This window comes from Poecilia mexicana, unplaced genomic scaffold (genome assembly GCF_051168715.1).
Source record: "Poecilia mexicana isolate PSO_F unplaced genomic scaffold, ASM5116871v1 scaffold_7, whole genome shotgun sequence".
In the NCBI taxonomy this organism is placed as follows: domain Eukaryota; kingdom Metazoa; phylum Chordata; class Actinopteri; order Cyprinodontiformes; family Poeciliidae; genus Poecilia; species Poecilia mexicana.
Genome location: NW_028263376.1, coordinates 8252495 through 8322942, shown reverse-complemented (window position 1 = coordinate 8322942; position 70448 = coordinate 8252495). Strand labels below are relative to the sequence as shown.

The window sequence follows — 70448 nt, the reverse complement described above, 5'->3', positions numbered from 1 at the left end:
TAAAGATGATCTGATTATCTTTGTCATTGTTCCTACATTCTTCTAAAGAGAACTGGGACAATGGTAAAAAAAAATAAATAAAACTAAAAATAAAAAGCAAGCAGCTCCACCATCAATAAAATCCTCAGAGTTCGGCACGGTCAACTTTCTGGCTGTGAACCATCATGGTAGATGAAATCCACTTTCTGAACAGCTGTGTGTGGTGATAATCTTCCTGGTGACGGTGGTCATGTGTCGAGGAGTCATCAGCGTCATGATGTACCAGAGCGGGAGCCCTGTGCTGCGTACAGAGGTACGTCAGATCCACGCAGAACATGTCAGATTCATCTGTTTGATTTAAAATATGTTGCAAACACTAGCGCCAATGTCATTTCCTCCTCAGGCTGGAACCATAGCTAACATCTGCAGCAGCATTGTGAACCTGGGCTTCATTCTGGTAATGGGTCAGGTTTATACGGCCTTAGCGGAGCAGCTCACCAAATGGGGTAAGAGTCGACGCAGAATTAGAAAACACCTGAGCTGTGAAGGCTCGACATTGCATTTGTCTGCAAGGAAATGTAAGCTGAAAGTTTTCAAAAAAGAAAAGTTAACATTCTGTTTGTTTTTTTTTTGTTTGATTTTTTTTTTTCACTAAATGATGAAAACACCAAAGTCATTCTTTTAAAGGCCGGCTTTTGTTAGAGTGAAATCTGCTAGATGCCTTGTTCAGATGCAGTATTCAGCAATTCCCCTTAAACCTTTTTACATTTCTTCGACTTCATCACTGCATTCGTCTGTGCTCACATTGCAGAGATGCACAGAACCCAAACCCAGCATGACAACGCTTTCACCCTCAAAGTGTTCATCTTCCAGTTTGTCAACTTCTACTCGTCTCCCTTCTACGTGGCTTTCTTTAAGGGAAGGTAAGACAAGGGCCCAGTCACGTGAAATGCTTGATAAAATGTTCATTCCTCTAGAAATATAAGCGGTTCTCTTTTTGTCTCTGTGTGTTCAGGTTTGTGGGTTACCCTACAAACTATGGAACCTTGTTTGGGATGAGAAACGAAGATGTTGGTGCTTTTTTTAAATATGAATTCTTGGAGTGCGTCGCACTGTCTTCCTGTGTCGCTGCATTGAGCTGTTTCTGTGCACCTTGTGATTTCAGTGTGGCCCTGGCGGTTGCCTCATTGAGCTGGCTGAACAACTCTTCATCATAATGGTGGGGAAGCAGCTGATCAACAACATCCAGGAGTTCATCATACCGTATGTTAGATTAAGCTGAATTCATATCCGTGTGATTTCTAAAAAACATTATCTTGTTCGTTTACACTGACATTGCTTTTCTTTACATCCAGTCCAAATGATAAATGATTGCTTACATGTTAACCCATCTATTATTCCTTGTATGCAGCAAAGTAAAAGCCTGGCGGCAGAAAAGAACCTTGGCCAGCGTGTTGGGAGATGATGAGCAGGACGAGCCTCGACGCTGGGAGGAAGACTACAAGCTGGTGCCGTGTGGGGGCCTGTTTGAGGAATATCTGGAAATGGGTAATTAGATAAGAACTGGTTCTCTTTTGGATCAATTCCCCGATCAATAAAGATGTTATTAATACAAAGCCCTTCTCACTTATCGGCACAGCTGGTCAATATGAGAGGAAATGGGTTACAGGTATAGAACAATTTCCAGAGTTTTTAAATGTGAGTTTATAAGGAGAGTAGCTCATAATCTAAAGGACCTGAAGGTCATCTGGGGTACAAATAAGAACCTGCTTTTTCATGTAGTTTACATGTTGAATGAGGGTTAATACTGATTAAAAGATGAATATCATGAGTTCCCAGAGACAATAAAAGGCCCTGTGGCTTTATTCTGTGTTTAACAGTAACTGGCTCTTGTGATTAAGATTTGCCAGGAAAAGTATATTTTTAAAGATAAGTGAATGACAGACCATTCTGTCATTCATGTGCAAGAAATGCTTGTCTTACCTCACAGAATCGGAAACGGAGCCAAAGGGTTTATGTTCATGGCAAAATCCCATGGTAAAAAATAGTTTGGAATGTTTTTCTTAGGACTCACTGATAGTAGATAGTAATGTAGTTGATTAGGTTGTTTAAAAAAGAATCGATATATAACCCATGACTGTCTGTTTCTCTTGGCCGTAATCATTATGTGACACAGAGGCCTCTTTTTTCATACCAAGCCATTAAAAATAGGAAAGACAGGAAGTTATGTGTTGATCCTCATAATTTATTAAACTTCTGCAAGAAGACAGACAATCTCCTAAATTTCACCAGATCTACAGTTGGCAGGTCAACAAGCCTCTTTATTTTAAGGTCTTTGAACTCATCTTCACCAGCAGGGTCCATAATCCTGGAGGGCATTAGTTGTAATTTTATGTTTGGCTGCTCAGTGTAAATAAAACTGTCTCCCTGTCCTCCAGTCCTCCAGTTTGGGTTCATCACAATCTTCGTAGCAGCGTTCCCCCTGGCGCCGCTCTTCGCCCTCCTGAACAACTGGGTGGAGATCCGCCTTGACGCCCACAAGTTTGTGTGCGAGTACCGCCGACCGGTGGCCGAGCGGGCTCAAAACATTGGAGTTTGGTTCAACATCTTAGAAGCCTTGTCCCATCTGTCTGTCATTGCCAACGTCAGTAGATCTGTAGTTATGCTTTTACAAGCCGTCGCATGGTTATCACTAAAATTAATATGTGTTTGACGAAATGGTGATGCTTTTATTTTCTCAGGCCTTTCTGATCGCCTTCACGTCAGATTTTTTACCACGCCTGCTCTACCAGTACAAGTTCAGTAATGATCTCAATGGATATGTTAACTTCACCTTGGCCTACGCACCACTCAACTACACTGACTACCCTCGGTGCAGGTATGGTGGCAACACTGGATTTATACGTCAAAGCTTCTCAAAAACAGTGCAAATAAATTAATTCAGAAAGTTTTCTGCATTTTGGTGTGTTTTAGAGAAGTGTATAAGCAGTTCCAGCGTTATTTTTCTCATTTATTTATTTTAGCTGAGGTAAACACTGAGGTGAGTCTGAATGCCTTGCCGTGCCAGTGGCAATTACTCTTTACAAAAGCTGGAGGGAAGTAACATATACTTTCTGTGGCATTTTAACTTTGCGGTTTTCATTGGTAATTTTTATTCGATTTATTAACTCAAGATTTATTTATTAAAACCTGAATGAAGACGCTCACTCAAGAATGTAATTTTTCTTTCATAACCACCGTAGTAACATTTATTCAAAGTATTTGGTTTTAGCACTTAACTTGATTTGATTTTTGGAGATTATCCGAAGAACCCCGTGTTGGTATTTTATGACACAGATTACGGGCCCGTCGACTTAATCTGATTGATTTGAATGTGAATAAATCATTAAACAACTAATAATTTTTTGTTGTTGTTGAGAACAAATATTGTTGAGGTCATTTGAATGTAAATGTTTAACTGAATCAGGATTATGTGTTTAATTATATGTCTGTTTGTTGCAAAAGTTGCTTTTTTTTCTTTTGCTTTTTTGAAATCCTAGATTTGACCAGTAGAGGGCAGTGTAGGTCGCGTTCCAAATTGAATCTGTCATGACTTCTTGTTCTGCTGCTGTTCATGCTCTGCGTTGTCTGTGCTTTATTTATTTCCAGATATAAAGCATTCAGAGACAATGATGGAATGTATACGCTCTTCTACTGGGAACTCCTCGCTGTGCGACTTGGTTTTATCATTGCATTTGAGGTTTGAATGAAGACACTTGAAATCCACTAATGTTTAGCTTAAAACTCTGGGTTTCTTCAGTTGCATCATGTTGTTCCTGTATGTTTGTATTCTAGTTAAAACAGATAATTTCCAGTAGTCAGTTCAGAGGTTAGAAATGATTTAATTCTTCCTCAGTGGAAAGGGAACCATCTTGTTGTCTTCTTTCTTTTTTCCTTCAACACAGCATGTGGTATTTTTTGTTCTGCGAGCCATTGACTGGATCGTACCCGACGTCCCAGAGTCCTTGGAGCTGAAGATCAAGCGAGAGCGCTACCTGGCCAAGCAAGCGCTGGCTGAAAACCAGGAGGCGCTGTTGGTAAGTTGAGGTCAACAGGAAACCCAACACTGTTCAGCCAGCTCCAACTCAGGTCACTGAGACAGGGGAGGCACACAAAGTTTTATATATTAATAATAACACATTCATATATTACCTAATAAACAATAAAGACTAAAATCCATCAGCTGAATGTTTTATGGACAAATGTTAAACCTGTGTTTTTGAGAACATGTCAAGAAATTTGCTGCTGTGTTTATGTTCTAACATATGAGGAGCTGCAGTAGTTGTAAGTCACAAAACACTAGGATTTGCTAATTGTTGTTGTGCTAACTACTGTTAGCATTACAAGCCAAAGCCATATAATTCTCTTCAATCTTTCAATTTAAACACAACATAAGTATCTTGCAAATAGACATTTTCTATAACTGAGTATGCCACTGGCCCAAGGAGGCTCCAGCTGCCAGAGGTCCCAGTAAACAGGTCCGTTACGTTGTAAGTGCATGTCAGTCAAACTGGATGCTAAACTCCTGGATGCTCGGAGAGTTGGGATTCTGTCTACAAAGGCTGCTCTTGTTTTATTTCCAAATGGGAATTTGGAAAATCCCACTTCTGAGCACAAAGAGTTAGTTCATCACATCAGTTGTGTGATCAACCAATAAAGCCTTGTGTTTATTTTAGCACTTATTAGCTACACCTTCAACAGAGTAATGAACAGAATCCAGAAAAACGTACTGTATTTTCAGTTCAATTTCAACTTGGTTTATTTCACAAGACACAGTAATGCTATCTGAGACACAATATATATCAGTAATACAGACCCCAATTAAGCACAAGTTATGTCTGGTGATTTCTTGCAGAGCAGTTCAAACACAAAGCCAGATTCAGATATACTGTCTAGTTTAACTAATTCTCATACAACAGCCACACATTGAATATGTAGTTGCTAAAGCATTATCAAGGGAAAGCCATCTGAATCATTGACTTTGCAGCAATCTTTCATTCCCTGCAAGGATGCAGCAACTGTAGGGAAGAAGAACTTCTCCATTATTTATATCTAATTCTGAATTTGAATCAGAGTCTGCGCCGTCTCTTTATAGAACCTGTTAAATACCAAGTCACTTATATCATAAAAGTAAAGAGTTGACAGTGTGTGTACTTTGACTTCAGAGTAACTGCAGATTACACAGTAGCATTCAGGTGTAGCTTTATGAAGCTATAAAGCAAAAGAGTAAAATCAATATGCATTTAGCTTGGGTACACACACAAACACAAACACAGGTAAGTGTAAGATATTTACAGGAACCTGGTTTCAGTGATTGCATGGACAGAATGTTTAGTAAGCCATAACATAAACTATCTATATGAATAAAAACCAGCTTTGTAATTTATCCCAAGCAGAGTATACATACGCTCAAACACACACACCCACAACCACACCTGATTAGGAAACAAAACCGTGTGTTTTTTGTCATCATCAACAAACTGTAGCATAATTCTTTCTGACTGGATACTTCACCTCTCTTATCAGAAGTAGAAGAGTAAATTCAAATTGGTTGGCGTCCTCGAATGAACTTGAGTTTTAACAAGGTTGACGTCAGGGCTTTGGTAATTCATTCCCGAATGTTAAAGTCGGCTGGCTTCATTCGTTCTAAAACCAGTTTTATTGGTGTTTGGACTCACTTTCCTAGTGGAAAACCTGTTTATGTTCAAGTTTCAATTATCTAGCAGTTTTTTTTTTTTTGCAGGAAAACTGGAGACATTTTGAAACAGACTCTCTGTATTACTTGTTTAATTTACCAGTACCTGTGGCATCAAAACCGTCCAACAGCATGATGTTACCATCACCATGCTTAAACAGTCTGTACAGTTGGGGTTAGTCTTGGGTTTGAAAAGCATCACCATGACTGCATACAACATATTTACCATCCAGTGATGAAACTTGAAGGTTTTCGGCTTGTCTCTGTGAAGCTGTGAAGGTAAGTCCAGCTTGAAAATGTTGGTTTTGCAACATAAGCTTCTGACTTGATCTCAATCTTCTTGATTCATGAGAATATAAAACTGGTTTTGATATAGAGACAGACAGTAGCACAGAGTTGTACAAGTTTGCAGTTCTTGCCTTGCTTGATGCTATTTGCCATCATCCTCACTATTTTCCTTTCTTCGCAGATTTCTTCAGACCTTGCCAAAGTGCTGACGCACTAAGAAAGTGCTTGCTTACCTGTTATTTCAAACTGATGAACGTCTACAGTTATTGGTGCCTGAAATAGCAATGTAGTAGTCCTCGTGCTAATACTAGCATTTTAGCTACTTTTTATATCTTACTACCTTACTGAATGAAGTAAGTCAGTGTTAGTGAACATGCCAGTGATAGCCCACATGCCATTGACAGAATTTTAGATAATCTCAGTATTTGAGCTAATTTTAGCAGATGTGCTGCTGTTTACACAGTAGACAAAGTAAATCAATGTTAGTCGGTATGCTAGTGATAGCCCACATGCTACAGATAGCCTTTTAGTTAACCATTGCATTGTGGCTAATTCTATAAATGTAACAAAGAATGACATAAACAATCTGTTTTGCAAATCATTTTATGCTTTAATGGTCACACTTCAGGCCTGCTAGACCTGACTTTTCATCACAGCCTAACATTTGGGTCAGAAAACCACACACACTTTGGCAGGCCCCTTTTAAATTTTTCAGAAATTTTCTAGTTTAGGAAATGTCCCCTAAACACTCCTTGAACTTCCCTCCCTGGTTTTTAGTAATGATTGAATTTTGTCAAGCAAATACTTTTTTATGCTGCCATGAGCTGCAGTGACACATTGACATCTCTGAGCTTTCATCACCTCTTATTAGAAGATATTTGTGAACAAATTTATATATTTTAGCCTTTATGTATAATTCGGATCCTTTAAGACTTTCAGTAAAGTCCAAGTACATTTAAATACTGGTGGGTGGGTGGATTTATTTATTTATTTATTTATTTATTTATTAAAGGTGCCAACAGCTGAAAATTACAGCATAATAGCAGAATCAGCCTGTGCCAGCACTGTTCAGCCTCCATACAGCAGCCAATGTGACAAAACTAACTCTCTCATCTCTCTTCCTTCTTCTTATGTCTAAATCTAATTGCACCGCCCCACTTGAAGCAAGCGACACGTCCTTTGGATTGATGAATCGGGACTGGAATGGAATGCTGGGAGGAAACATTCGAGGAAGACGCTCCTTTGAATTTAGGAAGATAATTTTTTTCATCATTTGAAAGTCAAAAAGCCAGCTCCAGATGAGATTGTTGATGCTGCTGCATGCAGACTGAGGCAGAGGAAACTAAGGTCACTGGTTGGCTCTTTCACCAGGAGGATTCTAACTTCAGTTGTTGGATGTTTGAGCTATAATTTAAGCTGGGCTTTCCTTTTCGGAGCAAGGCGTAATTCATCAAGCATGAGGAATAATGACGCCGCTTCTCTGCAGATTAACTTGATTTATGACTACCAGCAGCTACAGCATGCATTGTTGATCCAGATGTGTACAGAAACGTATTCACAGCCCCTTTATCTTTTTATTTTAGTTTTTTACATTTTGTCACATTGCAACCACAAACGTTGCTGTGTTTTACTGGGATTTTATCTGTCAGAAAAAACACTTGTAAAGTGGAAGTTATATTCAAAGTTATGTAGTTTATCATATTTTTGGTCTTAAAAATAAAAATCTGAAGAGTGTGGCCTGCATTTCTTGTCACCCCTTTTACTCCAACTCCCCTGAAGATGCAGTTTATGAGAAGAAAATAAATCTTTTCGACCTAAAGGCAGAACACTGTCCACCCTGAACACACCACACAACTCCACCTCTTTCTAAAGTCTGGACATCCGTTGACATTTTTGTTAGCCGAGATTAGTTGGCTAATCTTTATTTAGCCCAGAAAAGCCACATATCTGGTCCAGATTTAGCGCAACCAAAGGCTTCATTAGCTCAGCTATGTTTTTAGTCTTAACCACAGTTCAACGTTGTTTTGGTGAAACTGTCTTCATAGCAAAATTCATTTTTTGTTTTAGGGATATCAGTGGCAACATGTCTTGAAATGTTTTGAAAAGTCCCAGTCAAAAGTCAGGATAATCTAATCTGATCCAATGCTACTCTGATGCAATCTAATTTAATCTAATCAGTGGTAAAACAATTATGTTTATAGACGTTCTGCGGAAGGTTTGAGCTACAGAATGAGCAAAAACGTCTTTAGATGAAATGTGGTAGAGACATAGCCTCAACAACAGGTATCAGAGTACAGGGGTCTCAATATCTTTGTTGATGAAGCTTTTGGTGATTGTCTATCACATAAAATACCAGTAAAATACTTTGAAGTTTGTGGTCTAATGTGACAAAATGTTCATTATGAAAACATTCTTGTGGAACTCCATGTTACCTTTAATTAAAAGTGGTAGTTTGTGTCAAACAAAAGTATTTTTCACTTGGAGGAGAATTTATTTATTTTTCTGAAGGATCTGTTGGGTGAAAACCTGACTCAACCTCAGTCTGAGATGTCAGCTCTCTGTTAATCATTTGTATGCTTTAACCTCAGACAGTGATAACCCCAATTTTTCTCGCACTTGAATTTGCCTCTGCAGAGACATGAAAGACAATAAACATCCGACTTCATGGACTCGGTCGGGTTTCCCACTGCTTGAAAACCAACCGCAATCTATAAATCGGAGCTTTTGCTCTGACCTCAGCCTTGAGGTCAAAGTTTGCCTTCTGTTTTATTGCTGGCTGATACTGTAAGGCTGCACAGAGCACAAGCTTTTCTTTACTCTCCTCGTTAACTTTCAGAGGGTTGTAAAATTTGTTTTGCTTTCCTTCATAAGCATGTCGGGGGGGGGGGTTCTACTTGAATGAACTGCACAGTATTTGTATGAAATATTTTGGAGTATTAATGTACCGTAATGTTGAACAAGGAAGTTTTTCATTTCAGAGTTGCTTTTTTTTTTTTTTTTCTTTTTGCATTTTAGACCAGAATAAAGCTAGTTTATTGAACGCAGCACACTGCTGCACGGTAATCGTCTTTGCTGAGCCATGAAATCCTGCAGGGACAAACTTTCATTAATCATCCCCGAACCAGTCTCCTTCTTTTGTTTCTCCTTTTTCTCTGTCTTGCATCTTTCTGTGCTCTGCAGAGACGTATGAAGAAGACCCTGATTTATGAGCAGACAGCAACAGACAGGCGTTCGTTAATGATTTCTCTCTTCCTCTCACACTATCCACCAATGGCTCCGACCCTTGGGCAATTTCTGACTTTTGTTTGATCTCTTCTCCGCCTCACATTTTTCTTCACTCGTCTCTCCTCTTCCCTCTTAGAATTCTTTCTTCTTCTGCTTATTTAATTCCTACCATCATCTCTCTTTAATGCCCCCTCCCTCCTCTCTGCCTGTCCCCCCTCTTTGCCACGTACATCTTTTGAATTGTTGTGATTGCTGCGCGTTCCTCTGCCATGGCCTGCAGGAAGAGTGAGTTAGTACATGTCAGTGAGCACAGGTATGCGCTGTGGACACTGGCTGGATTGCTACACCGCCTACGAGGGCGAGGAAGCCAACGCTCGCATGCAGGAGCTGCAGAAAGAGAGCTGCAAATCAATTGCCTGGGGGGTAAAGATGCAGCAAAGCAAACAAAGTATAAACCACCAGCCAAAACTCTGCTCTGTTGCATTTTTGCTAATTTGAAACACACTGTAGAAGCTAAGAAATGACTGGCATCGACGCCGTGTCTGTTGCTGGTATGTTGTTGTGCAGACTTTTTTTTCCTTCCTTCTTTTTTTTTGTGCTCCAGCAAATACACAAAACAACCAGAGCATCCAGCGCTGCAGAGTAAACTGCTGTCCTGAGTTAACCTGCCACCCTCTTCACGTTATCTTTAATAAGTGAACACAGCTGACGCAGCAGCGAGCCGAAATAGACGAGAGCTGAAGACAGCTCCTTCCTATCGCAGCATGACGTTTGGATTGGGAGCAGGGGTTTTTTGGGGGGGAGGGTGATGGGGGACTTGCTTCCAGTGCATAAAAGCGCAAAGACATGCAAATTATTTTTCTGCAAAGTTTTTACGTGTTGAATCTGTTTGTGTAGATGTGCTTGCAGTCAGATAGCACAAAACCGTCCCTCCTTGAATGTATGAACTTTGCAATTTTAATATGTTTTGATTTCATGCAGACTAATATAAATGAGTAGCATAATAACAGAGTGGATTGAAGAGACAAATAAAAATCTATAATGTGTGGTGTGGATTTGCATTCTGCAGCACCACCGTACTCCAGTATTAATAAATCAAATCCAGACATTGAGACCAATTGTTAATTTTTTTGGCGAAGATGCAAAACGAAATGTGTGACAGAAGGCTGACGTCACACATCACCCTAACACAAGTCACCGTCATAACACACAGCAGTGGCAGTGTCATGCTGTGGGGGTGCTTGTCTTCAGTAGGAACAATGGGAAGGTGGATGAAGATAAATACAGCATGATCCTGGAATAAATATATCTTATGTCCTGTATTTAGCATTATTGGGGTTGTGTAGTATGTGTACGACCAGCACAATGTGCAATTAACATACAGAAGGATATATTCTGTATTTAAAAATTCACAGATTTTCAATTTAGGTATTAATATACGATTGTTTGTATTCTCTAGATATTTTCATATTCAATGAGGTGCATTTTGTTACTGTGCTGTTCTAACAATATAATATATAACCGCACATAATCCAGGTCCGAAATTTCAGCTTTGTCCCGGCTCAAATCCTGTCCTTTAAGTACTGTTTTAAAAGAGCAATGAAAATGTTCATCATGATTCTTTTCCTCAACATTTAAGTCTTAAAAGAGAGCAACATGGAAACACCACAAAAAACACAGAAAGGAACAGAGGAGAGAGAAGGAAAGAAGCAAGAACATGAGAAAGAAACAAGGGAGGAAGAACAAGAAGATGGTAGAGGGTGAAAGGACAGAAACAATCGAAGAGAGAACAACAAAAGATGAAGAGTATAAAAAGAAGGATAAACAAAATGTGGAGCAAATGAAAGAAGTGAAAGAAGGGAGGACGAAAAGTAGGTATGAAAGAAAAAGTAAAACGAGATGTAAAGACACAAGGAAGGAAACAAATCTTAGAGAATGAGAATAAATCCTATAAATGTAAATAACTTTCAAAACTTATCCAGACCTGGAAAATCCTGAAATCAAACCTGAGAGTTTTCCAGCCTGCATAGGACTCTGAAGACTGAGGTATGCATTTATTTAGCTCCCCTTTAATCTGACGCATCAAAATAAAATGAAGGTCTGGCCTTGTGCAAAAATGGCAGTTTCAGGTTAAACAGTGCAGATACATTCACGGAGTATGAATCCTTTCTCAAGGCACTGCATACAGTTTGGCATCGGAGGGTCATTGTTTTCATCCCTCTCCCTTTCTCCTCTTTCTGTGTCAGGGCAGGTGCTGAAATGAGACACTAAATAACTATTAGAGGAAGGGCAAGAGAAAGGGAGGAGAATACGAGAGAAAAAAGGAGAGCTCTTCCCCAACAGTAGCAAAGAGAGAGAGAAGGGAGAGAGACAAGGAGGGTGGGAGGGTAAAGAGGCAGAGAAGCTCAGAGAGACTGGATCTGCATTATAAGTAGCTATGAGAGCAGCAAGTGTCGGGTGTTTTCAACCTGTTTTTTTAAAAATGCTCTAACGCGAGGAAAAGAGCGAGCGGAGCAAAAAGAGGAGAAACCAAGAAGTGGGACATCAGTTCTGAAAAGTCTGCTGTGATTAGGAAGAAAGCCAAGTGCAAAGAAGGGAGGAGGGGAAGCCGAGAGGAACACAAGGCAGCAATGGATTGCAGAATGGCTCGGCCTGACCCCGGGACGGCCTGCTGGATTCACACACTGCCGCTGGACGCCGTCCAGCACACGCGCTAGGCTGCGAACGCCGGAGAGGTACGGGACCGGTCATCCCTCAAAAGAACAAACTGAGCACATAAAATCAACATTTTAGCACCTTCAAAACACATGTCATCTGAGCACTTTGTTGCAGCAGGGAGTGAAAGGTGAGCTGTGCTGTTTGGGACAGAGGCTGTGCTTCCTGTTGTGTACTTGGTGAAAGCGAAGCTGTGGAGCTCATCCAGGTGACCCACAGGCTGAGGAGGAAAAATTTAGGATTTGTATTTTGGGGGGGGGGGGGGAAGAAAAAAAAAACCTAAATTAAAGTCCCTCTTGGATGGAGAATGTAAACTTATCCAGCTCAAGCAGATGAATGTTTGGTACATGAGAGATTATTAGCCTTCCCTATGCATTTGATTCCCTTTGAAGACGCTGTTGCTTCTTGCATCGGTAATGTTTCCAGCAGCTCCTTAGGCAGTGAGGCTTTAAATGTGATGGCTGCAGCGCAGCAGTGAGCCGCTGCAGAGCGAGGCAGGTAAGTGCATGCCTGGAATATGTTAGATGAAAGCTTGCTGGGGGAACTGTACGTGGCTAAAAGTTGGCGCTCGCCTCCCTTCTGTGGAATAGATCAAGGTAAGGCTGAAACGTGCACACTTACCTGTGGGCACTGCCAGGCAGAGCACTTTACTTTACTCACCCGTGTGTGTGTGTGTGTGTGCGTGCGTGTGCGTGTGTTTTGAAATGTGAGTTCGTGTGTCAGGTCATATCTTCGCTCAAGTTCTCGTCCGGTTGTCGTGTGCATCGTCCGGAAATGCCCTGGTTGTTCAAACTTTGTCAGAGAGAAGGTGAGCTGAGGTGAGACCGTCTGCCCACCTGATGACTAAGTGCTTTGTCATGTGAGGCGTCTGCAGCCGTGCCTGTATAAAATAGTCTGGTGGTAAATAGGCTGGTGCGCAATATGGTGGTGTAAATGGTCGGATTTACTACCTTAGGTGCAGAGATGTGCACAGTGCCCAAAAATTAGAGTGAAGTAAGAGTAGTACTACTTTTATATATTTATATATATATATATATATATATATATATATATATATATATATATATATATATATATATATATATATATATATATATATATATAAGTATAAAAGTAGCTGTCCAAAAAAATACTCAAATAAGAGTTAAAAAGTATTTGGTATAAAGAACATTCAAGTACCGAGTAACAGATCATAACATAAAGCATTAAATAATTAAAAATTACATCATCAGAGGAATCAAAATATAAAGTCATGTGGATAATGTTGGTATTTCAAGGACCAAAATGAAAATAATTCCTATAAATAATTATAAAATAACACAATCAGGCAAATTTAATTATTTTTATTTTCAAATTAATTTGTTTCTATATAAAACTTTAACAGAAACTGAAGATGTGTGTGTGTGTGTGTGTGTGTGTGTTTGTGTCTGGTAATTTTTTTGATTAAGCAACCTTAGTGAAATTACGCAGAGTGGATAGAGTAAATAGAATTTTGTTACTCAAGTAAGATCAACAATATTTTATAAAGTTACTTAAATAAACGTGTAGGAAAAATACTCTTTAAAGTCATTTTTTCCCCCAAAAAGTTACTCAAGCACATGTAACCAGATACTACCTAAACAGGGCTACGGCTGACCTGAATGCACCGCCTGCATGTTGGGTAAATGTGTAGCAGCACACCGTATAAATCTGGACCTTGAACCATTTAACTGCCGTTTATCACAGCCAGGTGGTCCTCTGCATGATCACTGACCGCTTGATAACCCTTTGCTTTGAAATCCTCTCTTTGTGAGAAAGAGATCACAACCAGGCCAAAAAGCTGGGAATAAATTTCTCCCTCATAGGCTGCTTTAGATTTGATTTCTTTATGCATGTCTGCTCACATAACACTCAGATGTAAAATATGGCCGCCCTCCCACTTCCTTCTTCCCCCGCAAGTGTCTGGAGAGCACCTGCCCCCATCACCTGCCAGTCAGACGGCGGCTGTCTGAGCATGTGTGTGTGAGTCTGCGTGTGCACCATATAGGAAAGCAGGCGGGATACACACATCCACTCAGTTACATCATTTAACTAAAGCTGCACTCAAATACTCCCTCTGCTGCACCTTCGGTTCGTACAACGCTTTGTGGCAGTGTCACATGTTTAGGATGTTTGCACTAGAAGCTAGATCAAAAATACTTAGAAAGATTTTGTGTTTTTTGCTGGATGTACATCCGTTTTCAAGTCCTACCTTAAATTCTCACTTGGATTTACGTCTGAACTTTGACTAGATCGTCCAATCATATAAATATGCTTCAATTTGGACCATTCCCTTGTGGCTCTGGCTACATCTTTTTTTTACTGGAAGTCAAATCAAGGCGAGTTTATTTGTGTAGCACATTTCAGCAACATAGCAGTTCAAAGTGTTGTACATCATAAAAAGATAATGCAGTAACCAGCTATGAAACAGGCCGTAAACAATGTCTCCTCTAATTGCATCATCAAAATCATAAAGCAAATAAATCGGATATGATGATCAATGTTCCAGTTATTATGAATCAAAGGCAGCTGTAAGCAGGTGGACTTTCATTTGTGCTAGATTTTAGAACTAGGAGTCAAAGTAAAGGAGTCTTTTATGCTTTTCTGACTTTTGTTTCTAAAATGTTTAAAAAAAAACCCATTTAGTTTTCATTCCATATCAAAGCGTTCCACTATTATTCCCACCTCACAGTTTTCCAAGTTCACCGACTTAAAGAAAACAGCCGTTTAAAACACGGGCGCTGGAGATATTTTAAACAAACTCGGTCACTTTCTTTGGCTCGCAGCCCAGATGCCAGCAGCTTTAATAGTCCATAATAGCAGCTCTTGCTCCTGCGTGTGCATAGTTTCGGTGTTTTCTTGCCTCCTGTCTCAGCCTAGAGTTCAGTTTCAGAAGAGTGAGCATGCCAAGTCATTCGGGGAATGTGGAAAAGAGTCTCAGTGTGTCAGAGAGTCTCATCTGGGACGGTAGCTGGACATGCCCTTGTCATGACGCCAAGACTGTAAAGCAGACCACCTACTGAGTTAAGAACCTCATGCATTCAGGTAGTCATTATTAAACCGTGTAGCAGATGTAGAAAGGTTTGCTCTTATCTTCCAGAAAGCAGGAGCTTTGACACATTCTAGGCAGCAGTTCTCCTTCTGCTCCTCTCAGGATTATTTTGTCCATGCGTGAAGGCTGCATCAGTCAGAATCTAGACATTGGAGCCTCCGGCCGTGTACGCTGCGGACAGACCTGCACACCTGTCTGGCTCTGCAGCCCTCAGGTTATTTCACATTCAGCCTCGGCCAATTTAATGCAGTGTGTGCTGCACTGTTTTTTTTTTTTTTTGTTTTTTTTTACTCAAATGATTTGCTTTTGGAGGTTGACTAACTCTTCTTCAGGGGAATAGTTTTTTTGGGTTTTTTTCTGTGTGTCTTTGCTTCTCGGAGAAAAACAAAAACTCCAAACGAGTTGCTACCGTCACATCAAAACACCTCTGGCTTCTCTTTTCCTTATTCTTTCAGTTTAAAGCTGATCAGCACCCATAGCTGCGAGGTTGCCAGTTGTATGTGTTAGGTGTTCATATTTACCCAGTCGCTTTCAAATAAACAACACATGACTTTTCCATCCATGTCCAGATAAGAAAAGTTGGGAAAAGGGAGTTGCTGATAACGCTGGAGCGAAAAGGAGCTGGAAAACAAGAACGAATAGCCAGAGTGAAAACTTGAGCAGATAAATGCAGGGGGAGCATCAGAAAAGTAGGTCAGGCTTTTGGAAGCATCTGCTGCACAGGATCAGATTTGAACCAGGATGCTGTGACTGACAGCTTGAGCCCAACAAGCTCAGTCTCCTCGTTTTTTGACAGATCAGGACTGAAATAAGGTGCATCAGAGTCTAACAAGCATACAGCTTGAGAAAAATAAGAGATCAGATTTTAGAGTCCCCATTTTTTTTTCCACAAAGAAAAGCTTTTACAGAAAGCAAACTGTATTTTAAGACACTTATAACTAATGGAAAATGATCAATTGCTGGTGCCATTAGTGCATACTTTGCAGTTATAAATTGAAGTTGCTCATAATGCCAAAAAAGGATGTAAATCACCTGCTTATTGTTTTAGCAAAAAGAAATGTTTAACATATGTCAAGGTATTTCTAGCTAATCTCTATTCAACACAGAACCTGTCTAGATCAAATCAATGCAGATCACACTGGAGAAACTGAACTAGCCCTGTTTTTTTTTTTTTTTTACAATTAATAGAAAGTTTGAATTAGTGTCTATAAAGAGTAGATTTTTGTTTGCAAAGCAAGAAAGATAAATAAAAAATGTAACAAAAACGATTCAAAATTAGAAAAACAAATAAAAAGCTAAAGTTGTGAAGCAGTAGTTTGGAATCCCTCTCACCCACCAACAATGTGTTTCCGTTTTTCAGGTCAGCAGACGTGATTTTAAGTGAGACCAAGAGATAACCTGAAGAAACAGAAAAATGTTCTGACTTTTCAAATGGTGGAAATTAAGAGATAGAAAGCTAACCAAGCCAACTCTGCCACATTGTGCAAAGTAATTTTCTCCTAAAGTCTAATAACAGCTTCTGTCGTTCTAGCAACTACCACCAGCATCACAAGTTTGTGATGACAGGCAGTGAGTTTATTACACCGTCACTCCGACTCCTCGTTGCAGAATTGACTTCAAGCACGAACACACTGTTCACTGTCTTCATCTCATATCAATCATACTTTTTCAGAAATTTACTAGATCTGTTTTCTTTCTGTTTTTTTTTTTTTTTCGTTTCGTTTTGGGAGCCAATACGGTGGCACAGTTGGTTTGGTTCTCAGTCTGGAGTCTTTTTGTATAGAGTTTTCTCTCTATGTATGCATTGATTCTTACTGGGTACTCCAGCTTTCCCCCACACCCCAAAACCATTAATTGGTTCCTCTAAATCGCCCCTTGGCATAACCGTGTGTGTGTGTGTGTGTGTGTGTGTGTGTGTGTGTGTGTGTGCGTGTGTGTGTGTGTGTGTGTGTGTGTGTGTGTGTGTGTGTGTGTGTGTGTGCGTTTGTTTGTAATACCTTGTGGGGACGATTTTCCTGACATATGCTACGTTGTGGGGACCAATCGCTCCTCGTGGGGACCTGAGCCTGGTCCCCACGAGGGGAAACCCTGTTTTTGGGTCAGGGGTCAGAGTTAGGGCTAAGTTATGAATTGAGTTTTGGTTAGGGTTAGGTATGTGATGGTTAGGGTTAGGAAAAGGGTAAAGGTAAGGTTTAGGCTGTAGAAATGAGTAGAAATGAATGGAAGTCAATGGAAAGTCCCCACAAAGATAGCAAAACAAACGTGTGTGTGTGCGTGTGTGTGTGTGTGTGTGTGTGTGTGTGTGTGTGTGTGTGTGTGTGTGTGTTTGTCCTGTGTCTCTCTATGATGCACTGTAATGGACCGGCAACTTGTCCAGGGTTTTTCCCCCAGACTCTCGTTCAGTTACCACTGGAGAAAGTCCCTGGCAGCTCTGTGAAATAAGTGGGTACAGATGACGGATGAGTAGATGTTTTTTTTTTTTCTAATCACTAAGTTGCGTGTTTACTGGTGTGTTTCAGACGGTCCTCTGTAACCCCGGTGTGTTTGACCTGAAGGTCACAAACAGATTCTCCTTCCAGATTTGCTGCTAAAGAACAGAATTCAATACTGTGTTAATTACGGTGGAGCGTTTAGTTCTTGAAGACGCTAAGAATCCCCAGTCATCACTCCACCATCCCAATGTAAGCCAGAGGGTATGAAATATTTCTCTGAAACGTTGTTAGTTTTACACCTGATGTGTCTTGAAACCGCAGCTTCTTCTGTCTGCTCAGTCCGCTGCACGTCTTTTCAAAAGTCTAAAAGGATCATCAACATGTTTGGAATGTGAGCGGGGCCTGTGTCTGCGTATTGGTCACCATTTAGTGTGATTGTTTCTTATTGTTGTGTTGTGAACTTTGACCTTAGCTGACACGATTAGGTCTGCAGCATTTTCTCCTGGATGAATTGTTGATGTGGTCGTTGAGTTCATTTTGGCCATCCTCACCTGGGGAGATCCTACAAAGGTCCATGTTTTCATGTGTCTCTGCTGTTTACTGGTGACCAAACACCTTAGAAACGGCTCTGTGGTCCTGATGAAGGTCATAAGCCAAAACGTGTCAGTCTGCTAATTACCTTGTTTCCTTGTACTTCTGGAGTCTTCACCAGATTTTTCACCCTCTCCATCATGCAGTGAAGAAACTTTTGGCTCTCTTGTGAAACTAAACACAAGTTTCTAAAAACAATTAGTGAATTTATGATTTAACAAGATGTGCAATTACGTTCTATTCGTGCAGGGACAAGTTGGTTTGAAAAGCATGTTTCCCCTCAGTACATGAAAATATTGTCTGAACTCTGTTATATAAACACACTTCATTTTTGAATGATATTATATTTTGGGGGGGGCGGGGGGGGATCAGAAACGCTTGTCTCAAAAAAAAGTAAAACAATGAAATTATTTTTCAAAGCACTGCGTTTTTTTCTTCAAAATAAGGGCTCCATGCCACGCATAACAGCAAAGCACTCAGCAATCCAAAAACATGCAGGATCTAATTATACCTCTATAGTTGTTGATGATTCTGTAATTTCTAAGCAAACGTCATGAAAACAAACAAAAAGCCAGCCATTAGGCATTAGTGATTATACCGTCCCAAAGCTTCCTGGTGCCCGACAGAAACTTCAACCTTTGAAAAATGGATCATAAAAAGCAGTTAAATCATCCACTAGAACAGCAAAGCCATTCATGGCTTGAGCAAACATTAATTTAAAATAAGTAAACAAGGCATATATTAGACTCCATTTTTAGCAGTGGGGTAAAACAGTGTTTGGTATTCTACTACTTGTGCTGATATGTGCACTCAAGAAACAGCAAACAATGGAAACGTTGAGATTCAGGAGGGGTTTTTTTGTACGTTTTCAGCGCATAGTGTGTATAAATGTCAGCTGTTGTTGACACACGTTAGAAACTCCAAAGGCACAGGGGACGTTTCTGCTGACATTTTATTTCTTATTTCACCCAAGAATGAGATAAAACTGACAGAACAGGAGTTAACCAAACATTGGGTCCGAATTGTAACTCGAGACGGTTCAGCGCAACAACCTGGTCAGACTTCACTGGAACTCTTTCACAGGATAAAATAGAAAATTGTAAAAACTATGTGGTATAATGACGCTAATACCAGTTGTTTGTCTTGATGTCTTGATATTTTGCTATAAATATATCTGTATTAACTTATTTTTTTACAATGTGAAACCATTATTGTGGTTGAATTAAAACAATCCTGCGAAGAAGAGTGAAAGAGATGTAAAAGACCGGTTGCTAAGCCTGTCACAATAAGCGATTAATTAATGATTAATAGAAATTAATTTGATCATGTCTGTTCTAATCTCTTTTTTTTTCAAGGGAAATACAGTGACAACATAACTTATTCTTTTGTTTCTGTGGTGTGTGTGTATTTTTTTCAGTTTTATTTATTGTTTTTGATTGTCGTGTTTTACTTTGGACATCACCGCCTTCCTAAAATAATAGCCTTTTTTTTTTTTTTTGCCAAAAGTGATTTAGGTGAAATGATATTTAAAATGTCTTCCATTTCCACTGCTGAGTGTTCATTACAACATTACGGGTTATTGGTTTTTGAGAGGGTGAAATTGCATTATTATTATTATTCCATTATCAACATACCACTTGAAAAATATTTCAAAACAACAATATTATGTTTATTCCTGAAACTAAATCTGATTTATTCTGGCAACCTCTCTATAAATTGAACTTGCCCGAGATAAGGATTTCTGGCTAAGCAAACGAGGAAATCTTAGAGCATTACTTTTGATGCGAGGATTTGAATGATATTTTTTTGAACTCGGACATCTTATTCAAATAAACCAGGTCTCTAATGCCAAAAAAAACATCTTCTTCCTTTGAATCTCATTGCTTAGACACCCTGAGTCTGTCTAAAGCTACTGATTATGAGATTTTCTGGCTTTACTACTTGTTGAGCTCGTTATTAACATGGTAGCTTTTGTGACTTATGACAAAGCGCCATAATTGGACCAGGTTGTTCCAACAAGTTTTGTCAATGGCTCCTTTGTGTCGTTCCTAGCCACGACGTGCATCGTCTGAAAACCTGGCTGCTGCAGTGGAAACCTGAATTTGCAGGGAGTCGGGGTTAAAGGTCCCGAAGCTCTTGCGTTTACGTGTGAGATGGTCACCATTTTTCCAAGTCTGGAAGCGAACTGTTGCTGTTTGTCTGGCACTGTAAGCGGGAATCCCCTGGGTGGGTCAGGGTCAGCTTGTTGCTTTCAGTCAGAAGCTGATGGATGCTCATGCTCATCGTCACTCAGGTGGACCTTGCATTGCAGCGTTCTGTGGGTGTGTCAGCAGGTATCATCATCAGGTACCTTCATCAGGCACCATCCCAGAAGGTTTTGACTACATAGTGTAAGGTCTTGGAGGAGGATTAGGACAACCAGCAGTATGTGTAAGCATTTGGGTAACCCTCTCTTTGCCCTCCTCCGCAGCCTGAGGGTTGCTCGCCTGTCTCTGTAGGCGAAAGCTGGAAGACAAATGAAGACTTCCATGACCCGGCATAAAAGAGGATGTCCAACTTCAGGCGAAACAAGTGGACACCACCTTGACATCAGGTGTGACTTCTCTGATTGCGATTTTGGAAGAGTTTGTTTTGGCAAGAAATAAAGAAACTCATTAGTTCTCCATGAAAGTTTCTGTTGGTTTTCACTGATCCATTTAAGCCAACTCGTATCTACGAAGCTTTGCATGAGTTAGCATTCTCATGAAGTTCAAGTAAACTGACAAAGATAAGTTTATATTTCAGAGGACACAGGTTGAGTCACATTATTAATTAATCACTCAACCATACACGCCAACAAAAGGCGAGATTCAGATTCATGAGGTGGTGGAAAGTTACCAGAACGTCACTGCTTATCGCCCATTGATGAGAGCAAAATGAATCACAAACTCGTCTGTGTTAACGGAGTTCTTTTTCCTACAAGTGAGGCTACATATGACATCATGTCTTGTCTCCGCAGACAGAGCTGGGCTCCTTAAATCCACATCTTGGCAATTAGTGGTCTAACGTGACCAAGTAAAACTGCGATTTTGCACATGCACGCCAGCAGGTCGCACCACACTGTGAGGACACTCGGCTTTGTCTGACCAAACACGCTCAGCCTGAGCTCATGGAGAAACTCGTGTGCCAGCAAAGGAAAAAACTGAGATTTTTTTTTTAAAGGATTTCTTTTACTGTTTGAGTGATAGGATTTGATTATTTCCACTTGTACATTGTAAACTCGTGTCAGTCGTATCAATTCAGGTTCAAAGTGCTAGAAATATGTCGTTCTCTAACGTTATCTTTGCTCACATAAACTTGTGAATATTGTAATGTCTTTGTTAGAAAACAAATTATCGTGAGCATATTAACTGAACTGCATGTAGTTTTCACGTACTGAGCATTTACGTTTGGTGACCTGTCAGTTCCAGTCTAAAGTCTTCTGCATCCCTTTATCAATGCATTACAACTCTACTGACTTTATGAGCTTTATGTAATTTTTTTTTTTCCTGCAGTTTTACATTTGTGACTATATTCTTCCTTGGAATCTTCAGTCATTTCATCTTCACAGTTTTATCAAGAGTGTACATTTCTCCTTTCATCTTCTTCTTCACTAGTAGGAAGTCTGCCAGTGCGCTTCAAGGCAGCCCACCTGCAAGCTTGTCCTTTGGTTTGGTGTTTCTGGGGTAAAGTGCAGAGCCACTCTTCCTTCAAACACGGTGTGTGCATTGACGTCCAAAGCTTTCAGTTTTGGTTTCATCTGAGCAGTCCAGGTTTCCCCAGTTTTTCACTGGTTTGTCCAAGTCTTCTGCAGCTGATTATAAAGAAGGTTCTGCATCCTTTCTTTTCAAAAGTGTGTGTAGAGGTCGTTGCAGTTTAGTTATTTCTTTGTTTACTGGAGGAAAAATAGGGCTGCAATTTCACTGACTTTCTTATAGTCTACAAGTTCTTTGGTTTTTCTTTTGACTGCCAGAAAGTTTTTAAGAGGAGGATTTAGTGAAATGATGATCTTTCCCCTTCCTGATTGAGACTTAAACTGTTCAGATATTTTAAAGATGTTTGGATTTTCATATCATTCAGAGCAATATTTTAGGCTATCAGATAATATTTATCCAGCTGGTACTGATTTGCACATAGCAGCAGGAATGTTTTCTAAAAATAACTGTAAAATTATGTTTTTCCCAAATCAAGCCTCTCCTACAGTGAGAGTTGTTGCAAACTGAGTACAGAATATATTTTTTGGAAGTTTTTAAAAATTTACTTCAGAATAAGAGGCTATTTACCGTAGAATCATGGATGATGGAATTACCTTGTTAATGGTGCCTTTATTCACAGTTGGATTAATCTATTGTCTGTTTGTAATACCTTGTGGGGATGATTTTCCTGACATATACTACGTTGTGGGGACCAATTGCTCCTCGTGGGGACTGGAGCCTGGTCCCCACGAGGGGAAACCCTGTTTTTGGGTCAGGGGTCAGAGTTAGGACTAAGGTATGAATTGAGTTTTGGTTAGGGTTAGGGTTAGGTATGTGATGGATAGGGTTAGGAAAAGGGTAAAGGTAAGGTTCAGGCTGTAGAAATGAATGGGAGTCAATGGAAAGTCCCCACAAAGATAGCAAAGCAAACATGTGTGTGTGTGTGCGCGTGTGTGTGTGCGTGTGGGTGTGTGTGCGTGTGTGTGTGTGTGTGTGTGTGTGTGTGTGTGTTTTAAACGAAACACAGCCTTTGATCCGAATAGTGAGAGAAAAAAATATAGCCTAGAGTCAAGCTAGGAAGTGTTTTGTGGCGCATGAACAGAATATGAATTAGAATTTGAGCTAAAAATAAAAGTCTGCAGGTAAGTTGTGAAATGCCATTGACAACCAAATATATAAGGATTTTTTTAAGCAGGGGTTTCTTTTTATCTTGGAATGACACTATAGAGTCTGGTCGTCAGACATAAGCAAACACATTGTAATCCGTTTGAACTATGCAGAGGATTAACATGATCATTTTCCACTTACATGTTGCCTCTTTAAAACGCTGTTAGCGTAATTCTCCCAAACGTTTGCAAAGTAAACGGAGCGGACCTTTACATCCTCATAAAGCGCATTATCTCCTGCATTGCATCCGTTTGCTTTAACATCCTCCGCTCTGCCCCGGAAACCGTGAAACGCACTTTAATTATGTGATTACGTAACATTTTGCTGCGTCAAGGAGCTGAATCAGCAGCGGGTTTGGGCTCCCTCATGTGAGCCGCTTCTTCATAGGATTATTCGAGATGAAAATGGCAAAAAAAAAAATTGAAAAGTGCTCCTCGTGTGACTGATGGCATCAGAAGGCCGTTCGTTAACTTCCCTACGCCAGACATGGCGTCTTGGATCAGCCTGGTGAAATTACAGGGGATGAAACTATGGCAGCAAAGTCCATAACAGTCACAAATAACAGCCTGGTGTGACAAGCGAAATTACACGTCTTTGGAGTAAAATTTTAATGGCGTGATATAATTGTATCAATGCGAGGAATGTGCAGTTTAGCGCGATGCTTTCATGTCTTGGTGGTGAAGCTTACTGTGAATTTTTTTTGTGATCTTTTGAGGCTTTTGATCAAATAAGAAAAAATGGCTAATTCTGTCTTTAAGATGGGGTTGGTTTATGATGGACTTAGAGCTAGTGCAGGATTGAGAGAGGACTCGTTCACTTAGATTGCGGCATATAAATCTTTTTGGTCTGGATAATATATTGCACATAACTCAGCTTTGATCTCCAGGTTACAGACGGTAGCTGCAGTTAAGCAAAGTTTGGATAATGCTGAAAACAGAGCAGGATTACAGCGTAAGCAGCGGCTGATCACCTGCAGACACCATTAAGGTTGGGTCATTATGCAGCCGTGGTATGGATGTATTTATGTGGCTCAGTGGCTGCACTATATGAGTGGATGACTGGAAGTAGTTCCCACACCCTCTCAGGTGTCCTGTGCTCAGGGCGGCCTGGCACAGGTATTCACATAAAGGTTTTCTTTGTGTGCAGCCAGGAACAGGTAACCATTTGTGCCAGCCCTGCAATGTACATCTGTGTGTGTGCGTAGGTGTGTGTGTGTGTCTTTCTGAAACAAAGACGGATAGGATTTTCTGGCCGGCCTACCCCCACAAGAGCAGGTGTGGCTTTTCAGTGGCTTCGTATTCGCCGAATGTGGCACAAGTGTGCTCGGTAAACAGAAAGATAAACTGTGATTTCCACCCTGCGATTCTCAACACAGCCAGCAGCAGCATACGTAGGCAGACGTCCTTGGAGAAACAAACGTTTAAGCTCGCTTTTGTGTTCTTCAGAAACACTATGCGAGTGTATCTCGCAAGTGCAAAAGAGATTTAATATAATACTAATAAAGGCAAAAGAAAAGGAAACAGTCACAGTTTGCTAATATTTGCGGCCTTTGAACATGAATATGAACGGCAAATGATAAATGACTTCTATGGTTTAATAGCTTTCCAGTGCTGGCAGGAGTAAATAGTGGAAAGATAAAAAGTTAAAAATTAACATTCGGTCGACCTTTTTACTGCAAAGTGAAATTAAAAGGAACATTTGCTTTTATTTCTTCTGTGTAGCTCTTTTGAAATTACAGGTTTACTAAGGAATACATTGTAAAATCAGTAGATTGAACTACATGAAGCTTTATGAAAGATATCTGGCTTTGTTGTGTTGCGCAAGTTCGATTCACAAAGGACGAAGTTGGTTTACGTCATATTCAGGGTCCTCTGCATATTGTAAACTAAACTAAACATGGACCAGTTTCCTTTCCTTCATCAGTTTATGTTTAGTGTTTGTAGCCTGACCTCTTCCAGCTGTTCAAATCTCTTCTGTACACTTTGCTGTTAATAAACCTTAATTTATCCAAACTGTCACTAAAGCAGTTATTTATTGTTATTTGTAGCTATTTTTATCAGAACACGAATCCAGAGAAAGCCCTACCAGTTTACAGATTACAGATGACTTATTCTTATTAAACACGAGGAACCAATATGTAGTTTTATACTTTTACCTTTTCGTCTTTCTTTCAGTGTGTTGTTTTGTTTTTATTTCCTTGTAATTCATGTAAAGCACTTTGAACTGCAATTTTATTGCTTTGTAAGGCAATAAAAGTGCCTTACCGTAATTGCTTCATTACTTTAGTTGTAAAAAAAACAAAATGAGTCTGGAAAGTTGGCTGATAATTTCTTCGATTGGAACTAGAGCCACGAATGTGACCAAATGTTCCTCTAATAATAGCTGCTTAAAAATGGAAGAATTAGGTTCTCTCACTTTAATAATTTAACAACAGCAGCCAATCAGAAGACAAGAATCTCTGCCTTCTCCTGTGCATACGAGCCTGTATGGTGATGTACGTCAGAGTTCCTGTAACAGGTGTTTAAAAGCAGGTCTTGAGGATTAGCTGCTCAGGAAGCAGCGGGGCAAAATGCAACAGAGCTGCCCTGGTGTGTGTTCAAAGACTCCGTCATGTCATTTTCCTCCATAACCAATTTCTGGCTTTTAATAGAAGTTCACAGCAAGTATCCAGTCGAGCAGCGATACCGGTCATCAAAGACACTGACAGCCTTTGTGATTGCTTGGTGCAGGCGAGAGTGTGGAGGATGTGCCGTCTTCCTCTGTCTGTGCTGCTGTTGTGGGGTTCTGTCTGGGGCTGCCGTGTCGCTGTGTTTGTAGATGTTAAGTACAGGGGCTGGATGCCATGTGGAGAAGTCTTTAATTAGAGCAGGAAGACGTTGCTCAGGAGACACACCAGACCAGACGTCAGTGTGTGTGTGTGTGTGTGTGTGTGTGTGTGTGTGCGTGTGTTTGTGAGTGCGTCTATCTGTGAGGACTGGGCCTGGCTGTTAAACATCCTGCACATCTCAATAGTTGTTGTTTTTTTAACCTATGAGTCTTTCTATAATTTGTGTGTTTTAATGCTTTCAAAAATACACCAGGGTGTGCTACACTCCTAATCAACATCTACAGTCTGGGAAAAAGTTAGAGGTATTCACATTTAACACTAATGGATCATAACCAATAAGGAGTTTTAGGCTGGAACAGGCCTAAAAGTCCTGTTCAAAACACCTGGTCAGAACTTTGAGACCGTTTGTGCAGAATCTGACTTGTTTAGGTTAAAACTAGATCATGTAACTTTTATTTCAAATCTTTTACATATTTATTAAAACAGTCACTATGTTCTGACACTATGATATATGACAGATAATCAGTGAAAAAAATCAAGCTCCTCTTCCTCAATGAACTACTATTGCGCTTTGAAGAAATGCACCGCTCCCTTTTAAAAACAACCAATCAGAGCGAGGAGGAAGGTCTTAGCACTGCTGATCAACCTCAGGTGCACAATGCACATTGTGTTAACGGCGGAGCAGCAAAACTGTTTATCCTCTGTCACTTCTGACCATGCTAACTAGCGAGAGCAATGACAAGGAGAGGTTGTAGCATGTCAGACAGGCTTAGACCCTCCTCCTGTCTCTGATTGGGTGTTTCTGACTGAGCTGTCTATTTCTACAGGTAGCACTGGGAGAAATGATACCTGTCTTGAGGAGCTTGATTTTTTTCACAGGTTATCTGTCTCGTACTGTCCCGACATAGTGACAGTTTCAACAAATATGTCAAAAACATATTTTTTATAAAAGCTACATACAATACCTTTACAGTAATCGCATGTTTTATCACAGCAGCACAATATCACACTGATTCCATTTGAGATCTTTCACACTTGCATGCAAATTAATTCCATTTTCATTTTATATCTGTGTCGCTGCAGCTCCTATGTGGCTGTCTAGCCATGCTCCCTGGGTATGGATTCTCACCTTTTCCTGATTTCCATCCCCACCTTCACGCTTTTCGCTGCCGAGGAGAGAGCCCCAGCATGTGGATTCCTGGCTCTGGAGAGTCCCACAATCCGAGCGAGTCCAAGGAGGGTCGGCCTCTCCTCCATCCCATCCATCCCAACCACGTGGCGGTGTGCCAGCAGGAAACGCTGGCGTTTATTGAGCTCCAGCAACCAGCACCTTCTAAGTTAAATGGTCTTGGCTCTCAGCGGCAGAGCAGTGATTCAGATGCACACTCTCAACCCCTAAATGGTTTACGACAAACTCTTAACGAACTGAATGACATGCAAAGAGGCAAACACAGGACACACACTGATCATGGAATGAATGTAAACACTCCGTCACACGCTGTGGATGACGCTGAGGTTGTTCAGCAGAACAGCACCAGGACTTCTTGGCAGGACCAAAACGAGAAGCCTCGGACAGTAACGACAGTTTGCCGCCCACTCCACACAGCTCTCAGCCTCCCTCTGTCCTTTCCTCTGTCCTCTTTGTACACAAACAGGGACTCCTGGGAATCTCAGGTACCTTACTCCTCATCCTCACCAGAATGTCCAGAGTTTCCGGGCCCACACGCCAGCCAGCCTCAGAGGAGAACATCACAGGCATCTCTGAAGGAGAAGGCTATTCGTGAGTTGACGAAGCAAATCAGATTTTAGAAGCTTTTAACTCGTTTTTGTTTAAGGTAAAATGGTTCTGTTCTTGTCCTCAGGGCGAAAGGTGCAGGTTTATTCTCCAGACAGCCCAAGCGATGAATCGCTCAGCAGTCCAATCCTGGAGGCAGACTACATCTTCCCCGGACCTTTTGCCTCTTTCCTGGAGGAAGACCTCTGTGGATTATCTTCTCTGGATGCAGCTTCGACTCCCTTGTCCACAGATGGCACTCCAGATCTCCCAAGCATCGGCCACGGAGATATTTTCAGTGTTCAGTCAGAACCCTTGCAGATAATAGAGGACTCAGAATCCGGAGCGGAGGAGGAGGAGGGCGGCGGCATCATAGAGACGTCGCTTCACCCAGGAGTGAGCTTCTTGCCACGCAGTCGACAAACTGACCAAGAGCGCCGGCGTTTCTCGGCTTCAGAGCTAATATCAAGACTGCAACTCTCCCAGAGGAAGAACTCGTTCACCTTAAGGCTGGGCAAGTCACTGTCTGCTCGGGCGGCCTCCAGAGACAAGCAGAGCTCCAACAGCCTGAGCCCCAACCCGGACTGTGAGTGAATGGATGGATGGATGGATGGATGGATGGATGGATGGATGGATGGATGGATGGATGGATGGATGGATGGATGGATGGATGGATGGATGGATGGATGGATGGATGGATGGATGGATGGATGGATGTTATGATACGTTATGACATCTCACAGTTGTTGCAGAGGTTTTGGATGTAAAATCTCCCTTTCCAACACAACTCAAAAGTGTTGTGTTGCATTGAGAACATGTGACTGAGGAGGTGCAGTGAACTCAATGTCATGTTAAAATAGCTTGGGAAGAGTTCAGCTGTATCCTGGAAGAAGGCATCAGAAGATGGGTACAGTGCCAGAAAGGGATCAGGATGGTCAGCAACAATGCTCTGCTGAGATGTGGGGTCAAAACAAGGCTCAGTTTGTATAATAAAACGTTTTTTTTTTTTTTTTTTTTATAAAAGTTACATACAATACCTTTACAGTAATTATATGTTTTATCACATCAGCTCAATTTGTATAATTTGGTCCAATGCCAAGAAAATTTCACCGCCACCACCGCTCTGAACCATTCCTTGGAATCAATCCTTTCATGAGGATTTAGCACTGTCCTTTCTTCTTGAACCAGGCAAAGTTTTGGGCAGTCCGTTACCATCTAATGTTGGCGAACTTTTGTGAATTGTTGTCCATTTGTTGCTGACAAGAGTGCCACAAAGTTTATCTAAGTAGAGCTTAATCTATTTGCATTGAATCATTCAGACTCAAGTTTGATACGTTTCTTCACATGTTCAACGTTTTGTCTTTATTCGCTGTAGATAAGTATAACTCTAGACATCGCAGCTCAGGAGGCTCCAGTGACAGCGGCACCTACAGTCCTGTTGGAACCGGGCTTCCGCTGCCCAGTGGCGACAATGGGATGTCTTCTCATCGGTGGAGCGCTAAACTTGGGTAACGAAAATCCAATGTGAGAAAACGCTTTTTCAGTATATATGTGGAGTTTAAATAAAATCTGTTGGTGTGGTTTCACAGAATGCGAAAGAAATCCATAGAGGAAGACTCGAGCATACCTTCATCATTTCCCACTTCAAATCGCCTGTCACGTTTTTTGCCAAGCTGTAAGTTTGCCTAAGTTTGCCTGTCTTACTATCTGTTATTCCTGTAACAAAAAAACTTCTCCTGTCACCATTTTTGACTTTGCAGCGATCCTCTACCAGGAGTACAGCGATGTGGCAATCAACCGAGAGATCCAGAGGCAGCAAGGGAAGGATCCAGGAACAGAGGAGGAGGGACTCAGAGATGAAGGCTCAGACGGGACTCCGTCTCCGTCAAATCTTTCTCCATCCAGCTCGTTTCGCTCTTCCCGAGGCTCTGCATTTGCACTGTGGCAGGATATACCTGATGTGCGAATGAGCGGTCAGTTGGACACCTTCAGCAACGAGGAGAGGAAACTACAGGAGGTGACAAAGCATCAAGCTCGCCTTTCCTTTTGGGGTTTCTCTCATCCCTTCCTTGACTTCTTCAATTCTTTGTGTTTTTCCCCCTTCAGGCAAAGTTTGAGCTGGTAACTTCTGAGGCGTCATACATTCGTAGCCTGACGATTGCTGTGGACCATTTCATGTTGTCTCAGGAGCTCACCGAGTGTCTTGGGGCTCAGGAGAAGCAGTGGCTCTTTTCCAAGCTGCCTGAAGTCAAAGATGTCAGTGAGAGGTGAAGAGATCTGCAGCTGATTGCCTCCCCTGCACTCAGAGTCTATGTTTTAACACTTTCAGCTGTCATTCCTCACTCCCTGAGCACGTTCTCTTACTCCATCGCTGTCTGCAGGTTCCTTCAGGACCTGGAGCACAGGCTGGAGAAAGACATTCTCCGTTTTGATGTGTGTGACATAGTCCTGGATCACTGCCCGGCTCTGCGAAGGGTCTATTTGCCTTACGTAACCAACCAGGCTTATCAGGAGCAGACATACCAGCGGTTGCTGTGAGTAATTGTTTTTGGTTTATGTTCAGTCTATCTGTTTCAGATCTGAGTACGCACTCTTGGTGCGGTCTGTGCTTCTTGGTTGCTTTTGTGCAGAAGCTCTAAGCCGAACCTTCAGCTATCCAAACACAATAACAGAGAGGCTTGCAAGAGTATTCGCCACTCTTGAATTTCTTCGTTTTTCTCACCGTTATGACCACAAACATCAATGACTTTATTGAGATTTCACACGCTAGATCACTAGAAACTAGTGCATGACTGTAAAGACTGAGGAAATAAATGCATATTTTTCAAACCTAAAATGAATTCATATCTAACATCACCCATAAACTCTGACCAACTTTCCTCTCTCTGTAAAGAAATGTATCCTCACATCATAATGCTGCATCACCCACGATTCGTGGTGGGGATGGTGTGCCACATAACTTTTATTATATCTTAACAAAAAGTGGAGCTTTGGTCTCATGTGGCCAGAGTTCCTCCTTCTCCATGTTTGCTTATGTGGCTTGTGGCAAACTCCATGCAGAACTTTGTCATGGTTTTCCTTTGTCAACGGTTTTGCCTTGTAATTCCTCTGAAAACATGCATATTTAGTTTTCTCTTATAGTTGTAGGAATGGGAACGTCACAGCGTTCTGGCTGCCATCTTGTGGCAACTTGCTAAAACTTTTGTGTGTCTTAGGGGCTTTAATGTGTTGTTCTCAAGCTTTCAGATTCATAACAACATAATAATTGTGACAGAGACTTGTGGTTCAAACTGTTTGAACCAATCAAATGAAACAACTCAGCCCTGTTTATCCCTGATTACTGTGCACATGCAATTAGAAACCTGAAGACGCCTCAGGACCCCCATACGTTGAGAATGAGTGCATTAATGTCCTCTGGTGTTGCAAAGTCCAACTTTATCCTGCTTCTATTCAGGTGTTATTTTTCACCTGCATGACTTAACTTGCAGGCGGCTTTTCTTGGCTGAGTTAAACTTTTTTTTTTCTCTCAGGAGTAAAATCAGCTGGAGTTTTGATTCACCAAAAATGTCATTCAGGGTTTCATTTGTCAATGCCCTCTCAGGCAGGAAAACCCTCGCTTCCCTGGCATCCTGGCTCGCCTGGAGGAGGACCCCATCTGCCAAAGGCTGCCCCTTACCTCCTTTTTGATCCTCCCATTTCAGAGGATCACACGACTCAAAATGTTGGTGGAGGTACGACTCTGAACTCTCACAGTAGGGTTTCTGTTCACCCTCCAAATATTCAGACTGATATTTTAGTGGAAACCATGTTCTTTCCGTCAAACTTTGTGAAGCAGAAATCCAGTTTACCGCAGGGCTTGCCATCTTTACTTTTCAGAACATCTTAAAGAGGACAACACCAGGCTCCAGAGATGAGGACACGGCCACAAAGGCTTTCAACGAGCTAAAAAAGGTGGCGACCGTCAGCTCTAACGACCAGAAGACCGGTATTGTCACAGATGAGGCGTAACAGTAATAACAGTGTCGGTGTGTGCCTCCTTAGATCATCAAAGAGTGTAATTCCAGCGTGCAGTCTATGAAGAGGATGGAGGAACTCATCCACCTCAACAAGAAAATCAACTTTGAGGGCAAAGTAAGTTACTTTTGTGGATTTTTCTTGTTGTTTTTAGCAGCTTTGGCTCGATTTACCCCACTAGCCGACCCATTCTGAGACTGGTTTCCTTCCTCTGCAGATCTTTCCTCTCATCTCCCAGTCCCGCTGGTTGGTGAAGCACGGTGAACTCCTGGAAGTGGACACCCAGATGATGAGCATTTCAGGATCAAAACTCAAGCTGCCCACCAAGCCAGTGTACCTCCACTTGTTTAACGACTGCCTGCTGCTGTCCAGGAGGAAGGAGTAAGTGGCGTCGTGTGGCATTAAACTTTAATCTGACGGCCTTGTTTAGTGCGGAGATCATACCCCATGTTTCTTCAAAACATGTTGCTTTTATAGTTTTTATCTAATGTATAACAGCAAGGATTTGTTTGTTACATTTCCCAAAGGATGCAAATTTCTGCTGTGCCCTAAATTCATAAATACAAAGAAGGGAGGCTGCCGGTGGTTTAACTTATCATGTATCTCGTGGTTTCATGTTTATTTTCTCGGGATTTGTGTTTCAGAAATACATATGCATACATATTTTTATATGTATACATTTGTACTTTATGCTTGTTTTATTTGAAATCTGAGACTTTTTCAACTAAATCTAATAATTTTCCCTAGAAAAAAAAGAAAAACCAATAGGGTTTATTTGCAGTCATTCTAGCAAAATGTTACTTAAAAGATCCTACAGCAGGGGAGTCAAACTCATTTTCATTCCAGGCCACATCAAAATCACCAATTTCCTCAAACACTCTACAGCAGAATGTATAAATAAAAGTCATTTTTAATTAACTGTTTTTTTAGTTTACTGAACTGGAATTATAATTACACACAAAGGAAAAAAAGTCATTTGTATTAACGTGAAACATTAGGCTTAGATATCAATTGCAAAACCTCATCTGTTTTTGTTACAGTACGTGGAAGTTCATGGTATTTGTGCACGCTAAGATTGGAGAGCTGAAAGTGAAGGATCTCAGCCAGAAGCTGCAAGGAATCTCAGGCTTCATCTTCCACCTGCAGCTGTGCGAAGGCCAGCAGCTCAAACATCAGATCCTTCTCAAATCACACACAGAGTACGTCAAAGAAAAAGAAAGGAACTTTGTCTCATCATCTCCACTCAGGGTTGCTTTAAGTTAACTGTTCCTATTGGTTCTGTTTGCCAAGGAGTGGGAAGCAGAGATGGATCACAGCAATGTTTCCGTCTGATCCGTTTGAAGACATTGAGCAGGCCAGTGAAAATGACGGTAAGTAGAAATGTTTATGTGTGCAGCATATCAATGTATCTCCGCGAACATGTTTTTTTTATTATTGTTTTTATGTGTTTTATTGCAGACATATCCCAGGTGCAGTGCATTAAAAGCTATCAAGCCCAAGAGCATGATGAGTTAACTTTGGAAAAAGCCGACATTCTTCATGCTAAAACCATTACAAGTGATGGTAAGAGTCTCGAGTCAGTTCTAAACATAGTGCCTTCCAAAAGTTCTTGAATTTTTTTCACATTTTGTCACGTGAAAACCAAAACCTTCAAGGGATTTTTAGAAATCATACTAACATAAACCAACAGAAAATAGTGGTAAGGTGTAAATTGGGTTTAAAATGATACATGATTTCAAAATTTTTTCACCTTTACATGTGAAAAGTGTTGTGAGCATTTACTGTCATTCTGATACCCCTAAAAAAATCCTCAAACAAAATTCTTTCCAAATTCACCTAATTAATAACAATTGTTGTAAATAATACCAGAACTGAACTTAGTCTGCATGCAAAATGCTGGAAAATGAACACAGCAACGTAAAACGAGGTGTTCGCCGCATCAAAGCAGGTCAGAATTAATGGGGGGACAAAGAAAACCTTTCAGATGCTGCAAATAAGTTTGAGACCAAGCTATGATGAGGTGCCATAATTTAGATCAAAACATGTTTGTCTATTGGAACGTCCAGACTTAAATCAAATACAGAATCTGTGGCAAGACTAATATTCATAGATTATCTTTGTCTGACGTGACAGAGTTTGAGCCATTTCATCAGGCCACACTTTTGAAAATTTACATTGTAAAACATTTTGAAAGCCACTTCACATTTATGCATGGCTTTGTGTTGGTCTAACAACTAAAAAAAACAAACATTTGTAGCAATAATGTGACAAAACGTGTAAAAGTGTAAAAGGTTAAGATATGAACTGCATTCCAACTTCCTCGTGAATATTAGTGAAAGCATTCTGCGTGTCTAAAACGTGCGAGGCTTGGATGCTTGATGTGTAGATGGTGATGTGTTTCTGCAGGCTGGGTGGAGGGCATCAGGCTGTCAGACGGGGAGCGGGGCTGGTTCCCCAAAACCTACGTGGAGGAAATCACAAGTCGCAGCGCTCGCCTCCGCAACCTCAGAGAAAACATCCGCATCAAATGTGTCACACAGAAACTGAAAGGGGAGGACTGAGAGCTTCCATTGCAAAGCTGCGATCCAGATGATCGTTTTTGTTTAAGACGGATGTCTGGAATTCTTACAGTCAGCAGGTGCTGAAATAAGACTTATTTTTCTTCTAACATGTTAAAAAATGCAGCAAAAATATAAATTTTTATTTTACATTTTCAGCTTAAAAACTTTTTCACCTGTGTAAGTCTGTAAAAAAAAAAAAAAAAAAAGGCTACATTAACAATTTAAAGCTCAAATTATTTATTTTTATGAAAAAAATTTCAGGACTATATTTCAGTGAAAAAAACATTGAAACAAGGATTTAACCCAGAAACAAAATTGTCTGCAATTTCTTCAGCTGAATATCTCTTCAGATTGTCCCAATCTGTCATGTGAGCTTTGGAAGACGCACAGGATCAACTCGAGTCCTCAGATATTTGCTGTTGAAATGCCTCAGGACACAAGCTTTAGGTATCGCTTCTTCTCTTCACAGGGCCTTAAAACTCTGCTCCGTCTTCTGCATACAACCAAATCTGGAGATTTGGTTGTATGGAGATAAATTGATTTCTCAGGAGAGTTTCTATATTTGAAGCCATTAAAACAACACTGGGACAGCAGGAAATGCTTAAGTCACCTCCTTTTAGGCTTTCATACCAGACAGCCATATTTGACTGGACTCGTTCACTGATCATAAATGAGCAGGTAGTGAAGGACTGTCTTATCTTATACAATAGTTTCGAATTCATCAAAGAGTAGAAAAAAGTATTTTATTACTCAGTATAGCTGTTTAAAGAGAAACAAAACTCAACTAAAGAAATAAAGGGTTTGGAATAGTCCACTAATTCTGTGATTAGTTTGGCAGGGCTACAAAACTACCTCCTGCCAAATTTTTGGAATTTATGTTTTGAGGCAATGACCCAAACAAAGAAAATATCCCAGGTAAGGAACTAGGAAAACATTCTACGAAATCTTGTAATTAAAATAGATTTTATATATATGTAAATTCTCTGCTACGTTCAGACAACACTGATTTTAGTTTTCATCAACTCTTGAGTTAAACTAGTAAAGAAAAGTTTTTTCAGCGAGCGACTGTTCGAGGTCCCATAAAACACTGCAAAAGAAGTCTAGCTCCTTTCAACTGCAACCAAAAGAAATATGTTTTGGCCCGAGTCATTTTGCAAACTACTGTTTTTCTATTTACAAAACATGAATCCCGAGACAATGCATCTCCCTGTGCGGAAAGCAATAATTTTCTGTTCAAACTGTTCCATCAAAATCTATAATTTAGTTGAGTCCTGAGGCGGATGTATTTCTGAAAAACACGAGCAGGTTTTTATTTTTTATTTTTTTTTTTAGTAAGTTTCAAACGCTTGTACCGTCTGTTGTAAATTGTAGCCAAATTTTCACAGCTGAAAATAAAAACCCAAATAATGATGCACTATTTACTACTGACAAAAACATATATTTAAAATAAAAAGACCTCCTGTGTGGGATATTTGCTGTTTTTTAAGAATTTGTGAACTGACCAGAAAACGGTTGTTAGGGTAGACCTTTTTATATTTGTTTACTGTATATAAGGAAAATAACGTGTTTGCTATGAAAAGCGAACAAACATATTCAGCTCCAGTCAAACCTTGACATGCACTCACCTGCATAAATGCCATATCACTTTAGGGATTCTCCTGATTTGGCCAGGAACTGATTGTACTGCGAGTTTAAATATCTTGACAACCTATGTCTTTATATACAGCAGCGTTTCCCAACCCCGGTCCTTGATGCACTCTGACCTGCATGTTGTAGATTTTTCCCTTTCAGATGATTGCAATTCAGCAAAAGCCTGTTAATCAGCAATCAATTAAAATCATGTGCAGGGCATTGTGCCTTGAGGACCAGGACTGAAAAACACTGATATGCAGAACAACCTAACCACTGAAGTCCATGCTTTGGAGTAGCAAGGAAAAGTACTTAAAGTGCTCTTTGGGCACCAATGGACCCGAAGAGCATTGTGGGATATGTAGTATAAGCAATGCATGCACTTTCTACCAGTTGGCCAATCCTGTTAGAGACTTAGGATGCATTCACACCATCCCTGTTTAGTCCGTGTTAATCAAACTCTAGTCTGTTTGTGTAGAGGTGGGAATGCGCAATCAAACTCTGTTGCAGACAAAAAAAATCAAACACTGATTTGCCTAAAAATCTCGGTCTTCGTTCAGCCCAAGTGAACTCTGGTGCGGTTCAAATACATGTGAATGCAAGTGGACTGGAAAACACTCCAAAAGCAGGAACAGACTATAGCACAGAGCATTCTGGGTAAATACAACCAAAGCAAACGTGCGAGTCTAGCGCCACCAGAAAAAATGGTTTGTGGTCATTTACCAAAGACTCGAGATAAATCCTGCTAAAATCTGACGAGATTCTTGTTTACAATGTGTGAAGAAGGGAGTTGCACTCAGTGTCTTTTTCAGATGTTTTTGTGTCGTTTCCTTCAGCAGTTCACGGTGCCACAGGTTGGGGGGGTGCGGGACAAACATATTTTTTCAAAGTATTTTTTAAGTTTGACAGTGCAGTGAGAAAGCAAACCACACCAGCTGAACATGTAACAAATGTTGCAATTTCACTCCCGAGTCGAACTGAGTCTACTGGACTTTTCTTAGAATTGTGAACTAATTATTTGAATTCCTAAAATAATACGACATTTATGCTCGTGATGTGTGGCTGTAAATTGACTCCATTCTCAAACTTATGTGAAAATATAAATTTTACTTTCACAGATGCTCAAGTAAAAAATGTACGTGCTACAGACCTGCTCCACTCTGACCTCTGACCCGGCTTTAAGTCAGTGTTTTTCCTCTGTAGCTCGTTTCAGTCAGCATCATTTGATGATGCCTGTTTATGGACCACTATAATCCACTTTTCCAGTGGCACATGAAATGTTTCGGACTTCCTGTCAAATAGCTGTTTGTTGTAATTTAAACTGTTGTAGCATATGTATTTATGTTCCCCCAGATTCTGATGTATTTTACTGTAGATGGCGTTGTGTACAAAGAGTTAGAACTTGGCTTGTTTTCTTTGTGTGACTGTAATTTATATGCAGAGACATTTGAATTTGAATCGTTTCCACCGGTGCTTTTGGTTTTTAACCCTGATGCCATTGTCAATATGATGCCATTATACACTGGAGTTCTGCACACTACTGTAAATGTTTCAACTCTCAGATAAACACTGGTACTTGTTTAATGCTCAGTAAGTGAGTCTTTATTTGAAAACTGTAAAGTTCTACATACATAAATGTACAATATTTTCAGCCCTGGCTTTCTGCTCTTTATATTTACCATCTCTCCTCTTAAACCAGGTCACGGCCTGGTTTCAGTCTGTTCACACGTGAAATAGACCAGACTCTCTTTTCCGGTACTTACAAACAGTCAACTCAGTGAATTATATCTAAATTAGGACAAAAACTTTCCCCCCTTGTTCTGGCAAACATCCAAGTAATAAATACTTTATCTAAAAGTTTATTTAGATTTATATTGAAGAGTCCACTTTTGGAGATTTTCCTGAGACCTGCAGGTCAGCTCCTGCCGTTGATGTGACACTGGTCGCCTGCTAAAATCGGCTCCTGCGACTCCATCCTGTTCCTCTGCAGCTTTGGCACTAAGGGAGGCGGCGGCTGACTCATAATGATGTGGCTGTCTCTGTCTGGCTGTGGATCGAAGAGAAAAAACAGCTTGGTCAAAGTCAACTGTCAATATTCCTAGGAAAATATAATAATAATAAAAAGAAGTTCCTCAGGAAAGTGTTAGGAATAGCATTTCTCTAACACAACATTCTGCCTTTAGCCCTTCTTTAATGCTGAAAATTTATGTTAAGTAACACAACAAAGTCATTCATTTGTTCAGTTCTGAGCCTTAATTTAAGTTCTTATCCTTTTATTGGTTCTTAACTTCTTATCTCTGTATTATTTATAGTTATTATCTTTTTTATAATGTATAGTTCTTATCTTTTTATTATTTAAGATTATTTACGTGCTGTGTGAAACTTCAGCCCTTATCGTTGTGTTTTTCTCTTTGGCAGCAGATACCACAACACATTTCACATTACTGCGTGTAACTGTGCATGTGACAAATACAGCTAATCTAATCTGAGCTAAATTAGTCTAACCTGGTGCAGATGAAAAATCCAGGCCTGATAATCCTCCACACAGGTGCAGGAGACCTGCAGCGTCTCCACCAGCTCCCCTATAGCCAAAAACACAGCCGTTCTATAAAGCCAGTAAGTGCATTTGCATTTTCCCCATTCGGGCAAAATGGTAAAAACAAAAACAGGGGAATGTTTCTTCTTTAAAAAAAGACAAATAGTAAAGCATTTTCTGACTTGTTTACCTCTTAGTTCAAACTCTAAGCATCCAGGAAGTGCTGAGCGCTCCACTGCTTTGACGCTCTGTCTCGCCAACCTGCCCTGTTACAGACAACATGAAAAACACAAAGAAGGAATGTCTGCATTTCATTAATTATACTACAGAACATTTCTTGATTTTTTTAAAAACACATTTTAAAATAAAACACAAGTAGCAGGTTCAATTTGGTAGATCTTCCCCCAAACCGGTGTTGCAAAACGTGAAATGCTGTAATGATTATTTTCACACAAATCTGTCTCATGGTGGTGCAGGAGCTGTTATTATGGATTTTCCTCTCAGCGTCATTATACAGTACCTCATATTTTATATGCAGCCGCTTACTGTCCACAGAAAGCAGCAGGAGATCTTGAGGAAAGAGAATCATCAGTCTTTCTTGGAGACCCTACAAGACCACAATTATCAATTAAAATCTCCCTAAAAGGATATTTTTCATAGTTTATAATGATCTCAAGCTTGCTTTTTTACTGCATTGTTGCCATGGCACCTCTTGGAAACTAAATGAAAACAGATGTTGATGTAAAGTGAATGCCTTCTCAATATTTTTCGACATCCTCCTCTGAACGATGTTCATCGGTGTATGATACACGATTAGTCACATCGTGTGCAACGGCATGGGAGCCGTCATCGAACTGAAGTTAAAATAAGCTCTGCTATTAAACTAATCCTGTTGGGAATGTGCTTAAAAAGCAGTCCTGCAAATGAAACCAGAAAACCCGACTACCTGTCTTTGAGTGTTGATGATGTGAACAATAGAGATGTGTCCAGGCTGACCCATGTGGTGTATGGGTGAGCCCTCCCAGTTCCATATGGGAGCCTGCATTACATATTTCTTCAGCTCCTCTCTTTTCCAGTTTTCATCACAAGGCAGCTGGTGAGCAAAGACAAAAGCACGATATCAGCTGCGCCACTCTGGCCATCCACAGCTGGAACCAGATGTGCAACAGATGTGAAAACATTACAAGATAAGAAAGAGCACACTGGGAGGGACTCATGGGTTGCATCATGGACTCATGTCTCCGGTCTTCTATGTGCTGAATCCATCTCTGTGACTCTCCTGCACTGGCACATGTAAACACCTTGGAGTCCACCATTGCACCTGGATAAAAAAAGACAGAACTGGGTGAATTTACACCCAAGTGCCAGATCTTCGCTGAGATTAAAAATTTCCCCTCACTGGTGATCTCAAACATGTGTGTTGGATGTGACGCATCTGGCTGCAGGGATACGGCTCGAACAGACAGGCCTGAAACAGGAAGTATACCCTGCCGGGAAAGGAAACGCAAAACCTTTGAGTGACATGCATTACTCTGCCAGCATTTAGTAAAATCTATCAGCAAATTAAGACTGCATTCACAATGCAGCCTGAAGTGACCCAATTCCGATTTTTTTTTTTTTTGCCGTGGCCGTTCAAACTTGTGTGGGACCTGTATGTGTTCTCCAGTTTGAACCGAACACGACCTGAAAAGGTCCCGCATGCGCAGTAGAGGGCGCAATAACGTCACACATAGAGAGCGTACTCAGTGTTTTGCCAACCGCCACGAAGAAGAAGTAGTGCTCATTTGAACCGGATATGTATCGGATATCCACGTGGCCTGGGTCATACTCGAATCCAGCCTGTGTTGTTCAGACTGTCAGGAAAAGATCAGGTCATGTTACGTCAGAAAAATCAGAATTGGGTCACTTCGGAATGCGGTGTGAACGCAGCCAATATGGTGAGTTAAATGGATGGATGGATAAAAGAACTGACAGACTGGAATATAGTACCTCGTATATGAAGTCTTCTCGGGAGTGATCCAGAGAGAGGATTAAGAGGTGAAAAGAGAACAACAACAAGAACCGTTCACTTTGTTCCTGTGAACACATAGCAGAGGTGTAATCAGATTTCTGTTCTTGGTTGTTCAATTGAGAGAAAATGGAACAACCAATACAATAAAGTAACTGCACTACAATAACTAAATACGGTGCACTGTTAATAAATAGCTGATTTAAAAAAAACCTTTAAATTTAGTATCTAAGTCAGGTAATTAAAATAAACAGTAAACACAAGCAAATTGCTAGGAAAGTAGAAGGCCTTAGATAAAATTATCTTTAACTGCAGTGGCATAATCTTGTTCCAATATTATGGCATTAAACCATATTTTTCTTTTTTTCCCCTGATTTACAACATTAAATTTTTTAATTACACGATTTTCATTTAATCGCTTAATTTGGTTTCAATAAAGTAAGTAGTTTTTGAATTTGCATTGAATTTTTAAAACATTTTTTTCGACGTCTTAGAAACATCCCACATTAAGAAAGGATTTTTCTATTAATCACTGCCACCACCACTTTTACAACCCTTGACTGACGCTTAGATTACATGAAACTAAGTATTTTTTTTTTCATTGTATAACTAAGTGTGTCCAGGAACTTTTAAGTAGTTAGATCCTGTTTAGCTATGTTATAAATATGACGTGACGCAGAGGTCCATTTCTATTAACTACTCCTCAAAATGGAATAGTTAAGAAAACATGCCATTGCTGATCCTCATTAGTCAGGGTATTGCTGTAAGAAAGTTCTACAGCCAGAATGGTAGTTCAAAAGTTTAAAACCACTGGAAATATGTCTAACGAGACTGAATGCTGAGGGAGGAGGATGACAAAGAAAGGAAGGAATTAGACTGTTGCTGTAATAAAACATTTTTGATTTCATGTTTTTATTTTACCGCAGTTTATTAGGAGTGCAAATATGTGTAGAAGAGGCCAGCAAAAGGCACATATTTTGTAAAGAAGTGATTTTATTTGGCAAATCCCCAGTACTTTCCTAACATTTTTTCCATGTTACCTCTGAATAGTTGTTGTGGAGAAACACCACAGAGGAGTGGATGACCTCTCCGTAAACATGAGCGGGTTGACCCTCCCAGCCCCTGATCGGCTGCTGAGAGTAAATCCTGTGGTGGAGCTCATCTCTGGTCCTACCCCACAGCACCACCTACAGGCACAAGAAAGTACGAGTGCACACCATTTTTTATTTTTTATTTTTATTTTGGAATGACAGGAACAAACATTCTCATCTTGTGATCTTTAAAGCTTTCTGAAAGCCGAAAAAGGTTTTCTTTGCACTTTGGCTCTTTTTTTCCTCATTTTCTAGCCTTGAATTTGACCTTTAAAATAGTGCTGTTTGTCTGAACTGTGACCTTTTCAAGCAGAAAAGTGTCCTGCAGGAAAGCAGTGAAGCAGTGCTGTGTCTACACAGGTGTCGAATGGCTCTCCGCTCAGGGTGTCATGACCTGCAGGAGGCCATGACCCAAAAAAAACGTAACAATCATAACATGAAGCAAGTTTTTTGTTTTCTTGCCCTTTGTAGAATTTTTCACAGGCTCACTAAACATAAGTTTAATCTAGAACTTAACAAAAAAAAAAAACTACTGTTAAAGAACTACGACTAACCTGTTCTATAAACACAATTTTGTCTGGACCCAAAATGAGTGAAAGCAGCCAAAAAAAACTCCAGCAGACTTTTAGGGAGTCTGAACAATTGTTAATCAAAGCCATCTTAAAAAACAGTAATAAGTGTTGCTCTTTGCATGTTCAATATCAAAAATAAGGGTTGGGGAAATAATGTGTGTGACTGATGTCTTTTTTTTTAATCTTAGGTAAAAGAAATACAATTAAAAATCTTGTTTTATTCTTGCAGAGTGTATTATACATGTGCGAGTGTGAGAAAATGGAAAACGTTTGTCTGCCTGATATTTACTGAACCACCACTGCACTCTGACTTTAAAGACTTCAAATCTGCAGTGGCTTTGTGGCTTTACTCTGACCTCCTGTTCCAGGTGTCGCACTGAGGCTTTGCATGGCAGCTGTGGTGCCAGCTGCTGCTCATCTCTGCTGTTCCTCACCGACAGCTGAACTCTGTTTTCGCTCAGACTCCATACTCTGAAAACACACACACACACACACACACACACACACACACACACACACACACACACACACACACACACACACACGACACATCGTGTCAGTGGTCAGTGATGAACTTGCTAAAGCAAGTAAAATGACTGTGGCTCCGCTGCTTTGTACACTGTGTGAATGTCTAATTCACAGTGGCTTTTAAGTGTCAGAAATGCAACAGAACTGTGAATTTGCTGATGTTTTTTTTTTTTTGTCTAATATGCTCTGTTCAGCTGGTAACAGCATTCGTCAACAATATGAAGATAACATAAGGATGAACAGTATTAAAACCTAATGCTAACAACATGTCTGCATCCCCCCAGCCTAGACTAATCAGATTATAAAGATCGGAGGGGAGACAGACGTGCTGCTTATCTATTCCTGCAACAATTTGTAGCTTTATCCTCCAATAAGAATGACGGTTGCATAGATTAGTTTGGTAGAAGTTAGAACACACCAAACCTGTCATTTCACTGGAAACTACATAGACTACAGAAGGATTTCTCTTAGATCATGTTGATGTAAAAAAAAAAAAAAAGATTTAAACAGACACAGTGTTTTGAAAAATGTTTTTATAGTCTGGTCTTCCGGTTCTGGTTTGATCTGCATCCCCAGAACCAGACATGGACAAGTAGCAGGTTTCTACATGTTTGGAGAAACAAACAGCTCCTCTAATCTGGAACAAAGTTCCAGAAAACTGCAAGACTGCTGAAACGCTGAATTCCTGTACACTGTGTGCACAGTTATTAGGCAACTGTCTTAGTTTTGGCCATATCATTTTTTCATGCATATTTTACAAATCTGAGCTGTATAAATCTGAATGCTTATCGAATATAAATGTGTCAGCTGATGTGTATTTGTTTAACGAGGGAGTGTGGAGCCCAAGGAGATCAACACCCTGTGTCAAGTGTGCATAATTATTAGGCAGCTTCTTTTCTTCAGGTAAAATGGGCCGATAACGAGATATAAGTGACAATGAAAAGTGCAAAATTGTAAAAAGTCATTCAGAGCAATGCAGCACTCTTGAAAATGCTAAGATATTGGGGTGTGATCACAGAACCATCAAACATTTTGCTGCAAATAGTCATCGAGGTTTAGGACTAAGGTGTGAATTGAGTTTAGGTTTCAGGTTAGGCATGTACTGGTAATGGTTGGGTTTACAGTAAATCCTGGTGAAGATAGACAGACAATATGTGTGTGTGCGTGTGTGTGTGACCCAGATGGATTGGTTATACTCCTCCACTAGTGCTATCAGACCAATGTACAGCATGTGGTCTTGCAGTTATACACAACATGTGTCAAACTGGTATCTCACAGGCTGACTCTGACTATTTCTGCATTTTAAACCTTAACACTGCAACAAGTGTTCACACTTTGCTGCAAGTACCACAACCCTCTCTTAAGAAAATATATTTTTTTCAAACTAACACCTTCCACAGTTGGTAGCACTGTGGCGTTGCAGAAAGAAGGTCATAGGTTCAAATCCCACCTTTGGGTCTTTTTGCATGAAGTTTGCATGTGTGCAAAATTCAAGCAGGCAGTCTGCATGCAAACTGTATGAAGTCACATTTAATAATACTCCAGGTACTCCGACTTTGTCCCACAATCCAAAAACATGACTGTTAGCTTAACTTGTCTTTCTAAATTGTCCCTGTGTTTGTGTGTTTGTGTGTGCGCGTGAGTGTGTGGTTACTTTCCCTGTCTGTCTCTGTCCAGGATGCACCTAGACTCTCACCCAATGACCACAGTAGATGGGGACTAAGCATAGTGCCTGTCCTGTCCCTGATGAAGAAAATGTCCTCTCATGAAATAATGCTGGCAATTGTTGAAAAAGCTCATGGGGATGAAGAGAGACGTCTCAGAAAATGCTTAGAGTTCTGTTCTTAGAGTGGTTCTCAAACAGATCCTGGACAGAACCATCTTTTTCAGATCCAGTGATCCTTTCAGCTCCCTTCACTATCGTCCCCAGGGCCCTCTTATCTACAACTGGACTTGTAGATAAGACAAGACTCAACCACTGCTTTGCAGAACTGTCTGAAGATGATGGGAGAGAGGCCGATTTTACTATCCCAGCAGTGTTTCATCGTTAAGGACTCTGAATTTAAAATAGAGGTGTGACATTCTTTTTAATGCCATAAAACACATCCTCTGAGATGCTATTGTAACACTTGTCATAATTTAAATGTTTCCAATGTGTGACTTTTGTTTTTGAGTCATACATTGCCAGGAAGCAGCGCTCCACCGCTATACTCTTTGCATACTTAGCAAAGCAAGATTACACGGTCAGTACATGTGCATGTGGCGGTTGCTCCAAGTCCCGTCTGTCGAGTTCTCCCAGAACATCAGCATCAGTTTTCTCCAGACTTTTAGATTAGATTAGATTAGATCTGGCCAAATGTACACTTTTCTGTTCCCTGTCAGTGACAGTGAGAATCTGCAATATGTCGTGTTTTTAACATCAAGCACTGCATATTTAAAATGAATGTTCTTCTTTTGCTGATTTAAGAACTCTGAAAGAAACCATTATTAATTTAAGATTTCAAACTTAAATAATGATTAATGTGTGAAACCCTGAATGTCGACCTGGTTAGAAAGTATTGCTGATACGGAACTCATGAGTATTTTTTTGAAACCCACATTTAAAAATACCGATGACTTCTTGATACATTAACACAGTTTTAATGTAGCCTATCAATGTCTAATAAATTCCCTGTTCAAAACATCTAGACACTCTGCCTTCTGCTAACCATGGAGAGCTGAACAATAGATAACCAGACTGATAAGGAAATCCACTTAATTTTGGTGCAAAATGGATGCGTAGCTGAACAGAAGCTCCTAGAAGTTTGAAAACCAAAGTGAAAGATGCTGTTAAAAAATATTCCCAAAACCTCTGACGACGATGAAAAGTTATGAAAACAAAGACGTCCAAATTATTTCTGTATTTTTAATAAGCAATCCAATCTAAAAGAATCAATGAATGCTCCAGAAGAGCGAAGTACTCACTTGGCTATGAACATTTTTCACAAAAACTTAAAATTGTGAAAAAAAAAAAATTAACCTTTAGGGTCATAATGATGACATTTTTGTGGCAAATCTAACACATTCGTTGTCTCAGGTGAACAAAAATAAAAAACATTCTAAAATCCGAATATTGGTAAGAAAAACAAACAATGTTTAAACTTCAACTTCCTGAGTGGAAGTGCCCTGAAACATTGGTGTTTTTTTGTTGTTTTTTTTTTTTTTTTTTTTTTTTTTTTTACAAAATACCACTTCCTTTTTGTCAATTTCCATTATGACAAACACATTCCAATGTAAGGAAAGAGAGCAAACTTTCAGTTAGTATTCCTGTTGGTTGCTTTTGTGACCACATTACGCTATAAATGCATAATCGTAGTAAGCACGATTGAAGTATTACATTTCGAAGGAAATGTTCTGTGTTCTCCTGCATTAGAAAATACATCACTACTCTGAAGGACATGTATCACATTTCTACGCAATTACAAAACCACCTCAGCATGGTGATCACTACGTAATGGTGTCAGATTTAGATGCTGTGGATTTGACTGATGAGATAACTCACTTCAAGCATTGTATTTTTTATTTTTTTTTTGCAAGTCAGACATTTCCTCCTAAAAGACCCATCTGGGTTTATGTTGTAGTCCTGAATGACCAGCTGCTTTAAGTGGCATTAATTAAACAACCTATAAGAAGCTGTAGTTCCTGTTTGCGATTAGCTTCCTGGTAATCCCTGCTGCCTCAGACTGATGGGGGGATTTGTCCAGCCCTTTACTTTGTATTAAACCTCTCCACGCTCTTGTCTGGCAGTAATCTGCTAATCATATCAGTGTCGCCTCACCAGCTTCACAAGATTGACCTGGGGGAACAGGAGTGCTTAAGTTTGTCTGTGTCACTCTTCTTGCTGCCTGCTAGTGGTTAAAATATCATATCGAAGCTGATAGCATCAGAATGTTTATGCATCACCACAGACTCACCAAGTTTTCGGACTTGCACTGTGAATAGTTTTGCAAATGTATTTATACTTCTTGAACTTTGTCCATGTTTGTCTTCGCAAAATTGCGTGTATTGTACGTCATATGATTGTCGGACATAAAGGAGCACGTAAATGGAACGAACATGAGTCATGATTTTCAAAATCGTTTACTAATAAAAGTCGGGGAAGTGTGGGGTTGATCTGTGTTTAGCTTCTCTGACTCAAATGTTTTGAGGAATGTCACCATTTTTACACATACAGAAAACATAGAGTAGTAAAGTGCTATATATAGTACAATATTTTGTTGCGAAATAACTCAGATTCATTCATATTGGAGCGAGAGTCACATAGAGCAAAGGGTTCTATGTTTTCAAGTTCTCAGTTGGACGTTGGCCTGGACTTTGACTGGACCATTCTAACTCATAAATGTGCTTTGATCCACCCCTGTCTGAAATATTTTGCAGCTTCTAATAGTTTTTCTCCAAACATTTTCCTTCCCTGTCCCTTAAAGCATGATGTCTCCGCCACCCTGTTTCACTTTGGGGACGTTATATTTTCTATCACAGCTAGTGCTTTGCAACTAGCCCAAAAAGTTTCGTTTTGATCTTATCTGATCACATCACTTTCTTACACACGTTTGCTTTTTTCCCCCCGCATGGCTTTATAGCAAACCTTAAAAAGGACTTTTTCAGGTTTGGTAGATTGAAAAGAACTGTTTGAGATGTTCAAACAGTTCTGTGATGTCAAAGAATGTGAAAAAATGCTACATTTTAATCATTTTTTGTCTGTAAAATCCTGAAAATGATCTGACTGCAGGGCTCCCATTCACATGTTTCAAAGCAATTTTGCAGCAAAGGTTTGAAGTTCTCAAACATAATAATATCCTCTTTAACTTAAACCGATGGTTTAACTTCCTCATGTCATGATGTCCAGTATTATTTTAAAGATTTTGCTGTTTGATATTATCAACAGGAACATGAAAACTGAAAGGAAATGACTTGACATGAGTGGCATACAAAACTGAAACTGCCAAATTACCAGAATCTTAAGGTTTTTGATGTTTTTGTAAAAAAAAAAAACATTAAAGATTCTGATCTATTTTTCAAGTCAAATCAGCCAACGTTATTGCAGAAAGAAATCAGATAAATTTCTTGCATCATCATAGTTTCAAGTAGCTGTAAGTACTTTTGAATCTTAGAAGACAGCACACAGTCTGAGCATGGCTTTGCAGAACATGGTGCAGCTTTGAAAACATAAAGGAGCTCCTGCATTGTTTTTACATTTTAACAACCTGACAATACAATGCCAGGTAAAACCACAGCGCTGGCCTGTTTCACTTCATACACTGTCATACTTCCTCCTCCAGAACTTACAAAACCATGTTTAAACCTGTAAGCTTAAAATGATACAATTTGTCTGTGAAATTCACATTTCAGACAACGCGCTCCCTTTAATCCTTGCAGCCCTTTTTTGCTCTTGATGTTTCTGACCAACTAACATCCCTAAGCCCAAAACAAGTTGCGCACATCTTACCCCAAATTATCCCCAGAGAGCTCCAGCAGTTCAATTTCATCTGGACCCACTTCGTCCACTCCCGTGTGCCTCTGAGTCACGCTGCAGCATCCCATGACCAGCAAGGACCTTACGCTCTCAGTCCCGTCTCAGCAAGCCGTCCGCACACTGAGAACCATCTGCAGAGGCACTCATCCAAGCAGTTTGTGGCAAAATAAAACCAAGCAGATGACATGAAAAGTAGAGGAGTTAGGGGAGGCTGGGTTTAGAAGGGGATATTGTTCTTCAGAAGAGGAGGGGCGGCATAAGGAGACTGAGCACTAGTTTCCCCTTTCTAGCAGCATGCAGAGCATATTTCCGTAAACTCCTTAGAACAAAAGATGTCGCGACGCTTAAAGAGGTACTGAAGATAAAAGGTGGCAAGGTTTTTGGCAAGTCACAGTTCAGAAGTCGTTCCTTCCTGTTGAGAGGCGGCAGAGGACTGAGCTGCTTCCTCACTTTGCTTATTTGACTCTGCACATGCCGGGGATCCGCTGCTGTGAGAAATGAAAGCTGCTTGTGATGTCGCTCCAAACGAAAGACGGAAAAGCTCTTACTCCTCTTCTTGTTGACAACATGAGTTCATTGATGCCTTTACTGAGAAGCAGGTGGATGATGAAGCAAACTTCCTGTTGGGAAAGATGTGCGGTCACGCTCACCCCATGTTTGCTGACTTCCACCCTGAAAGTGGCTTATCAACTGAGAGAATTGCGAGTTATGACACAGCAAGGTAAAGAGCTACAGTCAAAACAAGCTGCAACAGCTGTGAGGCCGGTGGCAGTCTTCCTGGTTGGAGGACGATGAGAGGGTTTGTATACAGTCTGTGGAAGGACACAAATGCCGTCTCAACCTCTGTTGGAAATTAAGTCACCTGACAAAATGTAAGTTTCCCCATAAACAAATCAAACAAAAACTATTTGCATTGGGAGGTTTCACAGTTAAACAGAAGATGCCATTTTCAATAACTACTGTGGTTTCACAAATAATACATTCCTCCATCAGAATAGCATCTTTCATATCTAGTACAGGACCCTTTTGGTTATCGACTGCTCCATACACGATTCATAGCTTTCCTGGAGAATCTTAACCTACTCCTCATAGTCTCCACTTCTTTCATATTCTTAATTCAGGCGACCATTAGGGCCACTTTATTTTCCTTGGCTTCTTCTGAAACCAATTCTTGACTGATGTTTTGGATTCTTCTGTTTAAAGCTCCTTTCATCCCCAAACTTGAGCTTCCTCATCGGTAGTACCACATTTTCCCTAAAGACTGTCTGGTACTTGACTGAATCCATCTTACAATCCACATACTGCAGTTTGCCAGTACTGGAGGAAGCAAAGCAACCCCGGAGCATCACTGAGTCGATGCAATGTTTCAGCGTAACAAGCCGTACCCCTCATCTACAGATCTGAAAAGATCCGGTTTTAATTCATCGCTCCACAGAACAGAACACCCAAAACCCTTTGGTATTGTTTTTTGGTCAGTGTTGGTATCCATCTTGAAGTTCAGCCAAGAAGCCCTTCAGTGTTTATTATGTGGTAACTAAAACCAACATGGTTGCTGCCACCAAGTCTTGCTACACGTCTTTGGTGGTCAGCAAGGGGTTTTGGTCAACCGCCTCCTCGACGACAGTCATTAATAGCTTCCTCTTTTAGCAATGCCTAAGTGGTGAAGGCACCTTCATTTTAAACTTGTGAAGTATATTTCCAGCTGCATCTCTTGATACATTCAGAGCTTTTTCTATCTTTTTTATTATCTGGCCTTTTAGTGTAAAATAGTGAGCTCTTCTCTGACTGTTCGGACAATTCTCCTGACACAGCCATATTTCTACGACATCTAAAACTGTAGTCCAGGTACTTACAGTTTTCTATCTCAAACACACCTCATGGAACTAATGAAACCCTTGGCTGATTGCATCAGGTTTACCTAAGACACCACTGGGTTTAGTAATATTACACTGCAAAGTCAAATTTCTTTTAAGTCATGTTTGATACATACATTTTTATAACAACTGAAGGTGGCATAGTTTCTTGACTCTGCTATAAAATGGCACTATGTGCCTTCCTGTGCAGAGGAAAACAATAAGAACAGACAACATTGTGGAAGACAAAGGCCGCCTTTATTGTCATCCAAAACTTTTCCACCTGCACTGCTCAGACAGAGATCCCATTTGTTTCCATCGCTGTTCCTTCTTTCTTCTGTACCCTGATCTGACTGCGTAACGTTTGAGTTTTCATCAGAAGGCCTGCAGACAGAACTGCAGTCACCTGGGTTGTAAACAATGACAGAAACATGGTGATCTTTCACTTCTGCTAAGCCTTCGTTTGCTTCCCATCATCTTCGGCTTTCAAACGACCCTCAACAGAATTGCATTTGCTCAGCTTCAGTCTGACTTGAGGTGCTCTGGTCTTCCTCCTGACAGCCATTGGGCATTCACCTACTGACGCTGCGCTTTGATGAAGAGGTGACGTTTCTGTCTGAGTGACTTCAGTCAGAGGATCCTCCTGTGATGCAACAGTCCCTTTTGTGATCTCTGTCCTGGTCTTGTGCTCTCTGGGCTTCCTGTTGTTTTTAGCTTTCTGGCAGAAATCACTGCTGTCGGTCCTCTTGTTGTCGACATGTCCTAAGACACCGCTGTACAGCAGTACAAAGTCCTGTTGACTGACTAAAGGAAGGATTTCCTGCCTGAGACGACACTTGTTGAACAGCTCCAGAGTTAAATCTAGGCAGAAAAAGCGGTAGAGGAAATGTTTAGATCTTTTAGCAAACGTTAAGTGCCAAGAATGAGAAATGCAGCTCATGCATAATGAGTAAATGTGTTTTGAATTATGCTGTATGAAGAAAGTTGAATGTGAATTTAAAAATCTCTTAAATGATACTGGCTAGTTATTTTGTGGAGGAGTAAAAACGTGAAAATGAGACTTTAGTTAACTGTATCTCAAAAACAACCCTTATCAATTTAAAATAGACCAATAAAAACCGGAAGCAGAAAAGCTTGGATAAAACAAGGTTTCTGTCAGTCTCAAAACTTTGACAGGTTGAAATGCTAATTTATGGAAACATAATATGAGTAAGCAGTAGGTAGAAATAAAATAGGAAACCAAAGACTGGTTACATTATATCTCAATTGTTAAAAAATGCTGAAGTACAGGGAAATGTTTAGTCAGGAGGAAAGATACTAATTAACATCCACAATGTAATTTTATAAGCCCTGGAGGTAAAACATGTATTTTACCAGCATTTCTGCTAAATGTTAAGAATCATTTAAAAAAAAAACTGAACCTAAAAGCAAAGTCTTAGAGAAGAATTTGAAGATCTGTTCCTTTATCACTTCTCCAGCTGCATTTGCTCTGCTTTCTTTTCATATGTGATTTCTCGTTCTGCTTCAGGAAGTGCAGTTATTATTAATCGTGGAAAAAACCAGAAGCTCCAAAACCCAGACAAAAATAACCGTCTGCTGAAAGGAGTGATCCTGAAACACCCTGTGTCAAAACAGCTTTCAGCTGAGATGGAATAGATGTATGTTCACAAAATTAAAATCCAAAAGATTAGTTGGCTAAAGTCTGTAGTTAGTGTAGGTGTCAAAGGTATTTAATTCATTTGTGATTAACTCAAGTCACATGATGACATTCTATGTAAATTGTTTGTTGTCAAGTAAACTAACTTAAATTCAAGTTGTTTTTCCATTAATCCATGTACAGCAAGCCTTAAATTTAAATGATGGTACTCTCAAAAATATGTTTAAACAGGACTCAAAAAGTCCAAAAAGTATTAAATTCAACTTGTAGAAGACTTCTTTTAATCTGAACAAATATGTAAAACTTTCAGCTTGCCATAAAGAAAGGCTGTAAAACAAACACTTCACCTAGGGGAGAAGTTGGGTCTTAAGTAGAAATACTCAAGTCGACGTAGCACAAAACTGCAGCTAAGCAGACGACCATGAAACAACACTTACAGAACATTGGGGAGGTTTCACACTTAAGTTACTTAAGAAATTAAGCAGTAACACATTTCATACCCGGAACTATAAAAAAAAAAAAAACAACTTGTGCTCAAAGTCTGCAGAATGTGCTAAACTGACCCAGAGCTTCTCCAACAGTGCGGGGTATCACCTCCTTCAGCACCTCGCAGTTTCTGTGTAAAGCTGGATTACAGTTCATTTCCAGAAGCCACACCTGGAAGCGTCACATGAAGACATAATTTACAAGCACATTAATATCCAGCTCTGCCTCAGTAATTTAAAAAATCCACCTTGAAGTCCTCGTCGATCATGAAGTCGCAGCCAATCAAGTCGAAGAATCCAGGCCGGCAGTCTAACTTGGTCTTGACGGCAAAGAAACACTGGGTCATGATCTGTTGCATGCGCTTCTGATATACAAACAGAAACAAAATATATATCCATAAGTTATATAGATATATAACTTATAGATCCATATATAGATATTTATATAAGAGCCATACGTTGTCATGGCTCAGGGTCAGTGTATTTTTCAGAATCTACTCATTGGCCAAGCTCGTGTGCACAAACAACAAATTGGACAAATTTGCCAGCAACGGATCTTCACAGTGGATCTTCCAGCAGGATAATGATCAAAAATATATGATCAAATGACAGAATTAGTTTAGCAGACCTCACACCAGACTTTATCTAATATGTTTTTTTTTCTAAGTGAAACTTACAGTGGAATATTATGTCACTGCTATAATAAATAATTTGTTTCAATGAATTTCCCATCCTTGTCTCAACGTGTCAATGTTGTACAGATTTCATATTCTACTTCTCTAACAAAGCTAAACATTTTATCTCTCAAAGATAAACGAGTTCCTTTAGTGCTCTCTTTAAATGATCTGATGCATTAGTGAGTTTGGCCACATTTTAATATGTCATCAAATCCATGATGCAGACACTCGGTGCGGTTATGCGTCAAACTCGCATCTAGATTTACAACTGAGATGAATCAGGTTTCAGGTTTCTGAAGAGAACAAATAGGTAGTGGTTAACTTTACAGACCATAAAAGATGCCACAATCAAGGGTTAGAGTTTTATTTAAGAAAGCTAAAGCTAAAAAAAAAAACGGCTTATTACAATGTATGTCAGTATGGAGAAAAAACAGCCTGTAATATTTCCTGTTTAGCCATAAGTTGATGACTCTTCATACAGAAATGAGCTCATGTAAAACTAACCACATTCTCAATTAGCTTCCAGTGCCAACTACCACTTCTGTGCTGGTAATTGGTCCCTGAGAGCTGCAGCACACCACAGACCTCACCGTAAAGGCTCCCAGCACCCAGTCCCTGGGCAGACCCTTGGCAACCTGAAGCCTTTCGTTGACGTAGGCGTTGAAGCTCTCCATAGACCAAACAGTGTCCTCCTTTACCTGGCTGTACAAAGGGTTTCTCTTCTGCATGTACTGGAGACAAACAGCAGGGGGAGAAGAGACACACAAAACAGAAAAGTGTAGGCAGCAACTTGTTTTAAAAGCCGTTGAATGACTCAGTATTGTGGAGACGCATGACTTTTTTTTTTTTTCATTTCAGCTCAGCTACAACACCTGACAGAAACTAGGATGTAAAGAAGGGAAGGAAAACAAAGCAATGAGGATGTTGGATGAATGATTTCAGCTGTGTTCCACTGTACAGCAAGTATCGTATACCTCTCCTCTGTTAACCACTCGACAAAAATGTTCTTTAAAGTTATTTCATATTTTCCAGATTTCAAATAGAAAGCCAAATCAACTCTGCTTGTATGTCTTTTTAAAATGCTTTGCTTTGGAAGTACCCAACAAGAAGTTTAAGACTTAGGTGTGAATTGAGTTGGATTAGGTCTAATGATAGACTAGGATTAGTGTTCGTTAAGTACTAGTACTGATTAGGTTTAGGGTAAGAAATGAATGAAAAATGAATGAAAATCAATTCAAAGTCCCTGTGAAATTAGAAAGACACACTATATGTGTGCGTGTGTGTGTGTGTGTTTGTTTTACCTGGTTGGTGAGATGAGCAGAGAGGTTTTTGGATGTGGGATCGTAGACGTCACACGTCAGTCGGACATACCCATGACGAAAGAAGACCATGTAGGGCGCAGTGGAGGCAATGAGAAGGTAAGAGCGCACATCAAACTTTCTGTCATTTAGTAGAAGGGGTTTCTGGATGTAACTAAGAGAAAAAATATTGTAAGACGTTACATTTCTTTTTTAGCAATGTGGCCTTTTTAAAAAAAAGTGTGTTAAATATATTAAAATGTATTTAAATGTAGTTTTTAGTTGCGTGACCATGGCTAGAAAGGGATTGCAGTCAGTCCTTCCCTTTGTAAGGCTAATAGTGTTTTACACTTTGACAACCAGGTGTTCGCCTACCGCTGGACGATGTGGGGCTGAATCCGGCGGTGAGGCGTCTTGCGGTCAGCCTGGAGCTCCTCCATCTTCTGTAGCTTCAGTCTGAATTCGGCCACATCCTCCTGGTTCTTCAGGAGGAAGATTCCTTTGCCCCGGTTCAGGCCCGTGGGCTTACAGATCCACATGCTGCTCTCTGTCTTCTTCAAGTCTGCCACCACAAACACAGCCACATCAATTACCCATCAACCTGCTATTAAAACAGTTTGTTCTTCTGTTGTACAGGAGCAGGCACGTCTGGGTAATTGTTTATCATAGTTTGTCCTGGAGCTGTTTCAGTTGCTCCTGTAAGTATATGAGGTTGGCACCGAATGAAGCCTCTTTAGTTTTGCAGTCAAACATGAAGGATTAGTCACAGTAAAGCCTTTTCAGGTACAAAACATGTCAAATTATTACTCTTTTAAATAATACTTTTGTGGTCGCTTTCCAAAATAAACACACAAAACACAAATCTGATGAGAACGGTAATCAGGTAAACCAGGAGTGGAACATTTGATTTTGAGTTAAGTTGTAATTGTTAATGCTTCTTACATTTTACTGCTGTTTTGTGATGCCTGTTGCAGACTTTTACTCTAAGGGGAAAATTACTAAATCTGTTTGTGAGTTAGTAAATTTCTAGATTTGAATCTCGTCACAAATACAATCTAAAGAACGACAATTTCTTTGACTGCGTTGCTTGCGATGGAGGTTTAAACCACATGCACAGTCGGCTGTGAAACCAAGGACAAGAATCTGTCTTTCCATGTCATTTTCGATAAAATGAATTTAACATCATTCAGTTTGTCGCAACGTCTGTTTTGTGCTTTTGATGTTTTCTACTCTTGCTTTTCATTTTCAGTCAAAAACAAGAGTATACTTACTTAAATACTTATTATGTAAGTAAGTTTCAATTCACAACACGTCATCTGAAGGCACGTCACAGAAACAGTTATTGAAATCCACATTAATGCTTCGTATCAAACAAGGCAACAAGTTTAGTTCATTACTCAGATTAGTTTGAAAATACACCAAATTGTATCAACAAGTAAAAAACAAAAAATTAAGCAAGCGTTATCATTTTTGTCAGTATGCGATACAATAACTTTGAGAGAAAAGATTTGAAATTACGTTGCAAGCATTGAGAATGGTTTCTGAATTTACTTCTTCATTACTTATAACTTTGTAATGAACCACTTTTAGAGGGGATTTTCAGGGTCTTTGTTTCCAGCCAATTTCTTCCCATTCTTCCAGCTGGGTTTATGACAAATACAAGAGGTTACAGTTTAATAGACAGAAAACGTCACCTCACTGCTATTTGCTGAAAACTTGGCATAGCGTAAATAATTAACCGAAGAAGGATGGCATTTGTCAGGTCTCGTGTCAGGTATTTAATTTTTTTGTTTTAGTTTATTAAACAACATTCAGGTACAGTTATTCTGTTCATCGCAACATTTAGTCTATCTTCTATGTGTCCACTTACTCTTGCTTACTCATATTCCTGGTTTTCTTAAGCATACACGGCACAGAACATGAAAGGCAAAGGCAGGCTGAAGAAATGGGTTTTAGGATGTCTGCACAATACTTTACTGTGGAAATGTACAAATGCTAAGCACACACACACTATGGAAAATCGTAGCTCACAACCACCTGCAAACCCTTGCTGATTATTTCACAGTGCAGAACATTTAATAAGAGACTTGTGCAGAGACTTCAGCGTAAACTGTTTCACATCTTTAACATTTATAGTTTGACTTTGTTCTTTTCATCTTTTATTCTTCTTCTCTTGTCTATCCCATCCATCGGCCAGAGATCTAAACCAGCTGTTTGAGTCCTTCTCCTGTTTGCTCAGTGATAGCTGTGTTTGACTAACCTGTACTCCACTTAGCACAATGTGTTTGTGATGAACCAATCAATCTAGATCCAGTCATTTTTATCTCCAGGTTCCAGCACGACATCAACTGTGTGGTATTTTTTTTATTTATTATTATTGTAAGTTAGGAAAGAACTCCACCTGCTTCTCATAGCTTTGTTCAGCGTGGCAGCAGTGCTGCGTTCAGGATCTTCTTGTTTGTGTCTCAGCCCTGCCCTCTGCTGACTCATCGCCATGGCAGCAGCATGCTACCCTAGTGATTTTATCAGGGCCTCATGGGAGGTGAAGTGCATTATTTTCCAACGTTTTCAACCCCTTGATCAAATACTCTCCCAGGCAACTGTTGTCCTAACACCATCAAGAACAAACTTCCTTTCACTGTCATGCTCACAAGCAGTCACGTATGATTAATCTTTGAAATGAAGCCAGCAAACGTGGGGTATATCCAGTTTAACCAGCAAATAGTTGTCATTGCAGCGGGACGTTAGGTTGATGCACGCAGGATGTGTTTTACCTGTTTCACCCTCCTGTGGGGCGATGCGGGAAAAGAAATCCTCCCTCTCTTCCTTCACATCCATGCGGAACGTTGTGGGAATGAACTCCTCCATTTTCAGCCTCCTGGAAGGGACAATTTTTTTTTTAACAAATAAAAATCTGAAAAAGTGTGTCATGTACTCGGTCAGATCCCTTTAATCTGATAACCGTAAATAAAATCTCAGCCAGTCCATTTCCCACAGTAGTCACTTGGCTAGTAAAAAAAAAAAAAGTCCACTTGTGAGTATTTTAATCTCAGTATAAATCCAGCTGTTACCTGAAAGGTTCAGGGTCTTAGCTTAGGGCGTTTTCACATCTAATAGTCTGGTAGACTCAGTTTGATTGGGGACCCAAATTTGCTACATTTATTACATTTTCAGCTGGTAGCGGTTCGCTTTCACACAGCAAACAGTCCAAACCCTTTGAAAAGCCTGCTCCCCCAAATGAAAGGGAGAAACTGGCTGACACTACCTGTGTCCATTTTTGTATCTGATTTTGCTGGTTATTCTCTCAAATTCCCGCAGGCTGTTCAGGAGGCCGATTTTAGTGGTGAGAACCATGTTGTTGGGAATCTGGAACACCAAGTGTCTGCCTAGAAACAAAATGTGTGAATTTATCATTTTAGTAACGTGTGTGTTTTTGTTTTTTAGTACAGTTTAAATTGAGAGTTTATCTTGTATTGTCTTGCTCTGCGGTACCTTGCTTGAAGCGGCTGTAGTTAATTTGAGATTTGGTCTCGCACCACTTGAGCCTAAAATCTTCCCTCTGCTTGTTATAAATTCTCTTCCATCCTCTCCTCTCGCAGTAGCCGCACACACTGCGAGAAATCAGCCACAAACACAGAAGCAAACAAAAAAACCAGAGGTAAGAGCGGAGAATGAGTGAAAACTTTTCCCCCTTTGCAATAAAACAAATGATTTTGTGACTTTCTAAGGGGCTTTCATGTTGAATCAGATAATATTTCTGTGTTTCACATCTCTTGCTCACATTTCAGCCCCATTGGTTCCTCCAAAGAAGTAGAACGGCCCAAGTCCACGAGGCTCCTCTGTCTTGATGTCTTTGTCCTGTCCTTTGTTAGAGCAGGGCCCCGGGCCCCTTGATTTGGACCTGTGGAAGCTGCCCTCCACTTTGGATCCACCTGATGTTTTAAAACATACAGATAACCTTCACATTGCATATTTCAACAAATACACATCATGCCTTGTAACAGTATGAATGTGCAAATTTTTCCACATTTTCTCACATCACAACAACCTTAATTATTATTATTATTTTTTATTTATTTATTTATTTTTTCAATTAAAATCGGGAAAAAAAAGTGTTTAGCAGCTGCATTCTTTCTCCCCACATGTTGACTGTGGAGGAGCTGCAGAAATTCAAAGGTCTGGAAGATTTGTTAAAATGACGAGCAGGAGCTCATCAAATCAGTTTTTTATGAAAGAGTCCCAGGAAGACTGCAACTGTTAAGCTGCTCAGAGCTGATCCTCTGCAAAAACACAAAGTCTTACCAAGTATATTTACTCCAGTTTCTAGTGTAAACATCTTACACTTGAAATGAGGCCAAACTAACTTACAAGTAAATTTTCAGAAAGACACAGGAGCTTGTTTTAAGTCAATAATTCCTTAATAAAGGTGATTAAACCAGTAGGACATCTGGATAAATACTCAGTGTGTTGACAGAATATCAAACTACTTGTATAGCGGCTTGCTCTGCTCTCGCTCTCTCTCTCTCTCTCTCTCTCTCTCTCTCTCTCTTTCTCTCTCTCTCTCTCACATACACACACACACACACACACACCTGTCTGTCCACATTGTCTCTTCTGCTTGACAGAGAAGCATGAACGTCTCCTTCCCTCTTCCCGAGTCAATGCCCCCTCCCTGTGGGCACACTCCAACCCTTCTGATGTCATTTCCTGTGAGTCCCAGCAGTCAGGTGACTCAGACTGTTCTGTTGTTGGCTCCTCCTTCCCTCCATAAAGAATCTGCTTGTTTTCCTTTTCCAGTCTGTCTTTGCTGTACATTTCCTGGCAGCGCTCAGATTTTATGGCCTCTTGCATAAGGACTTAGTAGATCTTCTGTAATGTTAAAATCAAAAAGTTCAATGTATTTTATTGGGTTTTCAAGCAAATAAAAACAACACAAAGAAATGCATAGTTGAGCATTTGAGGTAAATTGATTGAGGTTTCTTGGTTTTGTTTTTAGACTGACATTTTTGCCCATGTTCTCAGGAATAGCTGAATCAAATGGGTGTGTTTTTCCACTTAAACTATTAAATGACGACTATTTTTCATATTTTCCTCTATTCCTGTTCTCAGAAGTCACACATGGGCTGGCGTCTCTGTGTCACCTTCTTGGAAGGAGCCTCCACCTGAGCCTTTCCTGTCAATACCTTCAGGTTTTCTTTCTAGAGATGATTCACTTTGTCATGTTTTTCTGTTTTTAGGCTGACCTGGACTTTTTAATCTCACAGTTTATCCATCTTGCTTTCTTGTTAAATATATTCACAGAAGGATATACTGTTCCCTTTTTCTGCTGGTTTTTTTTTCCACATAGAAAGTAAAATACTCCTGGATCAGTTCTTCTGTGTATTTAATGTCTGCTCTGACTTCCCAAACCTTCAATTGGTAGAAGACGTCCTGGGGCTCTCAAAGTGCCAGTTTTTACTGGACATTTCTTACTACTATCGTCAATCCTTTTCACTGTCGCCACATGCATGCTCAGTATGAGTGACTGCTGCACAGTTAACACCTCTACGCAATTAGCTCATCTTCTTAGGTGGAAAACTTTTCGTTTGCCAGTTAATTGGATTTGAATGCATAATAACTAAGATGAATGCGTATTATTGAATTAGAATATGTGTTTTTGAATTAATTAAACTGATATAAATAGATCTTAAGGTGGACATTGTCTCATGTTTTTTATGTCTTTAGAGAGCCTTGAAATGTTCAAAATTAAACCAAGCCCTATTTTGTCCCTCCTGTAGAGCTCTATGCCAGACTTCAAGTTCAATTAACCCCTATCAAGCTTTTATATTTATAATAATTGTAGTTATTTTTCTGGTTCAAAATTATGAATTGTTTTGTGTTGTAGAATCCCAATAAAAACCATGAATCTTGCTTATAAGATAATAAATCTATAGGAGCTCAGAGTTGTCAGACAGAGAAGTGTCATATTTAAAAAAAAATGAAAGCATAAAATTAGACTGACAAGTCATGATCCAATGAATTACTATATAGTGGACTTTTATATTTAATTAACTCAAATTTAAAGCAACTTTAAACATACAATAAAATAGCAGATATCACACAAATTTAAAATAAAAGTATTATAGAGATAACGCCGACCAGCAGCACTGAGTTTACATACCTGTGACTCCATGTCTAACACGTCTTGAAGGCAGAGTTTATAGAAACCTCTCTAAGCCGATTCTTCTTCATCCACCTCCACTCTTATTGACCACCTGCAAAACACAAAGGAGGGGAAACAACAAACTTTGCAGGAAATCACATTTAAGGTCTGCAGTTTTACCCTCGAAAGTAAGCTAACCTGGAGGGCTAATGTCAACAACAGCAGCATTTACTGGCTTTATGGGTCTCTTAGCAACAGTTGCCATTTGTAGAATGAATATTACAACAACAACAACACCTGAAGACAAACTCACAACTCATGTTTAATGTATTTCTTGCATACCCCCGTCTAAGTTTAGCTTCATTCAATATTTATCTCCAGTAAGCCTTTGCTCTGTGAACCGTATGGTAAACTTAGAGGAGGGTGTCGGTCAGAATGGGTATTATAGGCTGGTCCAGAGGGTTAAACAGCATTTTAACCTGCTCTTTAACACACAGTGTGCATTATTTCATAAAATTGAAACGTGTGTATATATATATATATATATATATATATATATATATATATATATATATATATATACATATATATATATAAAATATATATATAAAATGAAGCTTTTTCCCAAAGCTTCATTTTAGAAAAAAAGTGAGTATGATTTGAGGCCAATCTTAAAGGGATGTGCTGCGGTTTTTAAGTTCTGTTAATGAATATATATATATATATATATATATATATATATATATATATATATATATATATATATATATATATATATATATATATATATATATATACACACACATATGTGTGTGTGTAAATATGTAATAAGAAACTAATTAAAACATAACTCCTAAAACATCAGAATCAGTTGCAGTCATTAAGATCAACATTAATTTGTACCGATGACTCAGTTGACGATATCGTTAATCAACCTCTACTGACAAATTCAGAGCCAAAGTATGCAGTTGAGCAACATAGCATTTGTCTGCTTGCAAGGCAAATCCACTAATTCCCAACTGTCTCTGTGATTTGACTCAGGAGGAAACACCCAGGCCCAACTACCGTTGGAAATTATGAATAATCCCTTCCCTTCCCCACAAAAGCACAATAATTGACAGGAGGCGGGCGCCTCTAGGACCCAAAACCATATAATTATGCATCTAGCATGAAAAAGTCATACATCCAACAATTTTAGGACCACATTGTTGAAAACATTTTGTGGATTTTAAATGTACTCAGGGCAAAACAAGTAAAATTGTTTGGTTTTTTTTTACTTACTTTTTTTTTTAAGAATTAGCGAATTTAGGACAACAACCACAAATATGCTACATTTTATTACTGTAAGGAATAAATTATTTTCCAAAGCTTCATTTTAGAAAAAAAGTGAGTATGATGTGAGGCCAATCTTAAAGGGATGTGCTGCGGTTTTTAAGTTCTGTTAATGAACTTGAGTCTAAAAAAACATTGATGTAAATACTATTTTGTGAACCCCTATTGCCATCATTACATTAGCATTTTAGCAGATGTCTACAAAAAGCCAATAATTATTTACACAGGAAGTACAATTCCACTGTGAGTGGCAGCAGTAGCTCTGCTGCCCTCATTCAGGTTTTCATTTTTGAAACTTTCACGCCAGAGTTTTTGGCCGGGGGAAAAAGCATTTTTCTCCAACCGTTCCTTCTGGGTCTGGATGCTGTGCAGCTGGATCGTTTTGTTTTTCTTTTGCCAATGCTTTTTATGCTTTGTTCTTGTGTTATGATGCATAACCATAGCAACAAGGTGGTTTACAACATGGAGCAGTTGATTAACATGAAATAATATCACAACGTGAAACCAGAAATCCCAGAGTAGCTGAAAAGGAAGCAGTGCGGATGCAGAGCGGGAGCAAACGGGAGAGAGAGAACGAGAAAGTTCAAACTGACACACAGATCTGAACATTTACAACTCAAAGATCCTCGTTTTGCCCTCAGTCCAAAGCTTAGAGGCGCATATTTTAAATTACCTTTTGTGAAACACAATCTTGCCATTTTTGATACATGTGTATTATAGGAAATCAGGTGTCACTTTTAAAGAGTCACTGTTTTACTTCTGCTTTTAAGGTGATGCCTTTTTTTCTACAGACCGCTTCACACATCGGCTAAAAGGAAAAACCATCATGTTTTAGAGTTTTACAGCGCTGTTGGGGTTTTAAAGTGCCTTCGGCTGTGCCTGGATTCTAGTTTATTTCAGTTATTATTATAATTTTTTATTATTTTTTTTGCATTATGTAATGAAATGTCTTGCGCTTGAGTACAGATGCAGAAGCACAGTTATTAGAGGCAGACCTGCCATGTTCCTGTTTAGCAGAGCTTTGTGTGGAGCCAGTGTCAGCCACACCTTGATAAAGAGCCGCCATCTGATAGACACACCGTGCAAAGTGCTGCGTAGGTGGACAAAGAGAACAGGCTTGTTTTACAGCCCCGTCGACCTCGTGCTTCAACATATGCCAGCAGTCTGTGTGCATTTGTCTGGGTTAGGAAGAGACATCAGAATAAACAACACCATTATGCGTTTATCTTTGGTATTTTCCATCAGGTTTGATGAGCTTAGTGGCTTTAAAGTAACTGAAAATATGTAAGGCATCATTTAGAAAGGAGTTTTGAATTCAGTTTCCCATAGATGACTTTACAGACTCCAGCTTATCAAAGCTAGGGATTACTGTTGTAGTTCTTTAACTCACTTCAAATAATTCAACCACATCAAACAGATTCAGCAACAACTTCCAGAGGGTGAAAATGTTGGTTTTCTCAGACACATTGATTATTATATGGAAACTGGGTGCGTGTGTGTGTGTTTCAGTCCGTCTGTCTCGGGGCGGTTACGCTATAAGTTAGGTCTGTGTATGTGTGTGTGAGTGAGTGTGTGTGTGTTTGGAGATTCGCCCATTCTCATGTCATCTCAACTGCCTGCGACTGGGAAGTGGTCAGCAATTACCGGGATGCAGCCTGCAGCAATGGTGTCTCTGCTCAGCCTATTATTTGGAGGGATTCTCCTTGTTGAGGTGTTATATTGGAAGACATGGAGTTGAGTTACGCTGTAAAGAAAAGTCTGTCTCAGTAGGGCCTCCCTTTCCCCTCCTATTCATGATTTCCTTATAGAATTACACTGGGCAGAGCGTATGAGGCCCATTCTAATGGAGAGAGGGGGTCATTTTGTTCCCAGGGTACGCATACGCTTATTTCATCTTGTACAAAAAAGCATCACTAACATAGCGATATTGTGCAAATGTTTTCCCTACATATGTTTATCTTGACAGTTTGTATCAATGCTGCTTTTTTGTGGGTCAGAAATTCCTGACATGTATTTATGTAAGTCTCTCCGATGGCTTTACTCTACTTCTTGGACTGAGCTTGTTTTCTGGATATGGCATGCCCAGTTGGTTAAGCTTCTGAACTGATGTCATTGAATAAATTAGCTGCACCCCGTAGAGCTATGAAAAGACATATGAATCATAGATAGATGGAAAAAGACTCACAGTTTACATCAGGAGACACTGGTAAATAACTAGGGCAAATATAACCAGGAGAAGGAAAAGCTCCAGTTTTAGTATAGCCTCAGGATGCACCAATTAAAGTGCATGTGCACTGAGAGCGCTGAGCTCTCTACAGATGGCGACTTCTGAGCAGTTCAGAGCTAGGTCAGCACTTGAATACTTTGCAAACATGAACTTTGAAGGAAATAGTGTTTGCCATGTTGCTCAAGTGAGTCTGATCTAACACGTTTTGCGACATTCAAAGGAAAAGTCTGCGTTTTCAAAGGAAACATTAAAAATGAAAATAAACCCCTGCACATTAAATTCACGTGTGAGAGAATACTGTACAAAAATACCATAGAAAAGCAAGATTGATTTGGTTTATGATAGAAAACCAAACCAATCAGTGACCATTTGGGTGTCACTAGTAATTTTACTGAGGTGCATTCTGCAATGAATCGGCGATTTTGACCCAGAAAAGTTGCATCTGACTCACAACCTGGAGCCATCCTTTCATTCTTATGATGTGGTTCATGTGTTGGGTTTGACTACACCGTACGTTAAAGCTGAACACGTTGTACCACATTTTCAAAATGTCGTTAATGAAAAGCAACATAACCGTTAATAAACATTCCACGAATCTTTCTAAATGTAGGGCCTACATATTATCCTTAAGTACATAGTGTGATTTCGCACTAACTACTGGTGTGGAGTTACAGCAAACATCAGCTAAAAGATTTCTGCACTCACTGGAAGATTGACTAAAGGAACAATATTTTGAAGTTAAGATGTTAAGATTCCCACGTCATTTAATCATCAGTAATTTCTCTCAGCATCTTTATCAAAATTAGTATTAGTTTCTGCAAATCAGTTATTAGGTCTAAACTGTGACCAACATAGAAAATTACCATCAGGACTGCATTACTTACATAGAGATCTGCAGCTTTCTACAGCCTAAAAAAAAGGACTTCACAATTTGACCTACTGGAAAACGGTAAATATTAGTACATTTGATAAGTAAACATCTGATGGAAAAGTTGGCAATATGAAAATCAGTATAATAGCCTCTGGCTGTATGGGTCAAAAGGTCCAAACCCCAATGTAAAACAATTGAACTTTTCTTCTAAATATTTAAATAGATATTGTACAAAAGAAACGTGTCAACAGGTCACATTGTTCAAATCGATAATTAAACTGAACGTGGTGGTGTTGCTTTTAGTTCAATCAGTTGCAACATGTCACACATTTGAGCAGACAGTTAAAACTAAAACAAGTTGAGCCAAAGATGCTTCATCAGTAAACTGGTTTACAGAAACTAAAGTGAAAGAAAAAGTTTAAACCATAATGATTATTTGATAAGGATAATGCAGAACCAGTTCTGTGTTTCAAATTAAATAACTTTGAAATTTAAGACAGTTTTTTTTTTAATATCAAGTTTCCACAAAACGTTACATTTTGCATTGGTTCATGATGTTGGTTTGATCTGAGCGGTAATGTTCTGTGATAATATCTGAGAAATGAAAGTGAAACAGCTTCTTTTTTCTTCTACTTGCAGCATAGAGAAGATAACATGTATGAACAAAATGAACTTTACACCTTTAACCTAAAGAGAAATAGACGACACTACACGTGAAGATGGTTTAGTAAACTTTTTTAGTAATTCAGTAAAAGTTTTTAATATATAACTTTTACAGATACAGGTTGGCTTAAGTGGCCAACCTGTATCTGTAAGCTTATTGCTTCGTTTTGTTTTGCTTTTTACAAGTAGCAGAACGAAGCTAAATGTTAATGTTTTTCTTCTTAGCTTATTTTCAGAATGACATCTACATCCTGACAAAAATGTCTATTTATACACACGTAAATACAATAAATGTAACTGTGTGTGTTTTTCACTTTAAGTGTACGTCACCACACCTGCAGGAGCCGTTCAGCCTTTGTTGTGCTCCTGTTCTACTCCAGTGGCAACCCGGCTAAGCAGACCGGGCCTCCTTCAATGCAGCCGGCAGAATTGCAAAAATCCTGTCTGATTGCGCTGAACATGCACAGGCCGGTGCAGGAATCCTCCACAGGCTGTCCGCCAGCCAGGAATGCAAATCGTCGACGTCACCAGAGCGGATAGCAACAGGGGCTAACAGTGCGCGCTGCTTTGGATACTGCAGTGCTGCAGCTTCGTGCGTTTTCTAATTTTAATGGGAATAAATATGAAGCAACATTTTTTTTTGAAGATCATGACCGAATTTCTGAAATGAAAACATCTAAACACAATTTTTTGCTTTAAAAAAGATTTTAAAATATTTTTGAGCAGCACCGCAAAAATATGAGCTTTTAACCCTTTAGTGTTAACAATGTCCTGCTTTGGCCTTTTTAATTCAGTTTGTGCAAATCTCTTCTAACATTGTATTTCAAATGGATAAGGTGCAGAATTTGAAATTCACTAATACTTTAACAATTAACATAATAATAATAATAATAATAATAATAATAATAATTATTATTATTATTATTATTATAATTAATAATAATAATAATAATTATTATTATTATTATTATTATTATTAATTCAAAAATTAGATATTTAAGAGTAAATATCTTTATTGTCCTATATAATATTAATTTATTCTAAATGTGCATGCATTGACACCTGAGCAAATTTAGATTTTAAGCTTTATTTCTTATAATAAATGCTGCAGGCGTCACTCAAAAGATAATTAAACAATGCACAATAAGCATCAATTATGTTTTGAGTTATGCTTTATTTAAAAAGGGGAATGTACACATTTGTAGCGTTCTCTGTAATCCACGAAATGAGCTTTGAAATGAGTTCCAAAAGTGTGGTTGATAACTGGCCTCCTTGCCATCACCCTAATCTGTAGCTTCCTGCACAGGACCAGGAGCCGCAGTGAGACTCCTCCAAAACATTAATATTATTTAATGTGTTGGTAACGTTACTGGTAACTTTTAACCTAAATCTTAACTGTAATATATAATATAATGAGTACAATTATAATATTAATATTAATAATTGTTATTAATATCACTATTATTATTATTATTATTATTAGTAGTAGTAGTAGTAGTAGTACTAATAGTAAAACTAACAGTAATAAAAATAATATTACTATTAATGCTTATTATTATTATTATTATTATTAATTGTAAATTATATCTTAAATATTACACACAATGCATATTTTAATGCAGTTAGTTAGCTCCACATTTTGCAGCATTCACACTTTTTTATTTTTGTAGAAAAGTAATCCAACATTTATCATTTCAAATATAAACGATAACAGTATAAAAATACTTTTGCATCATATTTAATCTTCTCATTGAGACTAGAATTTAAATTTGCTTAATTAAGTGTTTCTGGTCAGTTCTTTTCCCAGCATGTGTTGTTTTTTACTCACTACAATAAAAAACAACAAAAAACAAGAATATTAAATCTCATGTTTAATAACAAATCAATGAAAAACATAACTATAAGATTTCATTAATTAGTCCAACTCTGTTGAGCATAACTCTAGCTCAACAGAGCTAGAGCATAACTTATAATTCATTTAAGCCGTGTTTAAATGAATTATAAAGTGGAACAATCTGTTTCTGCCTTGTAGCTGAAGAGATAAAAATGTTCCTTTTTGATCACAGTCCTGTGAAAAGCGAGTCTTCAGTGAATGGTGGGTTGAGTTTAATCATTAATTAACCAGGATGCCAGGATTAGCGTATCTGAATACAGAGTTACAGGAAGCCATTATAACTACCCATAAATAACACAGCTCATAGAATAATTTACCACAACCAGCTAGTGGCTGATGTAAGTCCTGTTGAACTTTTTTTTTTCTTTTTTTTCTTTTAGCAAACTAAAACAGATTAAACAAGTTTCCCTCTAAACTGAGCAAACTGAGTCAGATTCCTGAAGAGTGCTGCAAGGACCGTGATGTTTCTGGGAATTGGAAACTCTTCCCCCAAGCCGAGGCGATCAGTGAGACTTTAGGCTTGTTGTGTTAAACGGCTAAATGGTTTTTCTGTTTGTGTTCGAGCTGATAACATCTACTGACTGCGTTTAGACAGTCAACTGAAACCCAGAGTCAATCTAACGCAGTATCTACAGTCTCTTCTTGTGTCTGTGACGTAGATAACAGACTTTTTACCTTTGTGTGTTGTAAAAGAAACCAATGCATTTCTGCAGACACAGTTGCCTGGTTTGAAGCACAGAAAACACGCCTTGTGCTGCCCGGGTTTATCAGGCCAGCCTACTGTGTGCCGCCATACCGGGAGGCACAATGAGGGCTTAGCTGGTGGAGGGACCTCATGGGTAAATTGAGGTATTTAAAAAGAAGCTCTGTTCGGTGGTAACCTGATCCACACCTGACTGAGGCTCGGCATTCCGCTGCGTCCGAGGGAAGAGTTCACGATTAGCAGGAAAGCTGCAACAGCAGGCCTCCAGAAAAGAGGGAAAACTGTCTAAAAAGTACCCGCAAAGTGTTTTAAAGAACAGAAAACAAACAAAAATACAATTTTAACCCATTTATTAAACATTCCAATTTGCATTACAAAACATTACTATACAGTTTTAAGTGGCAAAAGGATTCTGTACAGTGTACATTGCAAGTTTTAAAAATCTCTATGCACATTATTCCAGGATGAAAAGGAAAAAAATAACTGAAGACAAAATGAGAGAAACATATTTTTTACAAGTAAGTCGTTTCAAATTTAAAATGTCGTTCTGGACAGCTGATTAAAGAAGAAACTTTGACTCGTGACACATGGAAGAAACCAAGAGAAATTCATCCATCTTCCAGTGCAAGGATCACAGTTCCACAGTAATCGTCACTCAGCGCCACCTGCCACTAAACGTCAATATGTTGCTGCTCAGGGCTCGACTTTAGTCAATACAAAGCACGTCAAATGCACAGAGGAAGAGGAGGGGGGGCGGGAGGGAAGTAAGAGAGCAGAAGGCAGCGCCGTTTAATGGACGGCATTACCAGACAGTATTAGACACCAGTACTTACATCTAACCATGTCTGGTAAGACGCCTATCAACAGGCTAGAAGGGATGACCTCTGAGTGTTCATCTGTGCTAAGAGGAAGTGCTGGAGGAAACAGAACAGCTTGAAAACAGGTTGGAATGAGCGCTTCCATTTCTTTTTTTTTTTTCCCCGGCCCTCTCGTGTGCTTAAATTTGCAAAGCATGCAGTGAAGTAAGTAAAAGCGTGAGTAAACAGACCAAGAAACATGAAGAGAGTTAAGCTAGGTTAGCTGGAATGGTTCTGTTAAATACAAAATATGTGGCAACGTCAGAAACGTGACGTGTAATAGCACAGGGGCATTAAAAAAAATTCTATTTCATGTTGCGGTGGCTTGGATAATGGAGTCTGGTGGGCAAATAAAGGTGTGGCTCAATATTTGTGGGGTATATCTCCCTCCTTTGACAAACAGCGTCTATGCTGTTCCTTACTTTTTTTTAGTCTGGTTTAAAGGTTTAGAACTACATCTTTTAAAATAGGATCACATGAACTAAGGAAATATTTACAATTGCTTTAAAGTTGTTGGTTACAAGCATTTAAATTTTTAAAGAAGGTCTAAAGTCTGTTGCACATCTTCAGGTTAGTGGGTTTTGTTTGACTTTCTTTATGTAGAAAAGGCTTGGGAGAAACTGGGAGAAAACCAGAGCTGTTTTTTTTCTTCCTTTCTTTCTCTTTAACCACCATCAGGTGAGCTCATGTGTCCGTTTCAGGATGTGCCACGCAGGTAAAGCGCTGCCGACCAATCACTGCTAAACAGCACAAAGACCAACGCTGTTCAGGGGAGGGAACAAGGAAACAAGGCCCTGCAGGACCGGTGGAACCGTCAACCGACTGCTATTCTTTAACTTGGGTGGGGTTGAGATTGCTATATAGGCTTTTTTTTCTTTTTTCTTTCCAAAGGCAGTGAGACAAGAGGAAAAAACCACATAAGAAATCTATTCTTTTTCACAGAAGTCTCTTTTTGGTTGAAATTTTTACTCAAGGGAAACGTCTACATGCTAATGTTTATGTATTAACGTCTGTCAGCGCCTTTCTTTTCAGTTTGAACAATCAACAGGACAGAGCAGCCTAATAAGGGTGCGGGGGGGATATCCATGGTGCTAGTTTAATGTAAACACAAATCCAAAAACATAAAGTACACTTCTCTTGGAATTACCCTAAAATTCAAAACAACCAACTTTACCCTTCCGCGTTGGCCTCTAATGACGACCGCATGTCGGCAACCGTCCCACGGTCAAGTTGAAGGAACTCAGCCGCCCAGGAAACATCGTTACCAGACAGTGTTAGAGCAACAGTTGTACAATCCAGCACTGTCAGGTAAGATGGATCCTGGGAAGCACTTCTGTCACTGCGCAAGCATCAGGTCTGATCCCGGAGGTTCAACGGGAGTAAGCTCCTGCGGAAAGCAGTTTTTCTGGTCGCAGTCAGCAGATGAGTATCATCATCATTACCAGGCAGTATTAGAGAAAGGAGTGATATCCAATGCTGCCTCGTAAGATGGAGATAGTCACCCAAAAATGTCCACTATCTAAACTTATAACAGAATCATCAGTACTTGATTGGAGAATATTAATTAATGTTTATTTCAGTGTTTTAATGGTTAATAAAATCTAACTAGATCCCCCAAAATTTTAAGCTCCATCTCACAAAATAACAGTGGAAAACCATCATCGCCCCGACAACACCGATAGCTGATGAATTAATGTCATGTTCTTGTCAATGGTTCTACGTTCATATTTAAGGCATCAACATGCTTTACAATAATCATGTTTGATTTAACTAAACTGGATAGCAACCCAAACTTTGGAAAACAAAATAATGAATGGCGTTCT

The 70448-nt window shown here is 39.6% G+C and overlaps 4 protein-coding genes and 1 long non-coding RNA gene across 7 annotated transcripts in view; 3 read left to right on the top strand and 2 right to left on the bottom strand.

Annotated features, from left to right (window-relative positions):
* The window catches only part of ano11 (anoctamin 11), a 16082-nt gene extending 8338 nt beyond the window's left edge, over positions 1–7744 (top strand). The window contains exons 12-22 of the mRNA XM_088006994.1: positions 194–292; positions 383–485; positions 791–902; positions 995–1049; positions 1145–1256; positions 1402–1527; positions 2418–2623; positions 2721–2857; positions 3628–3718; positions 3924–4055; positions 7166–7744. Coding sequence (XP_087863120.1) covers positions 194–292; positions 383–485; positions 791–902; positions 995–1049; positions 1145–1256; positions 1402–1527; positions 2418–2623; positions 2721–2857; positions 3628–3718; positions 3924–4055; positions 7166–7189 — 1197 coding nt within the window. The 3' untranslated portion in view covers positions 7190–7744. The remainder of the gene's footprint in view (positions 1–193; positions 293–382; positions 486–790; positions 903–994; positions 1050–1144; positions 1257–1401; positions 1528–2417; positions 2624–2720; positions 2858–3627; positions 3719–3923; positions 4056–7165) is intronic.
* A 3862-nt stretch (positions 7745–11606) lies between these two features.
* On the top strand, positions 11607–37309 carry arhgef19 (Rho guanine nucleotide exchange factor 19). The gene is made up of 16 exons (XM_015001066.2): positions 11607–11961; positions 26825–27521; positions 27604–28101; positions 28891–29023; positions 29105–29190; positions 29276–29532; positions 29622–29782; positions 29897–30049; positions 31117–31246; positions 31392–31466; positions 31557–31646; positions 31747–31910; positions 32570–32728; positions 32820–32899; positions 32988–33092; positions 33936–37309. The coding sequence occupies exons 2-16, from the start codon at positions 26846–26848 to the stop codon at positions 34088–34090; spliced, it is 2922 nt and encodes a 973-aa protein (XP_014856552.2). The 5' UTR covers positions 11607–11961; positions 26825–26845; the 3' UTR covers positions 34091–37309.
* Positions 37296–48462, bottom strand: LOC106926264 (putative pleckstrin homology domain-containing family N member 1). Of its 2 annotated transcripts, none has more exons than XM_088006993.1 (11): positions 47940–48462; positions 42283–42397; positions 41304–41450; positions 40245–40331; positions 39655–39742; positions 39440–39576; positions 39202–39348; positions 38776–38862; positions 38446–38521; positions 38225–38301; positions 37296–37762 (listed from the first exon to the last, which is right to left on the bottom strand). In XM_088006993.1, exons 1-11 carry the CDS (start codon positions 48032–48034, stop codon positions 37739–37741), a joined length of 1080 nt encoding a protein of 359 aa, XP_087863119.1. In that variant the 5' UTR covers positions 48035–48462; the 3' UTR covers positions 37296–37738. The 2 variants fall into 2 exon arrangements, with proteins under 2 accessions (XP_087863119.1, XP_014856553.2); XM_015001067.2 differs by having other exon boundaries at positions 37296–37766; positions 47940–48460.
* A 1593-nt stretch (positions 48463–50055) lies between these two features.
* ttll10 (tubulin tyrosine ligase-like family, member 10) lies at positions 50056–60207 on the bottom strand. Of its 2 annotated transcripts, none has more exons than XM_015001072.2 (12): positions 60097–60207; positions 58529–58805; positions 57718–57868; positions 57429–57547; positions 57202–57322; positions 56711–56814; positions 54312–54498; positions 53940–54111; positions 53229–53369; positions 52210–52281; positions 52040–52133; positions 50056–50680 (listed from the first exon to the last, which is right to left on the bottom strand). In XM_015001072.2, the coding sequence occupies exons 2-12, from the start codon at positions 58785–58787 to the stop codon at positions 50271–50273; spliced, it is 1830 nt and encodes a 609-aa protein (XP_014856558.1). In that variant the 5' UTR covers positions 58788–58805; positions 60097–60207; the 3' UTR covers positions 50056–50270. The 2 variants fall into 2 exon arrangements, with proteins under 2 accessions (XP_014856558.1, XP_014856557.1); XM_015001071.2 differs by having other exon boundaries at positions 52210–52326; positions 60097–60206.
* On the top strand, positions 53437–55121 carry LOC148158275 (uncharacterized). Its single transcript, XR_015763736.1, has 3 exons — positions 53437–53601; positions 53960–54056; positions 54300–55121. It is a non-coding gene; the product is annotated as an uncharacterized LOC148158275 (long non-coding RNA).
* Positions 60208–70448: the final 10241 nt, after the last annotated feature.

Excerpts from the sequence above, each read along its gene's own strand:
- arhgef19 (XM_015001066.2), top strand. The coding sequence starts at position 26,846 with ATGCTCCCTGGGTATGGATTCTCACCTTTTCCTGATTTCCATCCCCAC. Across the intron at positions 29,024-29,104 it reads CGGTGGAGCGCTAAACTTGG|AATGCGAAAGAAATCCATAG; the intron begins GTAACGAAAATC and ends GTGGTTTCACAG. Across the intron at positions 31,911-32,569 it reads CTGCTGTCCAGGAGGAAGGA|TACGTGGAAGTTCATGGTAT; the intron begins GTAAGTGGCGTC and ends TTTTTGTTACAG.
- LOC106926264 (XM_015001067.2), bottom strand. The coding sequence starts at position 48,034 with ATGGGATGCTGCAGCGTGACTCAGAGGCACACGGGAGTGGACGAAGTG. Across the intron at positions 39,577-39,654 it reads ACACATGTTTGAGATCACCA|GTGCAATGGTGGACTCCAAG; the intron begins GTGAGGGGAAAT and ends TTTTTTATCCAG. Across the intron at positions 38,522-38,775 it reads GGCTGCATATAAAATATGAG|GGCAGGTTGGCGAGACAGAG; the intron begins GTACTGTATAAT and ends TGTCTGTAACAG.
- ttll10 (XM_015001071.2), bottom strand. The coding sequence starts at position 58,787 with ATGCAAGAGGCCATAAAATCTGAGCGCTGCCAGGAAATGTACAGCAAA. Across the intron at positions 57,548-57,717 it reads GGAACCAATGGGGCTGAAAT|TGTGTGCGGCTACTGCGAGA; the intron begins GTGAGCAAGAGA and ends GATTTCTCGCAG. Across the intron at positions 54,499-56,710 it reads CCCACAGGAGGGTGAAACAG|ACTTGAAGAAGACAGAGAGC; the intron begins GTAAAACACATC and ends TTGTGGTGGCAG.